The 71,721-nt window shown below is 30.1% G+C and overlaps 8 protein-coding genes across 11 annotated transcripts; 5 read left to right on the forward strand and 3 right to left on the reverse strand.

Annotated features, from left to right (window-relative positions):
* Nucleotides 1-3,846: 3,846 nt before the first annotated feature.
* On the forward strand, nt 3,847-9,303 carry LOC108341126 (type IV inositol polyphosphate 5-phosphatase 11). The gene is made up of 8 exons (XM_017578774.2): nt 3,847-3,983; nt 4,125-4,284; nt 4,522-4,661; nt 5,357-5,433; nt 5,529-5,654; nt 7,481-7,668; nt 7,775-7,912; nt 9,013-9,303. The coding sequence occupies exons 1-8, from the start codon at nt 3,961-3,963 to the stop codon at nt 9,181-9,183; spliced, it is 1,023 nt and encodes a 340-aa protein (XP_017434263.1). The 5' UTR covers nt 3,847-3,960; the 3' UTR covers nt 9,184-9,303.
* Nucleotides 9,304-13,522: 4,219 nt separating this feature from the next.
* Nucleotides 13,523-20,458, forward strand: LOC108320515 (protein DA1). Of its 2 annotated transcripts, none has more exons than XM_017551968.2 (12): nt 13,523-14,173; nt 14,251-14,421; nt 14,511-14,601; nt 15,217-15,349; nt 16,279-16,399; nt 16,504-16,587; nt 17,650-17,769; nt 17,885-18,097; nt 18,622-18,678; nt 18,798-18,916; nt 19,700-19,758; nt 19,957-20,458. In XM_017551968.2, exons 2-12 carry the CDS (start codon nt 14,308-14,310, stop codon nt 20,271-20,273), a joined length of 1,428 nt encoding a protein of 475 aa, XP_017407457.1. In that variant the 5' UTR covers nt 13,523-14,173; nt 14,251-14,307; the 3' UTR covers nt 20,274-20,458. The 2 variants fall into 2 exon arrangements, with proteins under 2 accessions (XP_017407457.1, XP_017407448.1); XM_017551959.2 differs by having other exon boundaries at nt 13,523-14,121.
* LOC108330256 (lysM domain receptor-like kinase 4) lies at nt 20,115-22,937 on the reverse strand. Its single transcript, XM_017564755.2, has one exon. It carries the CDS (start codon nt 22,687-22,689, stop codon nt 20,776-20,778), a length of 1,914 nt encoding a protein of 637 aa, XP_017420244.2. The 5' UTR covers nt 22,690-22,937; the 3' UTR covers nt 20,115-20,775.
* Nucleotides 22,938-32,456: 9,519 nt separating this feature from the next.
* On the reverse strand, nt 32,457-33,745 carry LOC108337422 (probable galacturonosyltransferase-like 1). The gene has a single exon (XM_017573949.2). It carries the CDS (start codon nt 33,582-33,584, stop codon nt 32,538-32,540), a length of 1,047 nt encoding a protein of 348 aa, XP_017429438.1. The 5' UTR covers nt 33,585-33,745; the 3' UTR covers nt 32,457-32,537.
* An 11,582-nt stretch (nt 33,746-45,327) lies between these two features.
* Nucleotides 45,328-49,506, forward strand: LOC108336876 (probable 1-acyl-sn-glycerol-3-phosphate acyltransferase 4). Of its 3 annotated transcripts, XM_017573391.2 has the most exons (5): nt 45,328-45,559; nt 46,415-46,481; nt 47,289-47,892; nt 48,125-48,255; nt 49,016-49,506. In XM_017573391.2, exons 3-5 carry the CDS (start codon nt 47,321-47,323, stop codon nt 49,462-49,464), a joined length of 1,152 nt encoding a protein of 383 aa, XP_017428880.1. In that variant the 5' UTR covers nt 45,328-45,559; nt 46,415-46,481; nt 47,289-47,320; the 3' UTR covers nt 49,465-49,506. The 3 variants fall into 3 exon arrangements, with proteins under 3 accessions (XP_017428880.1, XP_017428829.1, XP_052736278.1); XM_017573340.2 differs by lacking the exon at nt 46,415-46,481; XM_052880318.1 differs by lacking the exons at nt 45,328-45,559; nt 46,415-46,481 and having other exon boundaries at nt 47,289-47,413; nt 47,781-47,892.
* Nucleotides 49,507-54,008: 4,502 nt separating this feature from the next.
* On the forward strand, nt 54,009-55,093 carry LOC108337200 (pathogenesis-related thaumatin-like protein 3.5). The gene is made up of 2 exons (XM_017573675.2): nt 54,009-54,120; nt 54,297-55,093. The coding sequence occupies exons 1-2, from the start codon at nt 54,084-54,086 to the stop codon at nt 54,992-54,994; spliced, it is 735 nt and encodes a 244-aa protein (XP_017429164.1). The 5' UTR covers nt 54,009-54,083; the 3' UTR covers nt 54,995-55,093.
* Nucleotides 55,094-57,762: 2,669 nt separating this feature from the next.
* On the forward strand, nt 57,763-58,870 carry LOC108338445 (pathogenesis-related thaumatin-like protein 3.5). The gene is made up of 2 exons (XM_017575337.2): nt 57,763-57,872; nt 58,089-58,870. The coding sequence occupies exons 1-2, from the start codon at nt 57,791-57,793 to the stop codon at nt 58,769-58,771; spliced, it is 765 nt and encodes a 254-aa protein (XP_017430826.1). The 5' UTR covers nt 57,763-57,790; the 3' UTR covers nt 58,772-58,870.
* A 2,011-nt stretch (nt 58,871-60,881) lies between these two features.
* LOC108321514 (hypothetical protein) lies at nt 60,882-69,171 on the reverse strand. Its single transcript, XM_017553285.2, has 17 exons — nt 68,676-69,171; nt 67,753-68,106; nt 67,510-67,650; nt 67,007-67,139; nt 66,787-66,900; nt 66,621-66,694; nt 66,460-66,534; nt 65,866-65,958; nt 65,690-65,750; nt 64,828-65,160; nt 63,959-64,085; nt 63,750-63,849; nt 63,109-63,178; nt 62,872-63,024; nt 62,610-62,705; nt 61,937-62,256; nt 60,882-61,503 (listed from the first exon to the last, which is right to left on the reverse strand). The coding sequence occupies exons 1-17, from the start codon at nt 68,757-68,759 to the stop codon at nt 61,243-61,245; spliced, it is 2,589 nt and encodes an 862-aa protein (XP_017408774.1). The 5' UTR covers nt 68,760-69,171; the 3' UTR covers nt 60,882-61,242.
* Between the last annotated feature and the right edge of the window lie 2,550 nt (nt 69,172-71,721).

Here is a 71,721-nt window from a genome sequence, read left to right on the forward strand (position 1 = left end):
TAGGAGATTCAAATAAAAAATGATGTTCCTATATATTCAATTTCAGGTAAAATCGAAAATTCAACTCCTACTGTTAACTCAATAAGATTATTGTCACGTGTTTGGAATCATTTTAAGAGAGAATAGGTAGATGGAAAATGGAAAGCGATGCACAATTATTATTTCAAAAGTCTTTTGGGTGACGCAAGGCAAGGGACATCACATTTGAAAAACCATTTTAAGAGTTGCAAGCTTTGAAAAATATGGGACCTTAAATAATCATTTCTAAAAACACATAAAGAAGGTGGTGAAATTGTATTTTTTGGAAATTATTATTGGATTTAATTTATTTTCTGTTTATATTTGTTCATTATGTTCATATATTTATATTCTGTTTTTATATTTATATTCTGTTTTTATATTGTTTTAAACAGCTGTATATATAAATTGTATCTCTCCTTATCATCGAATAAGATACACAATTTTCATCCTATCTTTTCTCATAACAGTTATGTGTTCAATCAACAAACAACTAGAGATGTACTACATTAGATGGTAAATCTATATCAATATCCAATGTCAATGGTTTCTCAAAACACCTCAAAAAAAGATATTATGAAGGATTACAATGCACAAAAAGAGAAATTGAAATTAATGTTGTCAAGGATTCAATGTTGAACCAAATGAACAAGGATATTTTGTAGAACCAAATGTAGGAGATTCGAATCAAAATGATGTTCCTATAGATTCATTTTTAGGTAAAATCAAAAATTCAAGCCCTATTGTTAACTCAAGAAGATTATTGTCAAATGTTAGGAATCATTTAGAGAAAGTATTAATATTTGGACGACTACACCTAAAAGAGAAAAAAAAATTATAGAGACATGTGCCCAATTTAATATTCCATTTAGAAGAAAATTAGTTGATGATTGCAGAACTAAGTGGAATTATACATTTTTAATGCTTCAAGTAGTCATACAATATAAAGATGTATTTGATCATTTATCACAACGAGAGAGTTAATATAAAGTTTTGCTTATCGCACGTCATTGGCAAATGGCAAATGAAATTTGTAAAAAATTAAAAATATTTTATGATGTGACACTATTGTTTTTTGGTATCTCTTATCCAATTGCTAACATTTTATTTTCAAAGGTATGTGAAATTAAGTTGGCTTTGATGGAATGACTTAACTCTCCCAATTCTATCATTCATCAAATGACTGCATCTATGATTTTAAAGTTTGACAATTATTAAAGTGTGATTAGTGGAGTGATGGCTATAGATATTATGTTAGACCCCAGGTATAAAATTATTTGTTGAATTATTTTTTTTCCCTAGATATAAATGAATCTAATTGTAAAATTGAAAAAGTGAAGATTCTTTCTGAGGACTTGGTAAGAGAGTATGAAATATACAATTTCTTCATGTCAAAATCCAAACATAAATGTAGGTTAAATTATTGATGGAAGAAGAGATGCTTGGAGGAGAGATTTTGCAAAACCATCATATTGCAAAGAAAAGTGAACCATCAAATTATAATTTGGAACTTGATTATTACTTGGAGGAACTAACACTACCTGATTTAAAGAAAAGTGACACTCTTGATATCTTAATCCACATTGCAGTAGATTACACTTAGACACTTTAGAGGCATTGATATGTGTTCAAGATTGGCTATGGACTCACATGGATGATAATTAAATGAACATTTCAAATTACATATTTGTATTCATTCAAATGATTGACTATGGCATATGAATTCATTTTCCTTTTTCAGGTTCTTCAAAATTGAAAATGAATAACATGAAGCTTAATACAGTACTAGAAGAGATAATTGATTATGATGTTAGTAATTTTATTTTAAATATTTTAAAACTAATTTACTTATCTTTTTAACCTAAATATTTTCAAATTTGTCTACACTTACTCTTATAATATTTCATTTATTATATTGTCACAACTTACGAGGTCAAGCAACCCATTTTGAATAGAAAACTTTCCGAACTAAAACACCAATTCCCAAACAGTATCATGGATTGATAAAATTTCATTACAAAAGCAGTTCAAGGCTTTTGATGGAGGCAGAAAATACAACCTCATAACGATACATCTTGTTGAATGCATGAACTTAGTGTTAAAGGGAGCATGTTCGTTACCCATTTGTGTTTTAATCAAAACAACATTTGAAAGGACACAAACATGATTTTGTTGAACGAGGTTTGAAAATCGAGTTTAGTATTTAGAATACATTGTTGTCGTTCTTCGAAAAAATCAACATCAATCGACATTTGTCATTTTCATCGCTATAATCGAGAAATTCAGAACTTGATGTGCAAGAGATATCAACCCTCCACCAATATCGCCCTCAACCAACTTCATACAATGTTAGATTAAAAGAATGGTGGTGTGATTGTGGTCACTTTTAAGTAAATTGCCTCCTTTGTCATCATGTCTTAGTTGTTTTTGCATATTCTTATATATCGCCAACTGAATTTATAGATCTTGTTTACAGTCTCGATACCATAAATAAGACTTATTAAGTCCAATTCCATCCGTTAATAAATGAAGATTATTGGTCTACCAATACTAGTCCAAATTTCATACCAAATCCTCAAATGCAGTGTAAGTCATCAGAAAGACCAACTATTACTCAAATCTATAACGAAATGATCAACCCCTTTCGAATAAACCAAAAAAATGTCCTTACCGTCACAATGAAGATCATCATAGTAAAACATGTTTATTTCGTCAATAACTTTTACTTCTATGTAGTCTTCATTGTTTTCTATTATTAATTTACTCTTGTACTTCTTTTATTAAAATGTTATCATTAATAACATAATCATTTAATCAATTTCGATTTTTGTCAATTACAAAATGTATTCCACTATGATAGGGACCAAAACACTCTAATAATTGATTACATTGACATTAGAATCAATTATAGTTGCTCATTTAGGAAATAAATAATTCTAGTAATGGATTACATTCATATTATAATCAATTACAATAAGAATTATGAAAATTGGAAATCGTTTTACTCCTATACCACTTTCAATTAAAATTGAAAATCATCAACATCCTTCACGACTTCAACATAAAAGTTGTTTAGACCCTCACCGATTTTTTATTTGACCATTTGACCCAACTGAAATCATTTATCTCTTATAGCCTATTTCTGTAAAAAATTTAAAATTTATCTATTTAGGTAATATGTGCTTTGCTTACTTAAAAAAAAATCACATATTCATAAAATAGAGAAGAAAACACTTTCTGATAAAAATAAAAGGTTGAAGGCCTTTTAAAGAGAACCTGTTTTTCTCCCAACAGATATAAAACAAAGTAGAAAAACTTCAACAATAGAGATAAAAATGTACCAAAACTCTTTATATATATAAACTTGGTGGAATGGTATGAAAAGAAAACCAGCATTGTAAGACTTACGTTGTAACATGTAGTTGGTAAACACAATAGAACATGCCTACAATTTTTTATTGACTTTTTGAGGATTATTAGTGTATGATTATCTAAAGAGCAAAACCAAAGAATCAAAGAGGTAGGAGATATATATTGAAAAAGAGTGGAAACAATTTTGGGTGCTCCCTTTTATGACATTCCAACACGTATTAGTTAGGCAAAGTTACTTAACGTAATTTGCATGGATAGTGTCTATCAAATGGTCCTTTTCATCTTTGTTTTTTTCCCTCAATCCTCTCTGTAATTTCCCAACTATCCCTGACCTAACTCGTGAGAAAAACAAGACCACACATTTTCGAAATTTTCAAATGGTTGACAATTTCTAGAATACTTCAGAACTTGTGCTTTTTGGCTCTTATATATAAATGGTCCAAACAATAATAGCAAGTCAATAATTCATGAATCCCTCCGTCTCCTTCTTCGAAGTGTGTTCTTCTACTTAAAATCATTTTCGTGTATAGAAATTAATTCCAGTGTTTGATTTTTGCCAATCACGTAACCATGGGGAACCAACTTTGCAAAGGGTATCTCTCTCTCTCTCTATATATATATATATATATGATCGATCATGTTTATGGATGAACTCAGCTAGATTCTTGTTTCCTTTTTCACTTTCTTTGTTCAATTCTCACCAATTTTGTTGTTTTTTTCGGTAAAATTTGCAGAAGAAAATCAAGAACCAAGAAAAGGCCAATGGGTTTCATCCATAACCAAGCTTCACCCTCTCACACAGGAATTAGAACTGTGGGTGTTGAGAAAGTTTGTAACTTTTCCACTGATTCTGATCTCTGCATCTCCATAGCCACTTGGAACATGAATGGCCAGGTAGAACCTTATAAATTCATAGTATTTGTACATGAAATGTCCACATACCAAATATCAATGTTCATGGTAATTTGTAAGCTTTATGGAAAATCTTTTCAGAATATCTCAGAAGTTCACTCATCCCAATCTGTCAAGAGAAAAGTTTTTCACTTAATAGTGATTTCTTCTTTGGTAGAAACTTTTCATGACTTTATTCTGTGTCGTGTTCATGTAAGTGTTTTCATTTTCTGTGAATAGGTTACGTTTGAAGATTTAGCAGAAATGGTTGGTAGCAATCGTGAGTTTGATCTTCTGGCCGTTGGGTTGCAAGAGGCTCCTCCATGTCCGCGAAACAAAGTTGAACCTATGCTTTCAGCAGCTCTGGATGAAAGTCATACGTAAGAAAATATACTAAATTTACCAAACTTTTTGAATTTATGTTTTGCTTGTTTTGTTCTAATCCTAAGATTGAAAATACAATTCAATGTTTATCAAATCTTGGTACTTAAAATATGTTGTCACGAACCCTAGTGTAACTACATCCATTCATATTTATGTTTCGGGAATAATGGTAAAAGCACTATTCTAATTCATCGCTAACCTTAAAAGTCATTGGAACTTTAAAATATAGTTTATGAAAACTATAACAAATAAATTATTGATTTTTTTTATCAATAAATATATATAGATATATAAATGAAACATTGGAAGTGATCCAACTCGTGTATATACTTTTTAAAACACGAATGTACCCTTATGAACTATATCAACCCAATAATCTCTTGTGATTACAACAAAAGCTATCCCTTCTTTTATACTATTTCAAAAACCCATTGTATAAATTATTGATTATGTGAGCAAAAATAATTAGGTCATGGCTTGTGTATATTGTATATTTTGAACAGCCTTTAAGGGTTTGTGTGGACAAACAAATTTAGATTATATAAAAAAAATGTCACACTTTGAAGTAGATTTAGTAGAAAATTAAAATTCTAAAATGTTTTTAAATAATTTGCCAAGCATATATTCATATATTTGTGTGTGAACTTATTGAAACTTTTTACCTTTTGCCTTCATTCTTTCTGAAATGAAGCCTGATAGGTAAAGTTATCATGCAATCTTTGCAGTTGTATCTGTTTGGGCCAAAGGATGCAAGATCATTCATCAATGGTGAGATTTTATGCAAAAAAGTTTCTTAGGGTTAATGGTATAACTTAGTTGAAACCCCCACTAAATGTGATAATTTCATTTGAATTTTACATCAGAATTGAAGGTAGACAAACAATCTTTTGGAGGCTGTGGAGGAATAATTGGAAGAAAGAAAGGGGCTGTAGCAATTCGCATAAACTACAAAGGCATTAGAATGGTGTTCATCTCGTGCCACCTCGCAGGTAAATTATATTTAACACTAAAAAAATTAATAAAAGTCAATGGTAATGAGTAAAAAATTAATAATTAATAGTATGAGATTTATGTATATGTGTAACTATATAACTATATATGTTAATGTATTAGTGTGGATTTTTTGAAAACTAACTTTATGTAAAGTCGACTCGCTTTTAAGATTGACTCTACGTAGAGTTAATTGAGTTAACGTTAGTTCATCATTAGTTTTTAATTAAAGTACTTTAGTATCAATTATGTCAACCCACAATTAATTAAATTTTAAATTTTTAACAAAATAAAATATAAATAAAAATAGAGAAATTGTAAGAAGATAAGTATAGATGAGTATGAGTTAAGGGGATGATTATAGATAAAAGTTGTAGTGTCAAAATGGGTTAATATCTGTGAGTCAATCCGATCGCACATAAGTTTGATTCAAATTGGATTTAAAAAAATTGCAAATTTTGACCATGCTAAAATTGAATCCGGTCTACCCCATTTGAACCTGTAATGAGTTAGATTGGCTCAACAATCCACCTATAAATTTTAAATTATATTAAAAAATGAGAATCCTATATCTAAATGTTCTCACTTCTCTGACTTGATTTGAAGCGGTATAAAATATTGTGGATTTATCCATTCAAAACTCTATTTTTAAATTGTATCTAGAGTTAACATCATCTTAGATTGAACTTTATTTATATTTCAATTAGAAAAAAAATTGTTATTTTATTTTTTGGATTGAAAATAAAATTGTAATTAAGTGAATCAATGAATCAACCTGTTTAACCTTTCAACCTATGGTGGGTCAACACAAATTCAAATTTTTTGAACTCACTAATAAGTAAGTTGGATTTGGTTAACTTACTAAATGACCAACCTATAATGGATCGAGTTGGATGACCCATTTTGAAAATGTTAAATAAAATAGATGTATGTGAATAAACGAGAGGAGTGTATATAAAGGAAATAGGTGTGCATGAAGGAGATGAGCATAAAAAAGATTCATATGAAAAATGAGAGAAAACTTAAAAATGAGAATATTTATCATCTTAGGTTTGGATTAAAAATAATCTATAATTTTTGTTTATTATCACAAATTTGTATATATAAATTAGCATCACCTAATCAAACTTAACTTAAATAAATATTAAAAAATATTATATTAACATTAGATTTATCCACGCTAACATAGATAAGTAAAATTAACAATTTTATGTTTTTTACCTACGTCTTTTTTCTTTTTTTGAAATTAACTTTTATATGATGCTAGAGTCAAAATGAACTCACTCTACTAATATTATATTTAAACCGACGTTAATATATAAAAGCCAATTTAATATATATTTTTTTTGTAGAATACGATTTTCTAATAGTTAGAGATACTTACTAATAATTAAGGTATCGTTATACATTCTCAAGACAAATTGATTAAGGAATATTGAACACTAAATATTTTTAATTACTCAAGCTTCTTCTTCTTTTCATAAAAAAAATACTTACTTTTTTCTTTCATACATCATTATAATAAGTGTTAATTAGGGTAGTTCTAAGTAGCAGGTCCCATCAATTACAAAAGCTAATTTTCAGCATAGAAAAGAACTTTAGCCTAAAAACATTCTCTCTATATATATATTTCTTTATTTCTCTGTAGCTTTCACGTGGGCAATTATACAATATATGGAAACCCATGCATTAAAACCTAATAAAAATACATGAAAATAAAAAAAAAATACATGAATTAAAAATTACATTTACCTACATTTTAGGTTTTTAACATACAATTAAAATCTCTTTTTATTTTTTATTTATTTTTTATTTATTTTTTCAGCTCATGAACGCAATGTGGAAGAAAGAAATTCACAATGCAGACACATATCACACAGGCTATTTTCCAAGTTCTGGAACCCTTATGCAAGACCCTCCCACATTACTATCTGGTTAGGAGATTTAAACTATAGGCTTCAAGGGATTCATACATACCCTGCTAGAACTTTGATACACCAAGATCTTCATAGGGTTAGTTCGTTCAACTTTTCAACTTTTTTATTTATTATTTATTTTTTATTTTTTTCAAAACTAATTAATAACATAATACATATTAATTCCTTTTTTGCTATTTCAGCGTTTGCATAACAAGGACCAGCTTCTGCAAGAAGCAAGTCGAGGGCAAATTTTCAACGGCTTTTGTGAGGGAACGTTGACTTTCAAACCAACCTATAAGTACAACAAAGGAAGTAGCAACTATGATACAAGTCACAAGGTATCACACTTTTCAATTATCCTCATTAATACGCCATATAATTTCATGTCTTTCATTATTTATATATTTATATATTAATATGGTATAACTTACATGCTACGTAATTTCTAAAGTCAAATAAGAGAACTACACGGAAATTTTTTAAGATTTATCGTTCTGTGCATGTAAGCTTTTGAGAGATATTCATCGAAGAAAAGAGTTATTGTTTAATTATACATGGACTAAATCTTTGTTTGGTTGCAAGAAAAAGAAAAAGAAAATAGAAATAGATTAAAAGGGAATGAAATGAAAAAAAAGCAAAAGAAAAAGAAAGAAAGTGAAAAATATATTTGTTAGTTTGAATAAAAAGAAAAAAAAGGAAATTATAATTAATCTTTATAAAGTTCATACTAACTTAGATTAATATCAAATTCAGTTTAAGTAATACGATTAGATATCATATTGTAGAAAAAAAATATTTGGTTGAGACAAAAAAAAATCATTAAAAAATGTCACTCAAGTTTTCACAACTCTTTTTTCATATACAAATATTTTATAATAATAAAGTATTTGTAATGTTTTAGTCCATTAATAATATTTTGACAAATAATCAAGTAAATGATCGTTAACTGTTTCATATAAGTAATATAAATATTGTCAATATATTATTATTATTCTTCAAATAGGTTAACAAAGTATCAATAAAAGAAAAACAAAACATTACTAGTAAAACATAAGTTATTTTAATTTAGTTCATCCTCTCCTTGTCATCATATATAATAATATGATCGTTTGTGTTTAAATTTGTTTATTTACATCAACTAAAAAATAAAAATATGATAACTTTGTAGCTTATTAGTGAAAAAAATAATAAATTAAATTTAAATTTACTTATTAATATGGATATTAAAACTTATATTAAGAAGGTTTACCTTTTATTATATATTTTGGATCACCATAAATATCTATCTAGTGTATGAAATGTATGCATGTATGATTTTTAAGTGAGTATTATTGTTGGTGTAGATTAAGTTTCTTCGTCGTACCTATCAACCTATACGTGTATATACGAGCGGTTCAAAATACGTATGAGCAATTACGTAATGTATTATTTGTCTCAGGTACGAGTGCCAGCATGGACAGATCGTATATTGTACAAGATAGAAGACGAAAATAAGATGGAAGCAAGTCTGCATTCATACGAGTCCATTGATAAAATATACGGTTCTGACCATAAACCAGTAAAGGCACATCTCTGCTTAAGACTTCGTCAAATTCCAACAAAAACCTAGTCATTGCCAAACAAGACACTAGAATCATTCTTTCTTTCGTATTTAATTCTTATATGCAACTACATCCTTCATCAGCAAATGTTTATTACATATATAATCATTTGTAATTCCATGACAGTGCTCTACATCATTAATGTATAGTTTTTTTTTCCCTCCTTTCTCTATACCATCTCAATGTTTATGAAATTATATCAGTGTTTTCTTGTAAAAGTACACTAACATTATTTAGTTCTTATTTATCAATAACAAATGATATAATAAATCCAAAAAATATTAAATCCCGTTAAAATACATTCTAAACTAATAATTTTAATATCATATTAAACAATTTATTGTAATATAAATCCAATTTACAATAAAAAAAAATTATATTCATTTATGTATGTACGGTATGAATTTGATCGGTATGTCACCTGATAAAGCAATTTAGAAGAAGTGTGTATTGTATTAACTAAACGGTCAAATATAGTTTTCAGACTCTTCGGTTCATTTTGCTAATTATCAGATTAAGCTACTAAAAGCGGGCCTAAGTGATATTGAGCTACAATTGAATCATAGTTGGTCTATTTTAATCAAAGATCCATGATGAACCTATAAATTTTGAGGTAAATTAAAGAGATAAAAATTGGATTGATTGAATTGAAATACTTAATTACATTTGCTATTCGTTAATCGAAAGCTTACTTGAGCATCGAAAGCTTACTTGAGCATCGGAATACCTTTAGCAGATATCCATCGTTTGAGTTTTCTCGACCTTATACATTTACATACTGAAACAATTTATGTATTATTATTCAATTTTTTTATTTAATTACGTAGATCTCCAAATATTCTTTAAAGAAAAAACATTATATATAATTTCATAAAACATTCATAATTGTTGTAAAACATTAAATGTAGTTCTATAAAAAAAACTCAGAAATTGTTAGTGTAATTTATTCTTATGTGCTCCTAGGCTCTGTTAATCGGTCAACAAAATATATATAAAGAAAGAGAAAGAAGAAAAAAAACAAAGAAAATTGTGAATTTGTAGGTTAGTGGATTTAGAAATGGAGCATATATGGACACATAAGTCTTTTTCTGGTCGGTTATTGAGCTTTGACTGTTCTGTGATGTGTTTTTGATTGGTTGAGCAATTACCACCTAAAGCCACCGATGTTGAAATTGACCTATCATACCACACAATTTATTTCTATTTGATTTATTTCTTCTCGAATTTTTGAATCGGTTTTCGTGTTGAAGAATCGGCTGTGTTCTTCAAGTAAATTTAATGTTACTATTGTGTGTTAAATAGTGTTATATATAAATAATAATAAATAAATATTTGAATATTTTTTTTATCAAGTTCTCTTATCTTTAATCATTGGTGCATGGATAGTGACAACGAGGGTCTACAAAAATCGTCATTAATTTAAAGGAAAAAGTAAATATTATTTGTATACATTTAAGCAACTTATTTCTACAAATAAATATTATGAAATGAATTTCTGTATTTGTAAAGTTAGGGTCTATTACTAGTTATTTATGTCCTACCTTTTAAGTAGTCTACATTAAACTAAGTTAGCCAAGTTTTTTTCAGGTTAATTTTTTTAAGTTTATTTAATTCAGTGGCAATATTGCAAATCTACTTGCAGCATTCTTTTTTTTTTCATTAACAAATATTTGAAGGAGGATTTAACATTATTCACAAAGGGCTAGACATTGGGCTATTTATAAAAAACAAATCTTAAGATATAATAAACCAATGAATTCAAGATTTATGATTATAAGATATTAAATTATACTTTGTGAATTTAATATTTATGATAATAAGATATAATAAACCAATGAATTTAAGATTTTTACCCGCAATAACTTTATAATATTTTATTGTTTAAAATATTGTTAATATTAAACGATAACTAAGATATATACACACATTATACATAATACATAAGATTTCACTTCCTAGAAAATTATTTAAAAAATGGAAACAATTAAGTAATTTAAAATATCGAAACTTAAAAAATAAGTAATTATCTAAATTCTTATATTTCAAACAATTTTTTGCTTATACAATTGTCTTTTGCATGAAAAAGTAAAAACTCGTATATAAAAAATTATAATATGAAAATAAGATTTTATTTGGAATGACTACTTAGGTAAACCAATCTTATTTTTGTTTGTCATACATTTGATCTATTATTTTGTATAAAAAATGTAGACTAATTTTTTTTTATTAGTCACATTACATTTGATTCGGACCCATGAGTCTAGGAACCAACCCACATGGCACAATGTTTTATCATTTATTAAAATTTAATGATCTTATTAAATAATTTGAAAATTTTCCTCATTTAATTCTCATTATTATATGCAAAAAAATATAAAAAAAATTGGGGATCATCGTATCCCTTGCTCCTGGCTATACCAACCTAAACAATTAATCCATTAAATATGTATAATATTAACTCTTATTACTTAATTAAAAATGCCTAAGTAACAAAACTTCCTTAACACACCCAATAATCCAATTAAGTTCCAAAATCCAAACCACCAATTTTTATTACAACCATATATCTTCTTAACAATCAAATAACAAAATTTTATAGATTTAAAATTTTAGAATACAACAAGAAAATATATAATTTTTATTTATATATTTTTAAATTTGTATTCATTTAACATTCATCTTAAATAAAATTTAGATCTTAGGTATAATATTGGTTATCTATTTCATCTTTTTAATATATATATATATATATATATATATATATATATATATATATATATATATATATATTAAAAAATATATAATTTGTTATGTGGCATGCACTAAATAATAAGTTAAATTAAATTATTCTATCACATTCTTATCTTTTCGATAAAGAAAACTCTAAATATTTTGCTAAAATTTAGGATTATTTATTAGAAAATATTTTTTAACCGACTTTAATAAACCTTTTCAATGTCTTAAGGTTGCGAATGAAAGGATTTATTCTTTGTCTTTGAAAAATCGAAGAACAATGCTTCTTTTTCATTATAGGATTTTACTGCAATAGCATGCAAATTTTGTAATTACAATTTTTTATATTTTTTCAAAGATATATTATAAAATTTCTTACCAGAAGCTAATCATATATACTTTACACTTATAACACATGTCAAAATTATATAAATTGTTTAAATCCTACAGTGAGAAAATTAACTACGAGTAAACTGTGTAATTTTAAGTAACCGTCTTTCTTTCACTATTATAATTAAAAAATTATACAGTTAAAATACGCGACATAAAATAGTCACGTCACTAAATCTGTATATAACATGTAACAAAAGGTACAAACAACATTAATTATATTGTCAAATCAACCCAACATATTACCTATGTCTCATTAACACATGTCTTATCTTAATATTAATTTGAATATGAGTTAAGGTTAAAAATAATTAAATTAATGGTATATTCATTTGGGTATCTAATTATGTTTTTCAAACACAATAAAATAATCTATACTATTTTTATACAAATACGATTTTTTTTGACATTTTTTTTTCGATTATATCTTTTGGTAACCATTTTTTAAATTTAAATTATCTGTACCTATATCTGTTTATATTTATATACAAAGGGATTTGTTTTATTGTATATACTTTTCTTTTTCAATTTTATCTTTTAAGTAATTGCTATTTTAAATTAAAACAATTACATTATCATTTTTTAAATAATCATTAATTTAAATTTAAGTATTTTTTAAATTAAAATAATTATCTTACTATTTTATCATTTTTAAGATCTAATTTTTTCAATTCAAATAATTATTAGTAATAAAAAAACATATTTAATTACAAAAATGATAGAAATTATTTATTTTTATAATAAATTTTATTAAAAGTTATTTTATAGTTTAATACAATTGTACTAGAATAAAGAAAAAGATTAGACACACTGTGTTTCCACTAATTAAAGATAGAAAAATATTCATGAAAAGACATAACATAATTTTTTAGGTTTGAAATATAAATATTCATAATTTTTGTCCACTAAAAAAGAAAATCTCAAAATCCATTCTTTGGAATTCAAGGGTTTATTTAAATGATTAACGAAATCAATGAATTTAAACTTGATCTAAAAGTAATCCCCGCATCCGCATGAATCCCGTGTGCGTGTGCGCCAGGGAATATTTTCCCTCTCTTTCTACCAAACCAACCGCGTACTCTACTCAACGCATGAATCCCCACAACAACGCAATCAACGATAAACACTAATTAATTAATTGATTAATTAATTAATTAAATAAAATGAATTAACTAATTACAATCCAACAAAAACAATAAAACTCTGTTCTTCATCGTCCTTCTCCTCTCTTTATTCCATCATAAAGAAAAATCTTTTGCCTTTGTTTTTTTGTTTGTGCCTTTTTTCTTCACCTTTGGGGTCTCCTTGAGGAGAGGGGAAGAAGAAGAAGAAGGTGGACCCCACCAGGCGCACAAGCAAACACGAAACACATTCACACCAATTTCAAACCCATCTTCATCTTTATTTTCCTTGATCCTTCCTCATCATAAGGGTTTATCACTTTTGTGTTAATTACTTCAAATTATTTTTCTTTCTCGATTTTTTCTTCAGCCCCCAAAAACGCTTCCACGTTTCTTTCTTCTAATTTGACTTTCAAATCGTCTGCGTGCGTGCGCTTCCACTTTCTTCTCCTTTCAATCCTTCAATCAATCCTTGCAAATGTCAATCATCTTCACTCTTCGCCTTCCAACTCGTTTTTGAATCGTTCCACTTTTTCCTGCCAGCTTCTTTCCCTTAACACGCACCCAAAAAAGCGAGTTTTTTTTATCTTCTTTCTACAGAAAAGAGCCATATTGTTGTAATTACATACCTGTTGATTTATTAGATCATCACACACTTGTTTTCTTCAATTCAGTCTTGATTCTTCCGCCATTTGTTAAAAGGTGAATCCACGCACACTTGAAATTCGGGGTTTTGCAGCTGGCAGTAATTATGGTTGTTTGTTTTTTTATGTATTTAGCTTTTTTTTTTATATATATATATAATTTGGTCTTGTTTTGCAATATGCGCAGGAAGGAAATTTTTTGTTCTTTGTATGAAGTTGTAGTGATTCTTTTTTGAGTGAGTGGATGGGTTGGCTTAGCAGAATTTTCAAAGGGTCTGAGCAGAAGATTTCGGAGGGGCATTATAGTAAAGAGGATGCTGGTTATTATTTGCCATCGACTTCGGGGGTAACAACAAATGTCAGCATTCTAACATTCTAATCAACGAAAGGTTTTGAAAGTTACTGTTTTGTCCTCCTTACAGGACTAAGAGTTTGTTTGGATTGCAGGATGTTTGGAATCAGAACGAGAATGAGGATATAGATCGTGCTATTGCACTGTCGCTGGTGGAAGAGAGCGAGCGAACACACAATGTAAATGGTGAGTGATTTCAGCTCCTAAGACATCATTGAGTATTCTTGATTTGGTGCTGAACGAGCCAAGTGTTTGCCAGTGCATTTGTTTGATGTTTACTTTCTAAGGAACAGTTTGCTGTGGACTAATGCAATTTTGCCAAGTGCAAAATTTGGAATGCCCGTGCTGCTATTTTTCGAGTTTTCGATAGTGTTTTTTCCGCTGCCCCCCCTTTGTCTTCATTTTGTTGCTGTGAGAATTTTTATGTGAAATCTGTGATCAGATCATTTGGTAAATGAAAAAAGTTCTTGCTTTCTGTTCAATGTCTTATTTAAATGTGATTGTAAATGTGGATGCCACGCTTTTCTTTGAACGCATTGTGTGCAGTTTGGTGTTTTAAATTGTGGCTTAGCTTAGTTGGTAGCTTCACTTTCGATAATGTGCTAACTTAATTATGTACCAATTACTACTGTGTTGAAGATTGACTAATTTTGCACAGTTTTGTTTTTGTATCTATCTTTTTAAATATATATTACACTTATAGTAACTTTATTTTTGTGTAGATAATCTTTTCTAAAGTGTATTTCCTTATTATAAAATATATTACCGTTTCACATCAACAAGCCTCTGTCTGTTCTGTAGACAACAGATCACAGTTAGAAGAAGATGAACAACTTGCCAGAGCTTTAGAAGAAAGTCTAAACGTGGAGTCTCCTCCCAGATATGGAAATGAAAATGCGTATCAACCAATTCAGTATTTCCCCATGGGGTCCAGGTACGAGTTAGATGTTGGATAATAACAATGTACGAAGTTGGTATCATAATTCAGCACTTCTTTTGTTTGATTACTTCGATTCATATGTTAAAAGAATCATCTTCACTTGTCTATTCACCATTTGCCGTAGGGTCACAAGTCCTGGTTCTATAAATTCTCACATTGACATATACTGCCACTGCTTGTTTGAAATTCTCTATTTTGACAAATATTTATCCCTTAGTTGGTGATCAACATATTTTTCTTGTAATTTCACTTATTTGTGCTGGTCTTTTTGAAATACTTATTAACTGATATTGCTATGACTAATTAGTCATTTCATTACCAATATTTTTGGTAAGAGTGGTTTATCTAACTGGGTTTGGTGGTAGTCTGCATACCTTGATCTCATCCTTTTCCTCCTCCTTAAATAAATACCTTGTTCGAAACATATCATAAAGATGCATTAGTTTAGTGAAACTGCTGCATTTGGACTAATTTACAGCTAAATATTAATATTATAATATACATTACTAGACTCCATATTATTATGGGATGAATTAGTACCAAATATCCTCAAGTACCTATGAAATCCACTTGCAAAGAAGTGATATGATTATCTGTTAGGTGTTAGGAACACATTCTTTTGAACACTCTTACTGATTGAAATTTATTTAAAATCACAAAATTGGTGTGTTTCAGAACTTATTTAATGGCTCGCACTTGATTTTGTATTTTCAGTAAATTTTAACCAATAAGAAAGTGTGTAAGAGAGTGTTTTCTTACCTATAGACCATCATGCTCAATGATAAAGGAGAAAACATCTATCCCAGTATCATCCCGTTTATTTTCAGTTGTTGAAATTATTCTCTTCTTTCAATTTTCTATACCTTCATAATATCAATAATGTTATGCAGATAACTAAAGTTGTGTAGTTATTTACATAATAGGATTTGTGCTGGCTGCTATACTGAGATTGGTTATGGGCGATATCTTAATTGCTTGAACGCATTCTGGCATCCTGAATGCTTCCGCTGCCGAGCTTGCAACCTACCAATCTCTGATTATGAGGTGCTAAAATTTCCATTTACCTGCCACATTACTTGTTTTTTCTATTTTCATAAATGGTTTTCATTCTTGACTTACAGTTTTGTTTTTGCTTATTATTATTGCAGTTCTCCACATCTGGGAATTACCCTTACCATAAATCATGTTATAAGGAAAGCTACCACCCGAAATGTGATGTCTGCAAGCACTTTGTAAGTATTTTGAACAAGCTTTAGTGAAAAATGCACTCAGTACTCCTTAGATTTACTTATATAATGACATGCACACCATTGCTATTTTTGACCTATCACTTGTTAGTTGTTACCCCAATAACACCCCTTAGCTACCTTTGATTAAAAAAATCCAATTCTCCTATGCTGTCCACACCCATGTTCTTTTTTATCCTTTCACTGAGAACACAACTCCCTTACACAGCATCACTCTCTCACATCTTCTTTGCACTCAGCATCACTCTCTCACATCTTCTTTGCACTCAGCATCACCTATCTGCATACACGTTCATGTACACCTTCATGCCCACAAGCAAGATACTAAAGTTCTGGCTGTAAACTTCTTATAGGAATAACAACAGCAATACATGTTTTGTGGATCAGCATCTAAAGACTAAACAACACCAAATCATTTGACCAAACCATTCTCAAATTTGTGTCAACCATTACCCCCATCAGACTTTCAACCACTCAATCACAAAAGCCCCAACCATGTCCAACTTCTTTTACTGTGAACCACTCCCTGTACCCATGACTATGGATCAGTATATCTGCCAAATGGTTCTTACTCTCCCTGCAGAAACCACAAAATTGCCCATCACCCGCAATGTCTCCTTTGGTCTCAATTTAACAACACCTCTCCTTTCAGTGACTGCCATCACCTCAAGGACTTGTCCCAACACCTCATCCCCCATTTCATGCCCTGAACCAAAATAGGTGCACAGGATTCTCATTGGTGCCCAGTTCACAAACCAGCCTTTTACAAAAACTTCAACATAGCTAATACAAGCATAGCTTTTCACCATGTTCAACCATTGTGGCAATGACATTCTTACTGCACAACCTTCTTACTGGATTGACCATTGTTGATTCGATCATCTTGTTCATCCAAACTTGTAGACATTGTTTGAGTCATTCATGATTTTATCAGTTTGATTTTCTTGTTAGAATTAAAAATGACTTTCTTGTAAGTTTTTACCTTTACTTTGGCCTCATATCTCATTGCCTGTTGCTGTTGATTTTTGGTAATATATATTTTCACAGATTCCAACAAATCCTGCTGGTCTTATTGAATATAGGGCACATCCATTCTGGGTCCAGAAATATTGCCCTTCTCATGAACATGACTGTACCCCACGATGTTGCAGTTGTGAGCGAATGGAGGTTAGTATGAATGGATTATATTTATCTGATATAAGCTTGCCTGGGGAGAAGTGGATGAACTTCTATGGTGCAAAGTAAAAAGAGTGTACTGAAAATTTTCTCTCTTCATTTTCAGTCGCAAGAGGCAGGATATATTGCGCTTAAGGATGGCCGGAAGCTCTGTTTAGAGTGTCTGGATTCTGCTATCATGGATACAAATGAATGCCAACCCCTTTATGCTGATATACGAAGATTTTATGAAAGCCTAAATATGAAACTGGATCAGCAAATTCCACTACTATTGGTTGAAAGACAAGCACTGAATGAAGCAAGAGAGGGAGATAAGAATGTAAGAGAAAATGCATTGTCATCTGTGTGCAGTAAATATAGTAACATGATTTAATTATAACGACATTCCTTTATCCGACATACTTGGAACTATTTTTTGGATGTTTGGCACTATCTACACAACTCATATTAAAAGGAAAATACTGCCTTTTGCTATTGCTATTGCTATTGATAGCTTTGCAAATTCTATCTGACTGAGGTTTTTCTCCTGTGATATGTTAACTTCATACTCTGTCAAATAATTCAGCCCGACATGTGTGATGTTGAAAATTGAAGAGCAAACGAAACAAAATAAGTATATTCATATTTGAAGTTTAATGCTTGGTCTGTCAAATAATTCAATCTTGACATGCATGATATAGAAAATTGAAGAGAAAAAGGAAACAAAAAGAAATATATTCATATTTGGAAGTCTAATTTTTGTAATAAATAATACTGTCCAAGTCAAAATGCTTTCAACTATGAATCTTTAATTCATACTTAGTTCGTGATTAAAACAGTGCTTTTCCATTTCATCATGGGCAGGGACATTATCACATGCCGGAAACCAGAGGGCTCTGCCTCTCAGAGGAGCTCAGCACTGTAAGATTTCGTGTTATTTTTTCTTTGGTGACACTAATTGATTTTTATGGTTAGACGATAGAATTTCTTTAGAACGAACCATTAACAATCTATGGTACATTCCATGTAAACTTTATCAGTTCTCAAGACGACCTAGATTTGGGACAGGAAATGGAGCAATGGACATAAGAGCACAGCCATACAGGATGGCTCCACATTGTGATGTGACAGCTATTCTCATTTTATATGGTCTTCCAAGGTAAACAAGTTGTAACTTGGCGACAAACTAAATGCGTATGAGCATATAAATAATTTAAAAAGTATCAAATCCAGAAGAGAAGAAAATTTCCCAAGGATTAACACATCTGTCGGCAAAAGATCCATATGTAATATTTTTCTAGTTGCAGAGACCCAATTGCAATTCGGTGCCTTTTTCATTTGTGAATTTAGTCCCCCTATTTTGTTTTATGAATTTGATTCTCTTAGTATTTTGATTGTGCAATTTTGGCACTGCGCTAAGACTGACAGTGGCACAGAGCAATAGTGAAGGATCAAACTCAGGAAAAAAAATTGGGGAGGCAAATTTGGTAAATGAGGATAGTAGATAGACCAAAAGTTCAATCAAGCCTTGTATGTTAGACAAAAGCAATGTATTTTACCTGGGCCTTTTACTTACATGGCTAAATAAGAATGAAAGAATGTAAAAGATGCAAATTGTAATATTCTTCTCCTTGGCATCCATAGGTTTTGCTTATGTGAATTCTCTACTGCTTCAAGTAGAAACCCGTGTGTTCTTTTAGAATTTTGAAAAGGAAGTTAACTAGAAAAGTAATATCTGCAACCAAGCAACCGTTGCCTTGTTTTTATTAGTTATATAACATTTCTCCTATGCATGCAAGATTCTTTGGGTTTTTGCTCTCAGTGTCCCGACTTTTAGAATAATAGATCTTCTGAGAGAAAATCCCACCCCTTCCCCTTCCTTTGGCTACAACTTTGATTTCATCTGTTGATATCATTTACACATGAATTCTATTTTTGACAGATTGCTCACTGGATCGATCCTAGCCCATGAGATGATGCATGCCTGGCTTCGACTTAAAGGTACTATTTTATTGTAGATAATTTGTTTCATTAGGATTTATCCATTAAGTTGTTGCAATTGGGATGTATTTGTTTTGGTTACGACATGTAAACTGTTTTTCATTTGAACAGTTAAGATTAATCACCTAGCATTGAACCAATGTATTCCGTTGGGGTTGTCTCTCAAATTTATGCTATAATATGTGTTTGTTTATGAAGGTTATCGGACTCTAAGTCAAGATGTTGAAGAAGGTATCTGTCAGGTTTTGGCTCATATGTGGTTGGAGTCTGAACTAAGCTCTGCATCAGGCAGCAACTTTGTATCAGCTTCATCCTCATCTGCATCACACACATCTAAAAAGGGTAAAAGACCTCAGTTTGAGAGGAAGCTTGGGGAGTTCTTCAAACACCAGATTGAATCAGACATTTCCCCTGTTTATGGAGATGGGTTTAGGGCAGGTCAAAAAGCAGTGCGTAAATATGGTCTACAAAGGACCCTTCACCACATCAAGATGACGGGGACTTTTCCATATTAAGTACACAGAGATACTCCATTAACATATTGTTTTTTCATTCTTTCTTCATATAAAGCCTGGCCTGTTATTAGAAACCAAGGTCAAGGTGTGCTTTAGGCATTAGCTTCAACGAGTTGATGATTTTTTGTACTTGTAATTATTGATGCTGTTGCGGTATATTCATTACATTCACATTTTTTTTCTAATTTATCACACTGCTACTTTTTGGAATAGACTCTTAAACTCTGCTATCTCCGAAAACTAACAATAAAGATCACTTTCCTCACAATACCTATATTCAGCTATCTTTTTGTTTACTCGTTACGTTTTATTCAGTTAATAAGAAATCAGGTGGCCACCGTGTAAAGGAATAACGATTGGTAAAAACAGATGCTAGAGGACTAAGTAATGTCTGTTTAAATGAATCAATTTAAAATTTTACATGAAATACGTATAATATATTCAAATTAATTGCAAAAGTAATGGAATTCTACATTCTATCTCAGCTAGCCAAAGTATATTTTCACATCTCCATGCTGAGACTATTGTGGATGCTGGGACTACTGTTGATGCTAAGTGGTAATATTTGGTCCATATAACTTACATATATTTTCAATAAGCTAGAGACTACCTCTACCATGCTTGGCCTCTCTTCTGCTTCTTCAATCAAGCAGGTTAGACCTAATTTAACTAGCTGGAGAGCACACACTTTCTCATTATTTCCAGTGAAGCTAGGATCAACGAACAAACTCACCTTCTCTTCTTCATTCTCCTTTTCAATGAAGTTTACTATGACTACATGAAGCATTGCTTCTCTCTCTTCTGGTATAGTAACAAAATCATTACTTGTGATCAATTCCAACAGTACCACTCCAAAAGCATAAACGTCCATTTTGGCGGTGACTATCCCTGCCTCATGATACTCTGGAGCAATATAACCACTCTCCATATCTGACAAGGCACAACTGGAAGTTATTTTCCTTTCTGATTCTTCAGCAAGTGCGAAATTTGCTATCTTGGCTCTCAGATCTTTGTTTAGAAGAATGTTTCCACTGTTTATGTTCCTGTGCACATAAGAAGGTTCCGTGAAGTTGTGAAGATACTGAAGACCATTGGCAATATCCAGAGCAATCAAAATCCTCTTTGCCAAAATCTGGTGCTCGGTAGTCCTGTTTTTGCTTAGCCATTCTCTCAAAGAGCCATTTTCCATATACTCATAAACAAGATAAGAACAAGCATCGTTTTCACAGTAACCCTGCAACTTTATCAGGTTGAAATGATTGATTCTTTTCAGCAAATTCACTTCCTTGGATGCATCTCCTCTCATTTTTTTAACAGCCAATATGTTCTTCTCTTCACCAAATACCCCACGAAACACTGAACCTTTAACTCTATTCTTTGAACTAAAATTTTCTGTGGCCTCCTTTATTTCCTCAAACTCATAAACTTTAGAGTGATGCTCAATGATTGCTATCTCACCACGGATATCATCTGAAGATAACCTCTTTGCTTTCTCACCTTCTTCACCTCTCTTAACGAACCTTGCAGATCTCTTTCTGAACAGAAAAACCCCATAAAGGACAGCACACAGAACCACAATGGAACCCCCCGTGGTGGCAATAGCAGTGTAGAATTTCCTCTTTGACTTGCACTTCATGGAGCTGCAAACAAGAGGAGGTGACATATCTGGTGGATCACTAACAACTTTGGTCATTGAACTCAGAGGTTCACTTGGCAAAGGAATCAGAACAGTTGTGAAGGGAAAAAGAGATTCTGTTGGTGTGTTAAAACCATTGGCATCAACCACATTCCTTGCTGCTACACTGAATCTTGTAGCAATGCTTGTAATGTTATCACCCCAGTTCACCGAGTATGTCAGCAAATACTTGGTGCCGTCCGTGACCTGATGCATTGTTGGACAAGCACATCTGAGTGGCACGTGCAACTCCATGCCAGGAAGCAAATCAAATTCCCCATATGGATTAGCACGCATGAGCGAATCACAAGTGGTCAAACCCTGAAAAGTATTATTTGCCACTGTGAAATACGTTGGGGATTGCCCCAATACATATTCAGTTTCAGCTTGGTAATAGTCCCTACTTAAACAAGAACAGTTCAGAGGGACAATCATTTCTTTCCCAGTTGGGAACTCTGTGAGCACAGTTACACCATTGATTCTTGCAAGCTCTTCTGGGTTTGATGATGTGAGGTTGGAAACTGTGAGTATGGTGTTAAAAGGAGGCCTTGATTTGAAGATTAAGAAGGCCATGCATGATTTGTTGAGGCCATTGCAGGTATAAAGGAATGAAGGTGAAGGCCCCATTTTGTCATCATTCTTGCAGCTGAGAATTGAATTCCCAGAGTAATTTTGCTGTGCATTGCCATCAAAACAAAGAAGAAAAAACGTTATTGTGAAGAGAAATGCAACATGATTCATGGTGAGATTGTGTTAAAGACAAAAAGAAGACTACGAAAAAACAAAGTGAGAACACATTTGAGTGTGATAATTTAAGATGCTTGAGTCTCATTGTACCACTATTATAGCAGAATAACGCGTGAGAATTTTGCTGACTAATTCAGTATACTACAGAAAACAATAGGCAATTGCCAAATGCTGTTTGGGACCACTGTTTCAGTGTACCATGATTGCTTTAAGAGATGAATTACATAACTGTGATCATATTTAAAAATTGACTTGGTTTTGGGGTTGCTTCATATTATATTATGCTGTGATGTAAACTATGGGAAAAATGAAGATAAAGAAGAATGTGGATTATTTTAATCATTCAGAGAATGAACCAATCTATAAAAATATACAGCAACTTGCATAAGGTTGTTGTAGATTTTGTCCTTGTATTTTCGTTCTCGAGCTGAGGCTGCCACGGTTTATCTTACTAATTAGATTGTTATTTTGTACATTTTCAAAATCTTACTTTTAATTACATATATCTTTAATTGCTTCATATCATTTTTTTTATGCATATATTTTGATACATATAAACTTTTTATATTTATTTTGACACTATCTTTTTTTTAAATACAAAAACTTACACTTTTTATAATCATTTTATCTTTATATTATATATCAAATAAATGTAACAATGTGTCACTAAACTCATAAAGTTGAAAGTTAGATAAATACTTATTATAATAATTTTGTCTGTCTTATAATTTAGTTTTTGTTGGTATATATCTCATGCAATAACTTCTTACAACCTCTTCATCTAAATGACATAAATCTCGATAGGCTTTTACTATCTTATGTTTTTGTTATATGACTAAGTCTATTGGTAAAACTTACATTTGAATCATTGCCTCATAATACCTAGCTATTCAATTTTATGAATTATCCATCAATCACATTTTTGTGATTCTACATCAACATTCTCAATTCAATTTATATCTTATGTATATTGTTGTCTTTTGAAAGTTTTGGAGAGAGAGAAAATTATGTTATAATGTGAACATTTGAATTTCAATCATCTAAAATAATTTTTTTCAGACTCGACATTCATGTAAATTAAAAAATTTTATGGACTACTTCAAAGTTAATGTTTTTTAGAGATTTAGCAATATTTTGTTTTCGCTTATTTGATATTATTATTATTATTATTATTTATTATAGTTTTATTTTTGATAGTCTTTAAAATTTAATTTTAAACATTTTAAATGGTGGTTACTGGAGTTGTAAATATTTAAAAATTCTACAAGTATTTTAAGATTTAAAATAATTTTTAAAATGTAATTGTAATAAAATCCAATTGAATTCAACCAAATCATTCTTAGCTATACTGATTTGATTAGCTTTGATGAAAATTTGCAAACCAGATCATTTTAATTAGTTCTATTTATATTCTGTAAATCCTAACTAAAATGACCTTGTTAACTTTACTAAATATGAACATTATTATTATTATTATTATTATAAAAATATTAGTTGCATGCAAATAAGAAAATATAGTATAATATGCTTCTCCTCCAAAGTCAAATGTTACATTACCAATATTAGTTATCGTATACGCAATCTTAAAAGTGTTGAAAATAACATTTTAACACACTTCATTTAATTCATCTATTCTAATTCTTCAATTTCCTCTCATAATCAATCGGAGATGTATAATTTTCTCATCTTAGATACAAACAAATATACTACGATGAACTTAGATTAAATTAAAAATATAAAAAAGTATTATATTTTTGTTAACAGAGAATTTTACACCTATTTTTTTCAACAAATAAACCTCTTAAATTTTTACAGAAGAAAATAATTATTATCATGATATTAATTAAACCTTGATTCTAATACATAAAACATAATTAAAGATAAATTAAGGATAACGACATATACAAATAGCCTTAGCTAATACAGCCGCCGGCCAGCATCTCTTTGTTGGAAAAAAAAAATAACAACAAAGTCAGACACAGTATTATAAATACCCAACATTTTATTTAATATTGCTAAAATCGATATTCAACTTCTCCACTTTTCAAAATGTCTAAGAATATACTTTCAATTTATTTATAAATAAATAATTAAATAAAAGGTAAGATATTTTTTAATATTTTCCAAGTTATCATGAACATATATACATTTACCTTTCGAAGTTAAATGGAAAATATACTTCTACAAAAGTTTAGTGTGTAAATTAATTTTGATTTATTTGAGAATTTCAATTCATTTTATCTTCCTAAAAATACACAACGTACGAAACATTATTTTCTGTAACGCTCCAAAATAATTTTTTTTTTCTCTCCCATTGTAATAATTTGTCAAAATCATATTCAAGAAATTAACAAAACAGAAAAACAAATCATACAATAACTGAGTTTTATATTATAAAATAGATAATATTTTAAATATTTTTTTTCTCTTTTCATTCTCTAAAATTAAAATTTTAGATATGTTTTTTTGTTCCACCCAATAATATGTTTAAAAATTAAAATTTAAGTCAGTTTAAATATTTTTTTTCTCTTTTCATTCTCTAAAATATTTCTTAAGAATAAAACTATAACTGAGTTTTATATTATAAAATAGATAATATTTTGAATGTACGTGATTTATCCTACAATATTATTCAATTAGCTTAAAATTAAAACGTGACACTTGTAAGTTAATAACAAGATTTTATGATAATATTCTTTTAGTCACTCAATCCAATAAACAATTTGTTTGAATTAAATTTTTCTTTTAAGTATTCATAAAATGAGAAAATAAGAAGTGATTAATTCAATCGTTACACGTTTATACTAACACATAAAGTCAATGCAATCCAAATAATTCAGCACGTTTTTATATAATCTTCTGAATTGGTTAAAAAACATGTTACCTAATAAAAGTTGTCAAAAAAATGTTAACCTGTTTTAGATACACGTGCCTTTTTACTTTTTTTTTATAAAGTGAATTTGTTAATCTTTCTCAAATTTAAGCTTGATCATTTTTATGGAAGCAGTTTTCTATTTTCTATTATTATTTATTAAATCACCTCATACCCATAAATTTATTTTCTAGAAAATTTAAATTCTCCCAATATTTTTTATTCTTTTAAATATTTTGATTTTGTCTTGTATAATTTTTTCTTTGCTTTTTATCTCTTTGAAATTGGAAATCAATGCTTTTTATTAATAATATTGCATGATATTATTTATTTATTTATATACTCCAAAATATCAATTAAACCTTTCAAGTAACCCAAATAGTAATTTTGACGTAATATAGTGTTTAAGAAAGTAAAATAAGTATTAAGAGTTAAATATAGTGATTTAAAATTTTAAAGGGATGGCATTTAAATAAACACTTCATAAGAACTAAAATCAAAATGTAAAATATGTAGACTAAAAACTTTGATTTCAAATTTTATAGAAATGAAAAGAAAATATGAACCGAAATACAAACTCATTAGCTTTTCCATGATTAAAAATATATTTAACTTTTTTTATTAATAATTTTACTTATTAATTATTGAATTCATTTTATATTTTAAAAATATTGAATATATCTAATTTTAATTTAATATTTTTATTTATTAAATAGGAGCCTAATTTATAAGATTTCTAAATAATACTATCTGAGCTCTCCTTTATACCTTTTTTATTCGTAAAAAATTGCAAAACTCTTAGATGAGGAATTCACACCATGCAAATAAATAAAAGAAAAGGGCCTAAGCTGGTCCGTTCTGACATTTTGGGCTTCCTTTGACACCTGGGCCTCTTACTCATTCCTGTTTTTCTTTCGGCGGCTTTTTCCTTCATAATTTCATCATGCACTTTGTACACTTGAAAAAAATATTTCAATTTCACCCTTTAGTGTAAGGTTTCTATTTTGAATTTTGAAATGTAAAATTTGAATACAAAATTTATATTTTAAGTTTTACATTTCTAAACACAAAATAAAAAATACATTTCGAATTTCAAATTGTATAATTTGTGATATCTTATAAATCAATTTATAAGTATTGTAGGTTAATTAAAATTAAAACATTGCAATACTTTTATATTAAAAGGTATAAGTTATATAAAACTAAAGTTCATTTTTATAAAATCATAATCTATCTATAATGAAACTCTTTAAACTATTTGTGTTTTCTTTTTAATTTATCTCGCTCATTTTTCATTTTCTTAAAGATCAAGAATCATAGTTGTGATTTTTGTGAGGACTATACTTAACAACTTAGTCAAAGAGTCAAACATAGTAAATCTTGTTTTTACCTTCTTTTAGGTTTGAACCTTAAAGTTTCATTTGACTCAAGATTATTCTTGATGATTCTATGTTGTTCTCTAATCTTAATTAAAGGCTTAGAACTTCTTGTTTGAGAGAAACGTATTTGACTAAAGTGAAGGAAGTTAATCTTGACTATTTCATTGTTTGAATTCCTATTGATATGTTGTATGATTGTTGAATTGTGATTGTGTGACACATTTTACATGTTAATGATTGATATATGTGAAATGAGATGCATGAACTCCAACGTAGGTTATATATGAAGTTTAGATAAGATAGGGTGTCATGCTATGTATTGTTGGATTTGAACGAGTGATGGAATTATGAATTTGATTATGTTAATTGGAATGAATGGTTGTCAATTATGGTCTTCTTGTAATGTATGTAACTTGTATGAAAAATGAGATGCATTTTTTGTATGGATTGCACTACCAAATTTCAAGATTATTTTGTCTAAATTATGTAGATTCGTTGGGTGAGCACTATTCTCACTAGGTGACTACCAAAATTGAGTTTGATAGAAAATCAGGAGAGACCTATTCACTAAGTGGGAAGACTCTCGTTGAGTGAAAGTCAAACTTCAGTTTGGTAGTGAGGAAAAGGAGACTCACTAAACTAGAGAGCCTCTAAAGGTTGCTTATTAAGCAATAGTATGATTTTGCTAAGCGAGTCTATATAACTCAATGGTCTTAATTAAGGAGAAAGTTATAATTAAGGAGAAAGTTATAAGGAGGTACATTATCTGATGCAAATGAATTATTCAAGAAGGTGTTACAAGACCAATAAGATGTTATTTAATGATTGGATGTGATAACTAAATTTATGTTTATATCATTCCTAAGGAAAAAGGATGTAAGATGTGAGTCTAGTGTTATGCATTTATTAGAATATTCATTGAAAGATATCTTATATTCTACTAGACTTTCATACTCATATAAAGAAAAGTCTAATTGATGAAGAGGAAATGAGATTCTTACAAATGGTCTTGAGGTGACAAATTCAATTCTTTTTAGATTATTAGTGAACTCACCTCATTATCATAAAAGATAAACTAGATATATTAAAATTGTAACAATAAAAATTTTATTTTAAAGGAGAACATAAAGTTTATAGAATCTGAATCTAATTATATACATAGTATTTAAATAATATAACATATTCATTTAACTTAAATTTCATTGAGACGTTACATACTTAAATAATAAAATAAAATAAATGAATATGAAACTAAGATTGAATTGAAATGTAATATTCTAAAATTTATAAATGTAATTATTAAAATATAAAATTTATAAATTAAAATTGAAAGAAATATGAATAAGAAATAAAATTTAAAAAAATGTAATCTAGAAAGAAGATTTTTTTTCCCCAAAGCTAGTGAGGAATTTCAATGTTCATGGGAATTGATTCTACATTTAATTTTCCATTATGCTTTCTGCCATTTTGTAAAGTAGCACAGCAATCTATACCAGTTTCTTGGAGTGAAGAGGTAACAACCAATTATATATAGTTTATCCCATTTTCTATCATAAACCTAGTTAATAAAAAAATTATTAACTATTAGAAAAACTATTATTTTTAAGAGAAGAGGTCAATTTAGTAACGGTTGTACCATATTATTTTTTTTTTGTGACAGAAGATCTTCCATGATTATAACTTTAATAATATATATTAATTAATCTTACAATATCTTTGTTATAAAATGCAGTCACTATCTTGAATTAACAATGCGTAAAACAATAAATAAATTGTTGTCGTGTTGTGAGGAAAATTCATGGAAGTTCGGAATTAAAAGGACATTATCAACTCTTAATTAAAAACGGTGAGGAATTAAGATTATCGTTCAATTAAAACTACTTTAATTGAGTGATTAAATTAAAGCCATTGATTAGTTTATTGGCTCATTACCCTAATTATAATCGAACTCATCATTAACCTTGATTTCATATCTAGCAAACTAAAGTAAAGTAATTTTTGTGAAGAAATTATTTTTCATAAATAAATGGACAAGAATTCACTTTATAGTAGCTATGTATAAATTCTAGTTAGATATGAAAAATCTTTATAAAATAGTAATTGTATTATTTATAGATTAAAATTATATCAAATTTGATATCTAAAAAGTACCTTAACTCGAACATTTATTAAGATAAAAACTAAACTATTTTTTACGTAAATAAATAAATAAGTTATAAAACTATTTATAAAATAGTAATTGTATTATTTTTTTAAATTTAACTATTTTTTTAAATTTAATCATTTTTAATTATAACACTAGTTATAAAATAAATAAATAAATATTTACAGTAAAGTTAAAAAAATTATTTATATATAATTTCAGCGAAAACAAAACCATATGATCAAGTTATTAATGTTAATAAAATGTGATTAAGTTAAGTGTATTAATCAAAGTTAATTAAAATAATTAACTATGTGGATTAGGTCTCTTTAGATAAAATTCATAAATATAATATAAATATTACAATACATGAGGTAAACTAAGTACTCATTATTAAAACATTTACAATACACTCGACTAACTTAATTATTAAAATATCTTTTGCAGATATATCTCTTCTTAATCTTGAAAAGACGTGGACATCAAACATTTTAGTTTAAAGGTACGAAGTTGGAAGCATACTCCTTTTTAGTCTGAAGATACATTAAAGTCTTGAACCATTTGAATTTAAAGAATAATGAATCTTTACTACTTTAAAAAATCTTCTGATTTTGGTCTTAAAAAAATAATTATTATATAAAAAAACAATACACATACGTATGTGTTTTTACCGGTGTATAGATTAAGAGTAAAAAGAGAATTTGATATTTTAATACTTTAACTTAGAGACTTAATATAGGTATATTAAGATAAAAATTGAACTAATTTTTATAACAAAAAAAAGTTTTTACTTATAAATAAATTGATAAAATTTCACTTTGTATAAATTCTAATCAGATATGAAACATCATTATTGTATAATTCATAAATTAAAATGAACTTGGTCGTTTAATTTAGGTCTATTAAGATAGAAAAAAAAAAACTCATTAAGTGACTATAAGTAATATAACTTTAACATATTATGTTTATTTTTATTTTTAAAATTCAATTAATTTGAACTATTTGTTTGTATAAGCATATTTATGTAAGAGGAAAATATTTGAAAAATATATTAAAAAATAATAAAATCTAAAAATAGAAAGAAAATTCATTTTATAAAATAATTTGGTTCTTGCAATAATAACCAGAATGAATTAAAGTGATATTGAAAGTTTTATAACAAGTGAAGACAAATCAAAGAAATAATATACAAAAAAAATATTCACATATCTATTATTTTTAAATTTTAAACTAAAAATAGTGTTATTCCTCTTAGTTAAATATATTTTCAGTTTTTAAATTTAAACATAAAATTAGAACTCGTTTTTATTTAAAATTTCAATATATTTTAGTTCTTAAACTTAAAAAATAATAAATATAATTTTTTTAATTCAATAGTTTCTTAATTTACATTTTAAATGATATTTTACATTGAAATTTAAATTAAAATGTGAAAAATAATATAAATAACTTAAATTTTAATATAAAATTATTTTTTTATCGAATTATATTTAAATGATTATATTTGAAGATTAAATTATATAAAAGCTGATACAAACAAATTCAATTTCATAGTTTATAAAGTTAAAAATAAATTTAATGCATATAAAATATTAATTTTATTTCAGCATTAATGCAAGGGATGTGACACGGAACAAAGATTCGTGCGAGAGTGGTGGTAGATACTGAAAGGGCCCTACGAAAAACATTATATAACTAATTCTACAGTGGAGCACACCTTCTGTACTTCATTTCAATTTACTACTATTACGTGTTTCTGTAATTCACCAAAAACATAAATATCAAAGTTTTGTCGTATTTTATTGTTATTGTTTTAGATTTGAATTTTGGGTTCCTTAGAAGAAAGTGTGTCGTACAAATCATGTTACCCATTTTTCTATTTTTCATTTTTCATGTTTTTAATATGTTCTCATCACTTGTTTTTTCTTCCTCTACCGACACTGCTTTCGTCCTTTTTTCTTCTTTTTCGAATTAAATATTCATCTCAAAACTCATTATTTTACCTTAGTTTCTATAGTAAAACAATATTATATAATTTAATTATATTATTTTGCAAAATTACTTTTAATTTTTCCTTTTTTTATTTTCGATTTGTAGGCAAGAGGGTAAAGTACTTTCCATCATCTACATTAGAATTGAATTTTAGTATTAGAATTTGAAATTAAATCATAGTTTATTGACCTCCAATCATCAGTTTCTTTTTCTTTTCACTGACAATTACTTATTATTGCACATGTCATTGTTTCTATACTTTAAATTTAATGGCTGGCATAACACCTTTCCAACCTCATCATATTCCTTTCAAGACCAACTTATAAACAATACAATCGATTCATTTTTTATATAAATTAATTCAACATGTGGATAATAAACATTCAGTTTTATATTTTTTACATAATTTTTTGTGACATATACATTATTTATTTTATTATTGTCTTGTGTTTCCTTGATATACATTATATATTTTATACAAATGTTTTGAAAATAAAATTATCCTTATTAAATTAAACCAACCATGCATGCATTTGACCATTTACTAAATATAAACAATTACTCCTACTATTACTAACAATGTAATGTCTCTTACAGCTATATTTGCTTATCGCTTTAAAAAAAATGTCACAGAATAGAATTAACTTTATTTAAAAAATATTAAGTAATTTAAAATTTTAAAAAATTACAAATTCATCCATGCAATAATTGTAAAATAACCAGTTTGCGTTTTCATTATAGCATCTGATAATCACCTTTAGTTTTTTTAGGCGTTATTAATTGAAGATTTTGACTCTACTATCTCTCAAACATTCACAAATATTGATCTCTTAACCTAGAAAAACGTGAAATTGAAACCGACCAACCACTTGCTCTTGCTTGAAACTCAGTCATCTAGAACAAAGCAACATCATCAGAATCCGGAAACACACATAATTAGAGCAACAAAGCAAGAACTTGGTTCACATTATCAAACCACAGAAGAAGGAAAACCAGAAAATAAGGAAGATCTGAACAAAATCTTCATCATGTTCAATTATCATCGATCATGAACCAAGAAAGGAACGCATCCAAAACTCATTACACAACTAGTATTTCTCCATATACAAACTCATCATATGTTACAGCATTAATCTTACGTTCTCCGTCACTGTAAAAAGAAAATTTCACAAACCCACTCATCTTTTCACGTATTATTAACTTTAATTACACTTGAACAGCAGAGAAACTAACCTCTGTTTACAGCCATGTTACGCATGTATCAAAATAACAAAATTTAGACATTATCAGACATCTTCGTACTGTGTCTGAGCCAAAACTAAAGTTTCACTTTCATCGTCACATGCATAATAAAAGCATGTGGAAGACATCAAAGTGTAGAATTTTAAGGATGAAACTTGGATTGTGATGAAAGAAGGCATCTTGAGAAAGATATTCACATTTGATTTTATGTTTATCAAGAATCGAGAGAAAATGGGGTGCGTAAAAGATCATAAGGTGACCAAAGAGCATCGAGAGGACAAGGTCTGTTAGCGTCCAATCTGACCCAGGGTTTACCCTTCCCACTCCAATGCAACAAACTAACAGTACCAGGGTGAAGATCCCGACACAGACCACGAAAGTTGTCTCCTCCGAGACCGTGCTGGTTCCACCTATGATCCACCGGAACAATGTTCCCCGCAAACACAAGCAAAAACGGCGGCAACGAACCCAGTTCGTAGATTCTCATCCTCTTCTGAACCTCCATCCACTCTTCGATCTTCCTCGTGTACTCCCCCACGCGCCACCGTTCCAAATCAATCACCATCACCCCCGTGTTGAAGTAACAGGCTCTCCGCTCCGCGAACGTCAGCGACAGCGAAGGGTTCGACCAGAACGTGGGCGTGAAGTAGGAGGTGAAGTTCGCGTTGCAGTATTCCGGCGCCGCCAGCACACTATGTTCTCCCAGCGGCGTGGCTGCCAGTTTGGCGATATCGTCGACAAGTACGAGGTCGGAGTCGAGGTACACCACGCGCTTGACGCAGCGTGGGATTAGGGTGGGGAAGTAGCTGCGCGCGTAGTTCAGGGGGCAATCGAGTGCGGCGCGGATTGAGGTGGAGATGAGGCCGGAAACGAGGTGGTCGTGGAAGGGGTAGATTTGGAAATTGAGGTAGGGGAAGGAGGTGGCGATTGTGGCGCGTAGGAGGGAGGCGTTGGAGGAGCAGACGAAGTGGAAGAAGACGTTTTGGGGGCAGGAGGAGTGTTGGAGAACGGAGAGGATCGCCGCCATTGAACCTCGGATGTATGTGGTGTCCAGCGTCATTGCCACGTGGACAGCTTGTTCGGAGCATAATAGGTTTGAATGTTGGGTGTCGGAAAGAGAAGGACATTTTGGGGAGTTGTAGAATTGAGGTGCTTCTTTGAATTGTTGGGTGAAGAGGGTGTTTGTGGAGGACACGCACGACAAGAAGAAGAAGAATACTAAGAGGGAGAGATTTCTTAGAAGATTTGAATTGAACATCATCGTTGTTGTGTGTGCTGAGAATGAATGAAAAAATAAGAGAGATCTTTGGGATGGCTTATAATTGGAATTTGAGGTTTCAAACAACACGCTTTTGAGTTAGCTAGCAAAGTTATAAAGTATTAGCAATAGAGAAAGATTGAGAGGGAGGAAGAGAATAAAGTCAAGAATACATAAGTTGGTGGAGTTCACAAAGATTTTCAGCCTAGTCATATTATATTGAAAAATAATCTTTTATACATATATTATTTTAAATAATTTGAAAAAAAATAATTATAACGGTATTGTTCCTAAGGTTTTTATGGGGTATGCTATTGGTATTAATAGTGGACATTGAAGGAGGGATGGGAATAGAAAATAAGGTAGCCCACTTACACAAACATGGTATGTACTTGTGTGCTGTGGAGTATGTTGCCATAATGAAAAAATATCTCAATTTGACAACTCAAATGCACCCATCTTCATGCTTCATTCAATTTTCATTTTTATTATTTTCTAAAATGGAAATGGGAAATGTGTATTCGTAACAGTTATCTACCATGCAAGTACATTCAAACCAAACGTGTTTATATTTCTTTATTTCTCTCAAATTTTTCACTCACTGGAATAGAGGTTATTTTAGGATACTGTCCTTCCAAATAAGGACACTTGACTTAGAAATTTAGAACGGTAGAGCACTGTTGTGCCAAAGTAATAAAGAACATCTAATTAATGATGTTTTTTACTCACATTCAACGTTGTTCATGGTTCCTGGTCATGGCATTGATGAATTTCATTTTTATTTAGTGAAACTATGTCGCATTCATCAGAAAACTTTGTCTCAGCAACCGAGCATTTTCACATCGCTTCATTTCTAATTTAGAAGAAATTAATTATTCAAAAAATGATCACATTTAATAGATAAGATATATACTCATTGATTTAGGTTTAAGCAAACTCAACTGCTCCTCAGGTTGAATTTTTGTAGTCTTTTATTTGATCAATTTATCTTTCAAATCAATATTGACATACAATCTTTGACTTTTTTTTACTGAAAGTTCTAATTTCAACGTATTTTTTATATATTTTTTTAAACGTACTATATTATTTAATATTTAAAAATACACATGCAATTAATAATATATTATTATTATTATTTAATAATTTTGTTAAAATGATATACTTATAAGGCAATTAATAAGTTCTTTTGTTATTTAAGTTAGTTTTTGACACAGTTTTACTTAAAGTATTGACTGCTTTTAAGTTTGAAATGAACTCTGTAACAATATTGTTCTGAAAAAGATATCTTACGAAATTAATAGAGAAAGTCATATATAATTATTATTATCTATTCAACTTTTAAGAAGTGAGGTGTACAAGAATTATTTCATTTTCTCGGAACAAAAGATTATCAAGTACTTTTAAGATGAATTAACTTATCAGTAAAAAACTTATAAATTAAAAAGATTATTAACTTCTAAATAATTTATAAGTTTTATTAATAAGATCCAACATCTATTAACCACGTATTAAATAGATGTCATTTAGAATGGGTTTGTTTCTTAATTGGCTGTACTGAATATTATAATATTTTAGTTCAATTCAACAACGGAATATATTAGTTCAATTCAATCTTGGAATATATTTCGTTAAAAAATTGAAAATATTTTTTCATTTAAACGAGTAAAAATAAACTTTTTGATGACTTTTAATACCCTTTATGAGCTGTGCTATATTTATTAATTTCATAATGCAATGTTAGAAAGTACCGTACATTTAACTGACCCATGTCAATGTATTTTAATTTACTCCTTCAATTGGCTTGTTGTAACCCAATCTTCATTTCATTGACTCGCTTGGTTTCAATAATAATTAACTATAGTATCAACTATTTTCTAACCTGATCTAAGAGAAATTAATTATAAAATAAATTTCGTTGGTTACATGATTCTATACTATGCTTGTAGTTTAATCAAACTAGTTATTGTTATATATCAATTATGCTTACATGTTTTTATTGAGAATATATCAACACTAGTATTTTATTAATTCTTTTAGAATATATTATTAAGATTGTAAATATAGTATATGAATTTTATAATATTAAGCTGATTCTGCAAATTGAGTATTTTCAATTGTTTATTTTGTATCGTTTTTATCTTTTATTTGTTCGATGGTTTTTTTTTTCAAAATCGTTAAGATAGTATTTGTAATAGGTATTATGATGTTACATTACGTTAGATCTGTATTTCTTTATTTATTTATAATAGTTATTAGGAGTTTTTATCTTTTTGTCGACTTAGTCCAATCATATTTTAATAGATATTTATTAATTTGTGATTATTATTAACTAAGTGTTAATTTAATTTTATTTTACAATTAGTCGATCTTTCATGTTGTTTAAATGATTGATTAGGATAATCAATCATAAAAATCAATCAAAATATCAGTCACGATGATCGAATAAAATGATTAAACAAAATAATTGACAAAAATAATTAACTTAAAAATAATCAAGAATGATCCACTAAAGTAATACAATGATAATTGACCTAAAAATAATATATTTAAAAATATCAGTCCAAAAATATATTGATCCATCCGTCTAATTCATCTAAAAGATATGTAGCCCATGCGAATAACGTTAATTACTTAAATAAGAGAATGTAAAAAAAAAATTAAAAAAGGTTTGAATATACGTGTGAATTTAGATTTGAACAATAAAGTGAAACCGCGTAAAAGCACGTGCGCGCACGTGATGAAGACAAGTTATTGAGTTTTGGCCCATCTCTCAAATTACTTTTTCCATTTATACTTTGTTTCTTTCTGAAAAGAAAACGCAATGATACCGCTATAGTTCAAATATATGGAAGCACCGCCATTTCAACCAAAACTAAAACACGCTTTCCTTCAAAATGCTCTCAAAATTCATCACTTTCTTCATATTAATTGGCTAATCATGTGCTAACTAAGCCTTCTAATTGCATTATGCTTAATGTTAGCAATCTAAACTCAAACAGTTTAAGCATTCTCAACTTTAATCTTTAATTAAAAAAAGTTTTTGATTAAATTTTAGAAGATTATGATTAATTAAAACTAAATCTCTTAACTATGACACACTTTCTATTTTCCATTGAATTTCTAACCTTAGTTACGTATTGTCGGTGCCAAATCATTAATCCAATGTCACCATCGGTTGAAACAAATGGTCAAAAAGTCAAACTTATCATTTCTCATCTTCGTGTATATACAAGTTGATCATCTCCCTTTAATGTTATTAAAATCTCATTTACTTGATTTAGGTTTTGTTTAATATTTCTTGCGAATACTTAAGAATAAATTAGATAACTAGACTAAAGTACAGTTTAAACGTAGAAAGAAGGGGTTTATGCTATATATGAAATCTTACAAAAATAAACAACAAGATTAACTCTTTTGACATTAATTTCAGGTAGAAATTTAATTTTGATGGTGCAAAATGAAGAAGTTGGAAAAGTTTGTACAAAAAGGAGGAGTCAAAGAAATGGATTACAGTTGTGGAGAGCATTGAAGGGTCTAATCTATGATGTTGTTGGAATTTTTGTGAATAAGAGTACACAAAGTACTACGTCATTCATTTACTGTTCACACGTCCTTTGCACATGTTTTCATACCTTTTTTTTTCAAGTTCTTATGTCTTCTTCTACTGGATTTAATAGGAAATCTTCTTTTAACAACTTTTTTATAATACTTTAGTTTGATTTTTTTAAATATACAGACTAAATTTTAAATACATAGACCAATAAAATAGTGACACATAATTCATTGTCAAAAAGTTGTTAAAAAAAATTATTAAAATATCGGGATCCTATCTTATATATAGATATAGATTATGATATTTTGACAATATTTTAACATCATTCATGTATCATTCTATGATTGGTCTATGATAGTGTTTATAATTATTATTACTGATTCTGAAGTAATTTTAGACAAATCACAGAATAACATATAGATGATGTTAAAATTATTAGAAAGTGAGTTTATGCCTAACTCATCCCCACAAAATCGGCTTGTAAGGTGAGGTTTGCACCTCAATTATATATTATCATTTGGCCTTATCTCTAGTCGATGTGGGACTTCCAACACACCCCCTTCACGCCGAGGTATAGACATCTCGTGCGTGATAGTAGAAATTGGGTGGTCCGATAGCGGCTCGATTGCGGGTGGAAGAGAAGAATAGAATGCCCACTTAGAACTCGCTAGGATAGGCTCTAACCATGGCTCTGATACCATATTAGAAAGGTGAGTTTATGCCTAACATGTTATTAAAAAATGTTGTCAAAGTATCATTATCATATATATATATATATATATATATATATATATATATGAGAAATATTCTTCATTTTAATTTATGTTATAATATAAAATTAACTAGTTTTATTAAGAATAAGTTTAAAGTTATATTCAAATTAAAAGGTTAATAAAAACAAAGTATTCATACTTAGATTTAGAAAAGTTAACGGAGATGAGAAATGAGGATAATTTAGCAAATCATTTTGTTGGCTTGTTTAATACTATACAGAGATTTAGCTAATATGTAAACTTCACTTTGTTTATAAGCATTAAGTTTTGGTGGAATTGTTATATATATTTCTTCATTACGGAACAGTTCCAAAATATTATAAATACTTTTCGAATTTTCATTATACATATTTAAAATACTATAAATACCTTTTTTAATTAATAATTATCAATGTTTAAAAAATCGATTAAGAATTTATTTAGTTAAGTTTGAAAACCGGTTAAAAAATTTATTTAACCGACATTTAAAAGTGTGTTAAAAAATTTACTTAACTCACATTCGACACTGTTAACAAATTTATTTAACCAGTATTTAAATACCAATTCAGAATTTTTAGTTTACTTTTTTATTTTAATTTAATAATAATAATAATAATAAAATATGTTAAAAAATTAAAAATTTAATATATTACATTAAAAACTAAATTAAAAAATATCTATTTAAATTTAATAATCAAAAAATTATTTTTTTAATGTAATAAATATTTAATTAGTTTAATATTTGTTATATAACTAAATAAATATTTATATTTTAATTTATAAAATATTATTTATTAGAAAAAAATAAATAAAACATATTATAACTTCCAAAACGAAAAGAAAACGAAGAATAATGGAGAAAAGAAAAAACATGGTAGTCGGCGAGGAAAGAGAAATAACTTCCAAAATTCAATTTTTTTTAATTACATTCTGAAATATGTATTCTGAAACACATTTTCAAATTAAAAAGTATTTTTCATATTACACAATTCAAAATAAATTAAAAAAAAAAATACTTTCCAAAATGAAAAAATGTATATTGAATTTCCAAAATATATTTTGAACTAATTAAAAAATTATGAGATAATTCAATATAAGATTTAAAAACTGATTAGCTTACAAAAATATTCCTCCGTGTTTAATGCAAAATAAATTTAAAAATACTTATATGTATGAAATAACTAGAATTTTTTTTATAAGGAACTATTTGACAGTTGCATCAGAGCCTAAGAGTAAATAATTAAACATATAATTAGAGAAATTTTAATTGAATAATTGAACGAAGCACCAACATTTTATTTTTATTAATCTTAGGAATTAGATTAAGTTTAATAAATTAGTTGTTTTTCCTTTTGGGCTTGCAAAATTGAAGGCCGATGGTGAGTTTTTGTTTGTTTGTTTTCCTATATTTGGTCCAAGTAGGTTTAAAATGGGTAATTTCTTTTAACACCCCATAAATATAAGAAAAGTCCCAACTATCTATGGGTAGGAAGAATCTGTTTCAAAAGTTCAAAAATATTGATGTGCTTAGAAACATATTTTGAATGGTATGATTTTTAATTTTAAAATTTTAAAATGTATCATGAATTACATATATGAATTATATAATTCAGAATATCTTTTAAAATTATATATTCTATAAATATAATATTAATTATATAATTTGAAATATATTTTTAGATTCTGAATATGTTTGTGAACTATGCACTTTGAAAAGACAACGTATTACTTTTTCAACACCTCCATAAAAGTGCAAGAAAAAAAAAACAATTGTTGTAAAATAACTGTAATCCTGTGAAATTTAATTGAACATAAGAGAGGGATTAATATAACCCTCCACTTCTTTTTTAAGTAATTGTTAAAAATAAAATATAAGCAATAAAAACTAAAAATGAATAAAAATATATAAAAAAAGGAAAAAAAATAAGAAATCTTCTATTTTAATTTTTTATGAATTTATTTATATATTTCATTAATGTTGCACTTTTTAATCTTCTTATTTGAAAATTTTATATTTTATTTTGAATTTTAAGATAAAAGCTACATTTTTCTTATTTTGCAACTTTGTTTTAGATGTACTATCAGATTTTGTAGTTCTAATGTCTTCTTGTCTATAATTTTTCTTTTGAGTTGATAGCCCTTATAATAATACGAGAAAAGAAAGTGAAGAAAAAGAGAAATTGAAGTTTCTCTCTTGCATGAAGATGAAAATTTTGGCTTTTTTAGTAGAAAAGTCTAACGCAGTGAAAAATATCTAGGCCTCCATTGTTGATTTTATGTACTGAAATTTTGTGATTATGACATTTTTTCATTTGATGTTTTTAAGAAATTTTCTATTCATTGTGGTTTTAATTTGATATTTTCATGGGAACTACCATAATAATATCAATACAAATCCATGATCGTTTGAATGAATTTCTTATATTACTTTTATCATGAAAGATGTAAACATTTACTATTAAAGTTGTTAAAGTTTCTTTTTCTATTATGGCTTTCGCCATTAATTGGATCATTGAATCAGAAGTTATTATCAGACAGCTGTTTCAATGAATTTTCATAATAAATGGATGAAACACAGATTTCTTATTAAAAAGATTATTACACAATTTTTTTAATTGAAGTTGATTTTGTTAAAAAGTTAAGTTTAGTAACATAATAATAATAAATAATTATGTTAAGGATTTAAATGATTGTAGATGGTAAAAAAAAATTAAAATAAGTGTTTTTAAAATGTAAACAACACTTTGAATAGAAGTGTGAATAACTTGAGCTAATAAGATTTAATTAAAGTGAGTAAAATATTTTTGTTTATTTTATTCAAGCAACTCACTCATAATTCAATTAATTTGGTTGATTCATTTAAATGTTATCACTTATTTAAAGAAAAAACATCTCAAAATAACTTTTAATATTAAATTATATAATAAAAATATTTATAATGCATATTGTTGTTCTAGTGAGAATACACTTAGTACTTATTGTAAAAAAAAAATTCTTACCTTAGTCTATACCAATCATCTTATTATAATAAGGGTCCCATAATTCAGTGCTAGTCTAATGTTGTTCTTGTATCATATGATCTATTATATATAAAAGGTATTTCGAAATTTAGATAAGTTTTCAATTTTAACAAAATATATTAAATATATTAGGTTTAAAAATATTAAATGTTTTGTCTATATGTTCTATTGATAGGATTTTGAATGAACTTTTCCCTTAACGAAGATCTAATAATTTTTTAACCTTGTTTATTACGATAATAATTAAATTATCTCTCAATACTGTTTTTTATGTTTAATTGATAAAGTAATTTTGTGTCGATAAGGTAATTTTGTGTCGAGTATGACATCACATGTATCGATCAATAGTGAAAAGTGTGTAGACATATATTAATAATTTTATATAACAATAATAAAGGAAATTTTCAGTGTATATTTTTCTATCATTTTAATTTTTTGAGTAACTAATTTTTAAACCATATTTATCCATAATAATTAATAATTAATATATTATTATATAATGAGTTTAATTTAGTTTACTTTAATTTTAAATGAATATATTAAAAAACTATCAGAAGGATAAATCATTTAATAAATCGTAGTAAGATAAATTCGAATGTATTCTAATATTATTTTGTTTGTCAGAACCATTAAATTCTCCATCTTAATGGGAAACGTGCGTCTGCAAGAGGGGAACGAGACTTAGGAAGTGGAAGACAGGTGGCTGCAGGAGAGTGAACGATCGGTTTTCTGAGGGAATATATAAGCTAAAATTTCAAAAGCTGGTTCCACTTTCTGCATGCAATCTTCTCCTCCAAACCTTCTAAACTCGTTTCTCCTCCTTCTCTCTAACTTCTCTCTAAAATTATCATCTTTTCCTCCATTAAATCTCACGTTTTCTTCCATCTGATCATCCATTAGAGTGTATGTAAGGTTGCTGGTGGCAAGGATCCTCCTTTCAACCAATCGTTTAATGGTTTGAACTGGTAGGTCTTCCTGATTCTAATAAAGTCTAGTTTGGGGCACATGCAAACCAAGTTTCTGTTGCATGTGTTTATCTTCTTCTTCTAAGGTTCTGATCATGTTTCTGGTCTTTTGGGTGGTTTGTTTTACTCAAAAGTGAATCTGGGAGGTTGAGTGTTGGTCGTGGTGCAAAGTTCGTATTGTGAGCGATCGGTCTGTTAAGAGGTAAGGGAAGCTATTAAATTTAATTATGCATGTGATGATTTTGTGTATGTATGGAATGAATTGATTGATGATTTGTATATGAGTGTATGAAATGCATGTTTCTGGGTTTTGGGTGGTTCTGTATAAGTCTATAAGGATTCTGCAAAATTATGTAGAATAGTTGGGTGTTCGGTCTCAACCGTTCGGTTATGGTCAGGGAATAAGTTATCAATAGAGTTAGCATTTTAGCCTTACCAGGGTATAATCGTTCGGTTTATAGGAAGTGAATATATCACGTGTTGATGGTTATATACCTTTATAATCAGTCTTATTGGATTAGGTATTTTAGTTTGTGATAGCTCATATATTATTATTAGTAGACTTCGTACTTAGACTAGGCTTAAATTACGTTCGTTTATGATCAGATACAAGTTTATGGGTATTTAAGCTAAAATGTCTTAACGTTCGGTTTCCTTAAAAGTACTAGGTTTGATGAATAGTTTGTAGGAGTAATTATAAGTGTTCGACAGAAGCTCTAGGCGTTCGGTTTTGTAAAATAAGTAAAATATCGTTCGGTCTTACACCAAGGATCAGTAGTTATAAGTGTTCGATATAAGCTCTAAGCGTTCAGTTTTGTCAAATAGTGAAATAGCGTCCGTTCTTGTTTTGAGTATAGTAGAATATCGTTCATTATTACTTTGCGGATATTGAAATACCGTTCGTTCGAGTATTGAGGATAGTTAAATATGGTTCAGTCTTATATTAAGTATTTGGTTTAATTAGAGTGTTCTATTCTTAAGCTGTGTTCGGCTCATGTCAAAGTCATATATATTAAATAAACGTTCGGTTATATTCGTTTGTTGTTTAGATCCTTTCCGTTCGTTGGTAACTAAGGGTGGTGTTATTTGAGCGTTCGATCTTCTTATATGAAATATGGTTTGATCTTTCAATGCTGATGTTATGGATTGGTGTTGGTTGCTTATTTATAGCAATGATTTATTATGTATGGGAAGTATTATTGGTATTCAAGTAAAAGTTTATGTTTCAAGTAATGTGGAAGAGAATTCCGGGGAGGAATGTCTCAGTGTAAGGATAATGTTGTAGTAAAGTATGAATATGGATAGTGAAATTCACAGAGTTCATTCTGATATTCTGATGATTACCAGTTCTCAAGTAGAGATGGGTAAGTCATTGTGTGAGAATGGCGGGAGGTCCTAGCCCATAGGTTCTTGGGTGAGTTATAACGGACTAACCTCGGGTGGCAGCTGATGATTTTCCAGTTACTACATCACCCGAGTGCATGAACGGCCTCAAGCTACGTATTCATACAATCCGGATGGTCATGTCAAGTGTCAGTCGTACGTGAATTATGATATTCAAGTTATGTGTGATATCTACGTTGGCTCTTGTATGTTATAGCGTTGGCTCTTGTATGCTATAGCGTTCGATCTGTAATGATTTGTAGTTTTATTTCATGTACGAATGCATGCTTAATTGAATTATAGTAGCTTACCCATATTTTATGTTTTTATCCATGTTGTCGTTCGGTTTTCTATTGCAATGATCATCCTTGTTGGATGTGAGCAGAAGGGGTAGGGCTTACATTGGAACAGGAGTTGGACGGTGAGACTCCTGCTGAATAGGAGATGACTGTTCAATCATATAGTATAGGTAGTTTTGGTGAAACGACCGTTCACTATTTTGTTCTGTAAATATAACCGTTCGGTTATATAATGAACGTTCGATAGTAATATAGGAAGCTCTTGTAAAGTTCGAAAAATTTTATGGTTATTGTTATGTAGTAAGATATTTATTACATAAAATATCTTAGATATTATATTTATTACATAAAATATCTTAAACGGTTAAGATATTTATAAGTAACTAACCACATTTTTAGGTAAGGTGGTTATTTTTATTTTGCTTATAAATACAATGACAGGGCAAAAGTTCAGGTACGTTCTCTTTATGTCTAGAGACCCTAAATAATATTTCAGAGCAGTATCATAATCACTCTCTTGAGAGCTGAGGCTCCATAACTCACATCTGACTTGAGCGTCGGAGTATCTTTGCAGGTACCTCCCCCTCCTTTGGCGAGTATAAACAACAACAATTGGAGAAGAGCAAGCGTCCCAGACAGCCAGGAGCAACAAAGACACACTGAAAAACATTTACACCGAAACAGTTATTTTTCTAATAATTGTAAGTTTGAGTTTAACATTGTAGTAACTTTTCTATCATATTATTAAATGTTGACACATATTATAAAAATAAATATTAAACGTAACTCGACTAATAAAATCATATTCTATTATAGGAATTTCATTAATTTATATAAATTGTTTTAATATTTTAATCATAAATCTAGACCAGATCTCTAACATTATTAAAAAAATTATATTTGATCGACAAAATATAACTTTTTATTTAACAATATATCAATCAACACCTAAGATTTTATTACAGTTTGATTTACTTAACTCTGTAACAAAATAATTGATAAAGAAATAAGAGTGATAAAAATATTATTCTGATAAACAAGTTAACTATTTTATCAAACACGTTATAAAGTTGAACTTAATGTTACAGTATAGATAGAACACAGATAAGTTTGTCTAAAAATCGTTCTTCACGCCATAGGAAACATGAAAAGCTGAATTAAGGATGTTCCTCGAATGATTCGCCAGCAGTAAAAACATTCCCCAAATAATCATAACCCTGTTTCTTTCTCTTCTAGAAACACCAAAGCAATGCGGTTGGTGGATCAAAATGTGCACTTTACCCCAACATATAATCATTTTTAATTATTTTCATACCAAAAAAATATTTATTTTAGAATAATGTTATTATAACGTAAATTACATTCATTTTTTATATAATATAAGATAAAATAATCATAAAAATTTAAATATTTGATTTTTTAAAAGAAAAAAAGAAAAAAAAATAATATTAAATAAATATAAAAAATTTAAGTGTGTCAAATAATTTTTTCTATTTATTTTATCATTCTATTTAAACTCAATGCATCTAATAGGTTTTTAACGGCATTAAGCAGATTTAGTTTTTTTTTCACAGATCTGATCATTCATTATTTTAATGGTACAAGTTTTGTTGATTTGTTATTTTCAAATTCAATATATATAATTTAATAAACACGTTTTTGTGATAATGTAAATTAAAAAGCATTATATGCAATTAAATGAGAGTGCAAGTTGGTAGAATAAGGTTAAATGAATGAACAGATAAGGTTAGAAAACAGAGTAACGTAATGACAACCCAAACTCTGAAACAACACCGTTGGGATCTCGAAGTGGACCCAAATCTCTTTTCACTGTTGTACAGCGAAGCTGCACAGTAGGTCTCCCTGAGCGGCACCGCTGCTGAATTTTCCCCAACCCAATTTAATTTCTCAGATTCATAATCCCTGTTTCATTCATTGCTCTTCAACTCACCAACAATAAGAAGAAAAACAGAGCAAAACAAGAGCTCTGAGAATCTCCACGCAAGGTGAGTTTTTTAAGTCAACCCACTATTCAAGTTTACGTGTTCTCTTCTGGGTTCTCTTTTCTTTGCGTGTTAATTATCTCCCCTTTATGGAATCTCAATTCCGTGTTTGTTTGTATTTCTGAGGAATTTTTATCGTGGTTGGTGGTGTGTGCGTGTTGGATTCAACGAGGGGAGGTGGTCAAAACTTTGGAATATTTTCAAAAAATGCTTTCTTTATCGGTTTAACTTTTGTTATGTATTATGGGAAACAGGGTTTTGGATTCGAAACGTGTTTATTCATTCCCCAATAACTGGTGGTTGTAATATGGGAAGCTGTTGTTCTTTGATCGGAAATGGGGTTGGGGTGTTTAGCCAGAGAAATTGGTGTGCTAAGTAGGTTTGGAATTGCCTTCTCTGGTTCAACATTGGGATTCCAAGATGGTTTTGGGAGATTTATTGAGAGAGAAGTTTTGAAAATTTCAAGTTGATAGCAGAGAAGTATTGAAAGTTTCAAATTTCAACAATCCCCTGTTATTTCAGAAGTGTTTCTCAAGACCAGTTTCTCTCTATATTTTTTTCTTTTGCCTTGCTGTGTGTTTTGGTCCTCAGTTTTTATACTAGATACCACCAAGGTTGGGTATTGTGTACGAGGTTAGTGTCTCATAACGCAGTGACCAAAGACTTGAATATCTGATGAGAGAGGTGTTTGCATTTATTGGTCAATCATGTTTCCAACAGGATTGCATCTAAAAAGAATAACCAATTACTACTCCTGAGAAAGGTTTTAAAATGTGATTTTGTTCAAGAAATTGTTTCATTACAATTCTTGATATTTCAGAAAATTACAAAATGTGACTTGTGTGCCCACTATTGTAGATGTCCAAGTACCAAAAACCTCGATGCTGCATCTAAAATTGTGTGGAAGAACTTTTCTAAAACCTTGGTAATAGCATTTGTTTTTAAAAACTGTTTTCTGATGTACCTTGATTTAATTTTTATTTTTGTTTCCATAACATGTATAAGAAACAGTGAAAACCGAAAATAAATATAAGAGAAAGTTGCGTTCATATTTCTTTATGTAATATGCAGAGTATTTTTGTAATTAAAAGTGAAAATTAAATGAAAGCAGAAAACCTTTGTTTTAATTCAGGAGAAACATTCTCCTCTTTCTTAACCACACATGTCATTTAGTCAGTTGCTGCATTATGGTACCCTTGAACATTTTACTGTGCATGTGGTTGATGGTTTGGCATTTCATCTTCTCTTGCATATTGAAATTTTTTGTGTCAGAGATTTTATGCTACTGTACAATCCATCTTTTTGCAATTTAAATGTATCGGTACTTACTGTCTTGTTCTTATGCTACTTGGGATTTGGGATTGTCTGCTGAAAGCAACTTTTTCAACCCTTGTAGAGTTCAAATTCTCCCTTGGATTTTTTATACCATCTTTTGAAGTAAATGTATATTAAAATTTCTTTTAATATATTTTAAAACATCAAAACTAATCCAAATCCAACCTCTACACAGCAATTGAAAATACTAAATACTGTAGTTCCCAATTTATTGACTGTGGTTACAAAACATTTAATGAATACTTCTAGTTGAAATGTAAGTATTAAATGATTTTATTACTTCTGGTACAATAAATACATTCTGGTTGATAAACAATTTTTTGTCTGATACCATTGCTGTTAGCATACTTGTCCAGAATTGGATATTATCAAATAACACTACAGTACATTATTGCAGAAGGAAAGTTTTTCAACAGTTTCCTGAAGAAGATGGAAGTTAGCGGGCCAGTGAAATCTGAAAATAGATTAAAGCACCGACCCTTGACCCCTCTTAGGTTGTTGAGGGGTATAATATGTTTAGTGGTATTTCTTTCTACAGCTTTTATGTGTTTAGTGTATTTTGTGCCAGTGGCAGTTGTAGGATTGCGGCTTTTCAGCATACGTTATAGTAGGAAGACAGTGTCATTCCTGTTTGGACTTTGGTTATCTCTGTGGCCATCTTTGTTCGAAAAGATTAATAAAACCAAAGTTGTGTTTTCTGGGGATAGTGTTCCAATGAAGGAACGTGTTTTGCTTATTGCTAATCACAGAACTGAGGTTGATTGGATGTACTTGTGGGATCTTGCACTTAGAAAAGGGACACTGGGATGCATAAAGTACATCCTTAAAAACAGCTTGATGAAACTACCTATCTTTGGTTGGGGATTTCACATTCTGGAGTTCATTGCAGTGGAGAGGAAGTGGGAGGTAGATGAGCAAATACTGCACCAAAAGCTTTCAACTTTACAGGATCCTCAAGATCCCTTATGGCTAGCTCTTTTTCCCGAAGGAACAGATTATACGTACTACCTTGGATCTTGTCTTTTAATTTCCAACTGCTTTTATTGTCATTGGATAATCAACATCAACTCTTTTCAGTTCCACAAATCATTTCATTTGATACTGTCTGTTTGCAGTTGATGTCGTGTTTTGTCTGGCATGCTGCAATTTGTGGATCATGTTATACCACACAAACGTAAATACATAGTTCAATTGAGATGCACACTTGACATATGATTTGCTTTCATTGCGTAGTGATCAGAAGAGTAAAAACAGTCAAAAATTTGCTGCTGAAACTGGTCTCCCTGTGCTGAAAAATGTATTACTTCCGAAAACAAAGGGGTTTCATGCTTGCTTGGAAGCCCTACGAGGCTCATTGGATGCAGGTTTACAATTTCTTTCCTCTTTTCTAAGACTCTAAAGTCAATTCAAAATGATCCTGTAGTGACTATTTATGATGTTGTGAATGTAATCTGTCTTACCAAATGCATCTGACTCTGCTTTAGAAAATTTTAACTTAACAATTTCACCATAACCTCTCCCTATCACTTCAAGTTTGTATGTCTTAATATATATATATATATATATATATATATATATATATATATATATATATATACATATATGTGTGTGTTTTTGTGGTACTGTGGCCCTGCTGAGTCTTCAAAATGAATTGATATTGGTGTATTAAAAAAGTTTTTAATATATTTTAAAACATCAAAATCAGTGTCAATCAATATATTTTGAAGACTCACCAAAGAAATAATATAAAAAATTTATCAGTGAATCTAAATTCATGTTTGTGTGTGTATATATATATTATGCTACATCACATGTCCAAGCTTACATGTAATATGTTGTTCCTCCAAAATAAACTGATGTTGTTGGTATATTAAAAAAGTTTTTAAATATTTTAAAACATCAAAATCAGTGTCTATGGATGTATTTTGAAGATTCAGGAGGAAAATAAAACCAAAAACTCAGCAGAAAATCACATATCAAGTTTGCTTGTACTGTCTTTTTGATGAACTTTTGACATGAGGGTCACTGTCTATTTGCACAATACTGTATAACTATTTGTTGGAGGGATTTTGTTTTCAATTTTTCTGTTAAGTTTGTTGAACATTGTGAGTGAATTACGTGCAGTGTACGATGTGACAATTGCATACAAAAATCAATGTCCTTCATTTCTGGACAATGTGTTTGGTGTTGATCCTTCAGAGGTGCACTTGCATGTAAGGTGTATTCCAGTGGAGGAGATTCCTGCTTCTGAAAGCAAAGCTTCATCATGGTTAATAGAAAAGTTCAAGATGAAGGACCAATTGCTTTCAGATTTCAAGATTCATGGTCATTTCCCAGATGAGCAAAATGAAAATGAAATTTCTACATTTAAGAGCCTATTCTCTTTTACAGTGATAGTTTCTTTTACTGCCATGTTTATCTATTTTACATTATTTTCTGTGGTTTGGTTCAAAGTGTATGTAGGTCTATCTTGTGCATATCTTGCTCTTGCAACTCGCTTCAATTTTCAATTGATGCCTCTAAGTAACTATGTTCATGCACTTCATAACACCAAGAAACAAAACACTGAATAGTGTTCTCAATTTTATATTACAATGTACTATCTTGCTCTTCAACTTTATATTTTCAGGGTCAATTATTTCTTCAATTTTCTTTCATTTCTTTTTATTCATACAGTCACATAATCAAAGGTATCATTTTTGCTACTAATGCTGTTTTGTAGGAAAAATCAGTATTTTCCAAAGTCAATTTTTTATTAGAAATTGTCACAGTATGACCAAGAAATCGATAGGAACAAGGAGTTAATAGTCCATCAAAACGAGGAAGGATAAAAATTATATTCCTATTTTTACATATTCTACGTGAAAAAAGTGATTTAAATGAATTCCAATGGAATTTATTTTCTTAAAATACATGTTTACTTAGTGGAATAAACAATTTTTTTCCTTTTTAATATATTTTAATAGATTTATTTTAAAATAAAAAACTCTGCTTATTTTAATAAACAAATCTTATGTGTTTCTTAAGTATAATTGTTTTAAAAATTACTTATTACTAATGTTAATTTGAAGTTTAAACAATAGATTTTATTATTAAGAAAATCTGTAAATGCAATTTCAATTTATTCATATTTTTTAAATAAATAATTATGTTAAATTTTAGGTTATCTGCATAGAGAGGCGTTGTTATAAAATAAAGATTTTAATGGTTAGAATAAGAAGAAAAGAAGAAAAAGGAATAAAAGAGAATAGAGATTCATTTTTGTATATTATTTCTTATAGAAATTTTTTTATTTATAATCCAAAGAATAAATTCAAGAATTACAAATAATTAATATAAATAGTTAAATTAATTATATGAAATAATAACAAATCAATCATATAAATAATTATAGTAAATCAAAGAATAACTATTTATTCATAAGCTCTTTTTTGAATTTTTTTTGACATGAGAATCTATCTCATTAAAACTTTATTAAGAAACACCTTTTGAGATAAAAATAATGCTTCAACTAATATATGTTTATTTGAATCAAGATATTTTGATATAAATAGTAAGAAAGTTTAAAATCAAATTTAGAATATACCACGTTTGGAAGAATTTTGGGGAAATAGAAGGTAGGGATACATGTTTTATATGTTGTTGTCCGAGATTTTCTAAAGAAATAATTTAAATATAAAAGGAAAACATGTGATACCTTAATACATGCAGCTTGTTAGACTTTATTTTTTTCAATTTAATTAGCTTGTTTAGATATATAAATATGAGTCAGCTACCATTTTATCTTTGAAATATAAAACAAATACTATTTTAGTCCTCCAAATTAAAACAATGTTAATTTCAGTACGTCAAATTCAATAAAATATAATTTCAATTTCAATCTCCTCTATTAAAGTTGTTAAAAATAGTTAAAGTATTATTATAATCCTAATTCCTAAAATGCTAGTTATAAATATTAACATTTTTTTACTAGTAGAAACAAATTCATTTACTAAAAAATATTAGTCTTTCTTCTTTCTAACTTGATTCTCATTTGATTAATATAAATATAAATATTATATTAATTGAAGGATCTTTGGTATCATTGCAAGTGGATACAAAATATTATAAAAGAAACGAAAAATAAGGTTATTTATATCATAAATTTATAAAAGAATTTAAAAGAAAATTGTTGTAAATATTTAAGATAATTAAGTTTTTTCTATCAATATACCATATTGTATGAGTCATACACTTATAACCATCTATTAAAACTATAACATGATTTAGATTCAATTTTAGGAATACTCATATATTGAGTTGAATACTTGTATCAATCATACACTTGTCATGAATTTTCTCTACATTAAATTTAATATCAAGAACAACATTCTCCTTATACAAAGCTCTTTATTCTTATTCCAAACTATCATAGGATTAATTCCTTTTTGTCCTTTAAGTCAAATATTATTTAATACTGATTCCTTAGATTGAGATCCTCCTTAATGAGTATGAGAGAGTTTAGTAGAATCAGGATGACTTCACTCTCTGAATTGAAACTCAATGCAATTGTACCTTATTGAATATGACAGTTCTCCTTATGAATGATCATATTAATAAAATTTTCACAATCATAATATACTTGTATCACATTATTTCATAGGTTTTTGGTATTCAAGCCTAAATTCTATTCATTCTCACACACACTCTACTTTAAAAGTTCTCATACAATTCATTCTCGTTAAGTAATAAAAAGTCATCATAGAAAATTTCATATCATATTAATCAAGTTGCAATAAGATATTAATTATTCAACTCATCCTTTAAAATTAGACACAAATAAACCTATAAGACTTTCGAATCTGTATGATGTCGATGTTCTTGTAAAGTCTTGCACTTGTCACAAATCATTAATACAATAGATTCAACATTAACAACAATATTTCTTGTTATCCCAAAACTACCATCCTTATCACAAAAACCAACACGAAAGGGTTAGTTCCCTTCCATCCTTTAAGTTAGTATTTTTTCGTACTGATTCCACCTACTAGAAATCTCCTTCGACTCTCACCCCCTAAATCCCCTTCTCTATATGAGAAAGAGAATTTAGTAAAGTCAAGATGACTTCACACTTGAGTCCCTACACCAATGTATACATTATACTATACAATATGGACATTTCTCTTTAGAAATATCCATAATCATACAATTCATCCAATATATATCAATACATTAATTATATGTATTTCTCAGTCACACAACACACTTCAATTTCAAAGCAACTAATCTATAACTTATTTTTCGAAAATAAATAGTTTTACTTAAGTATTACGCCTCCCAGTGCTCGTCCCGTGCCTTTACATTAAGTTACTCCTTTCACCTAACAATTTCATAACTTCTAACCTATGTTCTTCTGGTTCTTCAACTAAAGACTAAAATTTTTCTCTTTGAGTTAAAATTATTATCACCATAAACATAGAACAAGTTGTTGCGTCATATCCCTATGAAGGACGACGGTAGGGAATAGGCTTGAAGGCCTCGCATCAATTTCGAAGGTTCCTCATTTTTACAACCTATATATTAGTTCTCCTCTTAATTTATTTTATGGGTAAACAAAGCTCATTTCGTGTTCAAGTAATTCACTGAGAAAAGTGAAGTCAAATATTAACATCGCACTGTATAAAAATAATTTTAATAATAAAGATAAATAAATAAGAATAACATTAAGAACATTTCACTTAAACAAATATGTATAAATACAAATAAATGAAAATAAGGTTATGGACACATTACTAGATAAATAAAAATAATAACAATAAATAAATAAGAAGGGGTTACAAACACCTCACTCATAAAATAATAACAATAAATAAATAAGAACGAGCTTATCAAGATCTCACTAATAAAATAAAAATAATAACAATAAATAAATAAAAATGAGGTTATAAACACCTCACTAATAAAGTAAAAATAATAACAATAAATAAACAACAAGTTATAAATATTTCACTAATAAAATAAAAATAATATAATTTTTTACCAAAACAACTTAGAACTAATCGTATGTGGGGATCTAACTTTTACACTAATACGAGATAATTATTTCTCTTAACATAAATATCCAATTGTAAATCCCACCCGTCATGATGAATAATTATATTCAAAAATACTTTGTAAAAATGACAATCTAATCCAATTATTTATAAAGTTGTGATCACAATTTTATCAAGGCAATTCAGAAATTGAAATTAGTTAGTCTCTCAAAATCATCCTTCAATTTTTACAATGTCCTTTTTTTTCATAATTTATGAATTTAACAAATTTAAATAAAAAAACTTAAATATAGTTAAAGAGAGATGTTACATGGACACATGTATATTTTTTCTATTGTAGATAATCACTGAAATTTTAAAAAAATTACTGAATGTAAATAAATAATAATTTAAAAAAATAAAAAAATAAATAATTATTTTAATTTAAAAATAAATAAATTTAAATTATCGGTCATTTTAAGTATAAAAATAAATATATAATTATTATAATTTAAAATAATAATTACACAAATAATAAAATTGGAAAAAAATGTGTACACCAAAAAAGAATTCATATATATATATATATATATATATATATATATATATATATAAATTATACATAATCGATTATTTAGAAATAGTATAATATAAATAAATAATGCTATAAATATTGAATATATATTTATAGTATAGCAAAACAGTAATATTTATCTTCCTAACTTTTTTTTCATATATAGTTTTTTAATGTATACTTATACGGGAAGACATAAATGTGATATTCTTAGATTTTTTCTTATTATTAAAAAAAGTAACTTCTACTTTTCTTATTACTTAAATTATTTAAAGTTTAAAAAATCTTAAATATAAATAAATGTAACAAAAACAGGTTTTGAAACACACAAAAAAATAAATTTGCTTATAAGAATTAAAAAAAAATGTTCCTTATAATACGATGGTTGGAACAGACATACACATACATATGTGTGTGTAATTAGGGGTTATTTAGCAATTAGAAAAATTGGAGTTAGCATGTCCATGTGAAGATGACCCACAATCTTCAATTTCTCACCAAAAGATGGACTCCATTTCTTAAATAACGGTTGGTCAGTTATAAATTCACTTCCCCACCTCTTCCATTCTTCAATTCTCCTTTTTCTTCTTCTTCCTCTTTCAGAATCATGTCTCTGTTTTTCCACCTTCTCTTTCTTCTCTTAGGTAAATTCTTCATCTATTTCTTTCTAATTGCAATCATCTCTGCTATGTTCAACTTCTACTCTGCATTCAGCTCAAATCAAAACACACGCTTAAAGGTTTTATTATGATGTAATTAGCCAAGCATTTTCGATTTTCTAATTTTTTTCTTAATCAATGTCTGGATTATACATTTTCAGGTAATGTAGCATCCGCCACGGTATTTTCTCTCGAGAATCATTGTAGTTACACAGTTTGGCCGGGGACGCTTTCCGGCAACGGCGCCGGCATTCTCGGTTCTGGCGGTTTCGCCCTGCAGCCCGGTTCGTCGGTCCACCTCACAGCTCCGTCCGGCTGGTCAGGCCGCTTCTGGGCCCGGACTGGATGCACCTTTGACGACTCCGGCGCCGGAAAATGCGCCACCGGAGACTGTGCGGGGGGACTTAAATGCACCGGCGGAGGAGTCCCGCCGGTGACGCTGGTGGAGTTCACGATCGGAAGCTCCGGCAACGGTAACAAGGACTTCTACGACGTGAGTCTCGTGGACGGTTACAACGTGGGAATGGGAGTGAGGGCTACTGGGGGAACCGGTGACTGCAAGTACGCGGGGTGCGTGGCGGACCTGAACGGCGCGTGTCCAGCGGAGCTTCAGGTTAGAGACGGAGGCGGCACGGTGGTGGCGTGCAAGAGCGCGTGCGCGGCGTTTAACACGGCGGAGTTTTGCTGTACCGGCGAGCACGGGTCGCCGGAAACGTGTTCGCCTACACATTATTCGGAGATTTTCAAGAGTGCGTGTCCAACAGCTTACAGTTACGCATACGATGATGCTTCCAGCACTTTCACATGTTCACAATCTGATTATGTTATCACTTTCTGTTCAATGGGATCATCATCTTGATCATTATTAACCTGTGCACATTTTCATACCCTATACTTCATATCTATTTTTTTCTGGTAACCTTATGTTATGATTTATCTTAATTATGATTCCAATTAATCTCAGTATAGCGTATCACACCCATGATCAAATATACGTTTAAATTTAGGAACAGTACATATGGATGGACTTTATAATTCTTTTTAGTTGATTATCTATACTTTACGGGTTCTGTTTTTTGCGTATATAATTTATATGTTTATAATAAAATTGTTGTTAATGGTATTTCTTACGATTAATGGTTACTTTGAAATTGGTTGAATAAAATTGTTCTATTTTTTTTGTTTTTTCATCATATTTATAAAAATATAAAAATATGTTCAACTTTATTAATGAATAAAAGTTAACTTTAATTTAAATATTGTAAACATATTGAGCTACTTTGACTTCGGTTCCCTAAATTGGTTTTTGCTGGACGAGTTTATGATTTGCTGAGCGAAACCAAAGTTAATGAACGAAATCAAAGTTAGCGAGCTCGCTAGTCACTAGTCTTTAAAATTCATCCTAAGACATGAGGTACCTATTGTGCCAAAATTAGATGCACCTCTGGTATCATTGATCACCCTTTGTTATGCATATTTGGGTGATTGTTTCCTTTTATTTTATTATATTAATGAATAGTTTAATGTTGTATTTGATTATTAAAGTAAAGTATTGGTATGAATGGATGACTTATAGGGTATTTCTAAGGAGGAAATCTTATTGAAGATGTTTTTTAGTGTATACATTTATATGAGAATCTAGGATTGATGGTTATCCTAATACTCTAATAGTCATTCCGATATGTAATGAGATATGTGGTAAGAGTTGTAAGAGATCATAATCTAAAGAAAAATGTAATTCTTATTATAATAAAATATTAACTTTGTGAGTAGTACAAAACCTCTTGAGATCCGTGTTAATGTTTCTATTGAATGATTGAATCTAAAAGAGTTTGGTTGTATATATGTTTTTATATGGATATTGAATGATTCATTGTACTTTATATATATGTTATCTCTTTTTTAGCTAGTTTACCATTTTATAGTTGTTGTACTGTTTTTTCTCTTTACAATTATCACCTTATTAGTTTGATTAAATAAATATACAGGTACAGGAACACCTCTTCCAGACGAAGAACCAATTGTCTGAATCATAGATATATTAGATCATATAGGTATAATATTGTAATATAATTATAGTAAAGTAGCTTGAAGATATATATGAGAGATATTATTATAGTCTTAATCTTATACTAATATACATTGAATTATCTATTTTTCTAAATATTTATAATAAAATATTTTATTTTAGTTATTCAAATGGAAGGTTACAAATATTACTGTTCAAACTATATAAAAATAAAGATATACCATTTCATTTATTTATTTTATTTTTTAGAGAAGGAAAACTCATTTTAATTTGTATTATTAAAATTTGAAGAAGCAACTTTCGCTTGATAAAAGAACTTTAGAATAGAAGAACATAGAAAAGAAAAATATAGAAGTGCAAAGACAAAAGGCACTTTTCTCATCTCTTATGGCTTTGATTATTTCTACTATTGAATTTTAATAACCCCTTCAGTTAAGATAACAGACCTCTTTTTGGCTAATAAAATATGCAAATTACCTCATTATTAAAGTATATACATATAAACCATCTTCTTTTAGGTTATAGATAGGAATGGTTAGTGTTTTTTTAAAGAAGGGTCACTCCCACTTATTACACCAAAGACCTTTATTTGAAAAATGAGTAATGGTTTAATAGATTACATGTTGTAGCCATTTAAGGAATTTTTTTATTAATCATTTACTTTTCAGATTCATCTTATGTTATTGTTTGTTCAATGGCGTAGTAAAAAAGGCAGATACAGTGAAATAGAAGAAGGCCTAAAAAAAGTAATTTGATATTTACGCAATATTAAATAGATTATTGAATTATATATTTTTTATGCATGTTATTTTGTTAATAAATTCTATTAAATGTCTTTAAAAAAGACCAAATTATATATCTATGTTACCTTAATACTTAATGAAAATCGCATAAAATATTTTTTCAACAAACAACACTAATAAATATTATATTATAGTTCATTTAAAATTGTATTTTTTATATACAAAACCGGCGCGTGTGGCTTTCGACGACGTCCATGGCCACGCATACCCGGCGTTGTACGTTATCATTTTTCTAAAATTATTTTTATTTTTACTATAATGCTTTATATTTGTTTACATGTCTTTATATGTTAATTAGTATCCTCTACATTTCGATAAATATATAAGAAAAATATACGATCTAACAACGTAAAGTATTTTTACATCATTATTTAATCTGAAATTATTATAGAAAGAACAATTAACATAACTTATTTTTATGTAATATAACAATTATATATGTAGTTAATTGATAGAGTAAGGTATATTATATAATAAATATTTAAAAATAAATACATAAATTTGTTATATAGTTATATAAATTAATTACGTAATGTTTGGTATATTGAGATATATACGTTGATGTAGAGTTATTAGAATTTATAATTATTGATTGATGGAGGTATTTGGGTATGGGAAGTAATGATAAATAGATATAAAGCAGGAAGCAGTTGAGTTGGGAGGAGCATGACAAGATAACCGACAGTATTAAATTAGTGACAGAAAGAGTATGCCAGATTCTTAAATAACAGTTAGAGGCTTAATCCCAAATATAAATTAAGTTTCATGCATCTCCATTTTCCATTCTCACTTTAACACTTTGTTGCATTTCCAATCATATTTTATGTTTTTCTCTATGAAAGTGATGGGCCTCAATCCAAACTCAAAACCCTTTGCATTTGCACACTTCCTCCTCTTCTTATTAGGTAAACAACGTATTTCTCATTTGATGGAATTTTTATTTAATAATATTTGACTGAATTTAAATATAACCAAAATAAATTACAATATAAAATAAATCTAACTAATCTCATTCTTAAAATATTTTTCATTTAAAAAATATTTATTATTTTTTAGTCATATTTCAGTGGAGAAATAATTCATCTATAATATTATGATGTATACTATATTTTTTTTTTCAGGTAATGTAGCATCTGCCGCAGTGTTCACCCTCCAAAACCGTTGCAGTTACACAGTTTGGCCGGGGACACTTTCCGGCAACGGTGTCGCCACTCTCGGCGACGGCGGTTTCCCCCTGGAGCCGGGTGCGGAGATTCAGTTCACCGCACCATCTGGCTGGTCCGGCCGGTTATGGGCCAGGACCGGCTGTAGCTTCGACGGATCCGGCATCGGAACATGCGTCACCGGAGACTGCGGCAATGGACTGCGGTGCAGCGGGGGAGGCGTTCCACCGGCCACTCTGGCAGAGTTCACCATCGGATTCGCCGGTAACGGCGACAAGGACTTCTACGACGTGAGTCTTGTGGACGGTTACAATGTAGGCATCGGCGTGCTGGCTACCGGAGGAACCGGTGACTGCAAGTACGCAGGGTGCGCGGCGGACTTGAACACAGTGTGTCCGGAGGAATTGCAAGTGAGAGACGGCGGCGGCACGGTGGTTGCGTGCAAAAGTGCGTGCGCCGCGTTTAACACGTCGGTGTTTTGCTGCACCGGCGAGCACGGAACGCCGCAAACGTGTTCGGCGACACATTATTCGGAGATTTTCAAGAATGCGTGTCCAACAGCGTACAGTTACGCTTACGATGACGCTTCCAGCACTCGCACCTGTTCTGGATCTGATTATGTAATCGCCTTTTGCCCTTAATAGTCTCACACTTACTTTTTTTAATGTAATAAATTAATAATTTCCCACGCATATAAATCAGTGCCCACTAATAAATATATGATACTTTTTCTCACACAATTTCTTTTCCATTTATTTCACACTATTTTTTCTTAATTTTTTTACCAAAATTCACTTTAGTCATTTTACATTTATTTCTCTTTACTTTTTATTTCTATTTATTTTTTTACAAAAATTCACTTTAATCATTTTACCTTTATAATACATATTAAATGATACGGTTTTAGGATTAACACGAACTCCTTTTGGTGGATAATTTAATTAAGTTTTTTTATCATGAATATTCAAAACTATGCTTAGTGCTCTTAAAAGTGGTCACAAATGAAGATTAAGAGTGAGAATTCACTTTTTTTCTCTCTCCCCCTCCTCTTTCTGCCATCTTTTCTCTCTTTTCTATTCCTCTCAACATTAATTAAAAGCAGTTAGTGAATAGACTTTTTTCCTCTCTCCTCTGATCTTCCTATCATCTCCTTCACCCTCAGTCGTTCAGTTCAAGCGTCCTCTACCTTTCGACGAAACTGTCTCTTCACCCGTTATTCTACCGTTCCGTGAATCAGTATTCAGTCGTTCGATGCGGAGGTCCTCGGCCATTCGGTTCAAGTGTCCTCTACCGTTCGGTGCATCAGTCTCATTCACTGTTCCACCTGTTACAAACAGCAGCGCGATTTAGGTTGGTGAAGGTTTCGCAATAAAGGTTGTTGCGCGAGAATGATGGAGAAGGGGGTGGGGCCGATGGTGCCCTGGTTACGCAAAGCTATGGAGGTTTCTGGTGAAGAAGATGAGTATGGCAGCTTCGCAGTGCTTTTTTTATTGGGCGTTTTTGTAACATGTGCAAGGCATGACAATAACGAGGTGGGTGAATCAGTTGCACATAGTGGCCGAGCGTCGGATGAAGGAAGGAAGGAAGTCAAGCCGAGAGTGTCAAGCCAAACGGTAGAGTGTCAAGACGAGAAGAGGGAAGGGGAACTTTTCACCGAACGGCAGAGGAACTTTGCAAATTTTTGAACCAAATGGTAGAGTGTCAAGCCGAGAGGAAGGAAGGGGAATGTGTAGAGGAACACGTCAGCAAAAGGAGAAAAAGAAAAAAAAATGTCCTTCAATTATGAAAATCATAGATATATAAAGAAAAAAAGTTAGACGCTACAGAAAGAACAGATGAGAGAAAAGAAAAAGATCATATTTTATAGTCACGCAACACGGAGTTAACTCTGTCAATTTAACAGAAGGGACTTAATTCATATAATTTTTACAACTTTAAGACCCAATATATACACTTTTAAAATCGGATATTAAACTGAAAAAAACTCATTTAACATAAGAACTAAGTAAGCAATTAAGCCAAAAAATAAATGTCACTGACTATATAATAGACTTTAGATTTATAATTAAGTCTTAAAATTGTAGATGTATTTGAAACCAAGTGGTTTGAAAGTGTTGTCTGTGTTATACAAATTTATACAAAATATTATTCTTTTATTGACTTTAGACAACGGTGATACATTTTTTCCAACAATATCATATCCCTTGCAATGTCTTATATTTAAGTTTGATTTCTTTTTCTGGGACAATACTACTACAGCTACAAATTAGATACCCACTCACAAGAATGTGTTTTCTTGGATTATTCAACTTTTCATCAAGGTTATCAGTGTCTGTCAAATTTTGGTTGTAGTTACACATCTAAAGATGTTTTCTTTAAATAGATCAAGTTTCTCTATTGATTTTTTTCCTCGATATTGAACTTTGTAGTGTTAAAAAAATTAAGATGTTTTACTATATGGCGAAATAATCATGGCTATATATGAAATCTAATACTACTAACTTTCACAATTATTTCTGCTCATACCTTTCAACACACAAACTCATGTTGTAAAACAACAAATTTTACTGAAAATTACAAAATTAAAAAACATTAAATAAGTTTTAAGACTTAATGAATTTATTTATTTCTAACAGAACTCAACTAAATGTGTTAACAAATGTTACGAAGAATGTTCCACAGAAAAAATGTTGGATAAAATTGCACGGAACAAAGAAACAAGAGTAAAGCTGACTAAAAAAATGGCCATACTAGAAAAAAAAACATATTAAAAGGGTAAAATGAAGAAGACTTTGTAAACTATACATACAGCAAAACAAATGAAGGGTAATATTTTTCTTTCTCCTCCGAAGGCCTTCGGCCAAAAGTCAGTTAATGTAAACTTCAGCTTTTCTCTCATCACCTATGCAATTCCAAAGACTATAAATTTTCTCTACAAGCGGCTCTCTTCGAAAGCCAAATCTTTAGCCTTCTCATCCCATTTTTCTAGACAATTTTGGACGAGTTAGGCCCTAAATCTAAGACGTTCCATGCCCCCTATTTCTCCTAAAATAACCATGTGAAGTTACAATCCAAGCACGCCTCTCCCTGGAGAGAGAGAAAACAATCGAAGCTAAAGCTGCCTATATCTTGTTATAGATATCACTTTTGAGGAACTATTTCTCAAAGAAAAACTATTTTTTAGTCGATTAAACCATGACAATTTCATCTCACCAGAGCCAGTGCACTGACCCTCCCCCTCCCCCTCGCTGCTGAAAAGGGTTTGGTCACCGCAGTCCAGTGAAGCTCCACATGCTAGATTATAAGCCTGACATGCAGAATGACATACTCGTAGCCTGTTGTCTCCATCCTTCTCACACTTTTGGATTGAGATCTGGAAATTAATGCACCAAAAGTTTTAGATAAATAAGCAACATTACAACTAAATGAACAGCTAAATTTAGAAGCAGGGTAATCAAGCATTACACGACTAAAAAGAATGATAGTTTAAGGTTTCAGTCATTCTCAGAAAGACACAATGTTAGAATCAGCATACTAGTCAGAATCAGCATTACATTATGGCTAGAGGAATAACCACCGTCAGTATATTGTTTTAAAACCAAATAAATTTGGTTCGTGCTATTGTTACATCAGAATGGAAAGTCACATGCAAGGCTTCAAATTGTGTGAAATAATTAGTTACCGAAAAATTAAAATAAACACCACATTGAAAAGAAAAATTGAGCATGACTAAGAATGAATCGTATTACAAATAGGAAAAAGAAGGAATCTAAAGAATAATTTTGGCAGGAAAATATAGAACTTACCCAGCAGGCAAGCCTTTTGGCAGCCTCATCACAGTACGTACTGCCAAATATATTAAATAGTTTCCTAGCACCACCAGGGAATAATCTATGGTAGTTGGGCATCACAACCACTTCTTCTAGCTGCTGAAGTATGCTAGGTTCACTGGGTGCACAATGTTGTCCGGAAATATCATTTCCCAGCACATTTCTGCAAATTGAAAGACTGGAGAGGAGCCTGGAGCTGTTCTGGCAAGTATATCCCGCATAGTCAGAACAACGGAATTCACAAACTCCATTATCACAAACTCCACCATGAAGACTGCACTGCTCATCACAAACAGCTGCATGTAATATCAGGGACAACAATTAAAGATTTTCCTACTAGAAATATTGTTCAACAAGATTCACTAACTATGTTTAAATTTAACATGTAAGTGCAATCCAAACATTTGGGGAAGGAGGAGAGTACATAAACTAGGAGCCTTCATGAATTGAACTGAGCCTAATTATCCTGCAGGACCACAATATAGTCCATATGTTCTAGCACTCGAATATACATCATATTGGCTAAAAATGTAAATACTATTCAAAAGCTCATCCGTGATTATCTAACTAATGCTAAAAGATTAGGATAATTTATTTACAGTTACAATTTTTAAGCAAGAAACTACAAAGTATAGAACTTGAAATGTACCAGTGGAACAGTCAATGCCAGTATAGCCAGTTTTACATTCACATATTCCACTGGTGAGGCACACCCCCTTGCCAGAGCAATTGCTGGGACAGTAACCTGGAATATGCGAAGAGAACAATAATTAATAAAACAAAGCATAAACAAAATATTGTACCACTACACAGAAGGTAATATTTTAGCAATCAAAGTAAAATGAATACTGCCCATGTACTGGGACATTGCCCAGACACAAGCAATCACAGCGTGGGAAATTAGAGCTTACGTCTACTGCAATCATGACCATGAAATCCAAGAAAGCAGTGACACCTTCCATCAACACAATCTCCATTGAAATTACATGCACTGGGACATTGCCCAGACACAACCACTGGATCCGTGTTACAGAGCTCATGATATGCAGGGCAGATTAATTCCCCTATTGGTAAGCAAAAAGCAAGCCATCAACTTACTGGAATCTAACATTAATGTGTAAACAAAGAAAACACCAGTAAATATTGACCATTAAAGCCAGGGAACTGAATGGGTCCACCAGCCTGAGGACACACTTTCCAGACACCATCCACAGCAACCTGAAGTAATATGGAGCTTCATTCAGTGGTTTCACATTACAGGAAAAAGAAGGGAAATGCACCAATCAATTCAATAAAAGGTGAAAGAAAAGATAAGCAGCAGTTGCAACCCGTTCAAATGTTAATGAAGAAAGTGTCTACTCAAATTTGGTTGCAAATTAGAGAAATAATTACTTATTCAGAATATAAAGTATCTACAATAATATAAACCATGAGGAAAGAACAAAAAAGTATGAATTTATTGTTTTAACAAGAACAAGAAAAATTCAATGACTGTCATTCATTGCTCAAACAATCAGCCCCTGGAGTGGGTAGGGACAAAGTGGAGGTTATTCAACCTAATTATCTGGCTAGTTCTGTAGTAGTTCAATTTTCATTCCTTAGTTCAACGTCAATAATTGGCTACACACTTTCAAATCTGCTGTACCTAAATGATCTTGTCAGACTTTCATTGTCTAAGGATATAGTATTGCATCATGTCATCTCCATATCAATCAAAAAAGGCATTGTCTGCCAATCTTTAACTTCAACTAAGGCATTTCCTTAAAACTATTAACACTACAAACTATACCTCTAGAAAATTGTTGATACACCTGTGCTGATAACAGCCATTTCCCTGGGTCAGAGAACCCCGGACAAATCCTGTGCGCACCAACGATGAGGCCATGCACCTGCATTAAAAAGCAATAACAGTTAGAACTTAGAAATCATACACCCTGTTTCATGACAAATTGGATGGTAAAAACAAGCTACGTTATCATTCCAAAGAAGAAACCTGACCTGGAGTTACTTCCTCGAATTTCACCTAGCATGCTATCAGGTGCTCGTGCACTGCTAGTGTCTGTACATGATCCATCAGAGTATGCCACAAAATAAGTGCAATAATCAGCCAATGAGGATTGTCCACCTGCACAAACCAGTGCATCATGATATTTCAACTTTCTACGGCCAAATCTTCATTTAGCATTTAAAACCATGTACAACATCTACCAGTGACAAAAAATCAATGTGAAACAAGATAAAAACCAACGGCTACAAATGAATTAGAATAATCTACAAAAATACAATCGCTTGGCAGTCTGTAAGAATGTGTCCAGATATAAGAAATTTATACGGAAAGAATGTAAAAGACACTTGACATTTTGTTCTTCCTCACCAAGTGCATACAATGAAGATAGATTGAGCATAGGGTACAAAATACGTATCTTGAGATAATTTATTCCCTTACGCACTCCACTAAGAAATTGGAGAGACCTTGGTTCTCACTTCCCCTCCAGTTCTAACTAAATTCCCTCCTAGCTGCTACAAACATGGTGATAGACGTCAGCCCTTATAGGCCCTAACAAAGTTAGGAACATTGAGTATAATGAGCTACTAAATGTAACTTAAACTTTGAAGTTCTCCCACCTAATAGACTAGTTTTTTGGGTTTAGTTCTCCTCTTATGCTTAAGTCCTAACTTTAATTGTCCACCTTTACCCACTCTCTGACCTTCCCTTTATTCATTCTACTACAATGTTCTAATTGGTAGTATAGCATTAATAAAATATAATCTATCCCAAGCATTGATTATCAACACATGAAAGCTCTCAACAGTCCATACACAGATTAGCACTCAAATATTAAAAATGAATACATGAAAATGCATACCTTTATTAGCTTGAGGAAAATACCGAGCCCACTGAGGAAGATCTCCACTGTAGGTTAGAATTGGACAGTAACCCTCTGCCTCTCTGTTATAAGTACAACCCGAGAATTGTGTTGTGTTGCAATGATAGGCCCCTTTCCATAGATTGCAAGGGGAGGTAACAAACTCAGTACCCTGGTTCCGACCCCAATCAAGTTGGTCTGCCATACTATAATTGGCTTTGTACCATCCGCTGTCTTCTAATAGAGCTAGTGTCATTTTTGAAACTACAGATCTTGTATCCACAGAACCAGTCATGATCTCATTCATCAGAAGCCTCTTTTCCCAGTGAGACCCTGTAACCCAATCATCAAAATCGGATTGATGAATTTGATGGTATAAGTTAAAAGCAGCACTTCAACATCATGCATGATATTTTCTAATTTTTTTTCCATACCTTTTCATTATTCAAGTGTATTTTTGGAAAAATTAAAGAACAGAATTATAATTTTACCAAGAGGGCAAAAATATTTCAACATTTCAATATGCATATTGTATATAAATTTTAAACCATATAAACCACATTTGAGCAAAAATTTATAAATGCTATACTGCAACACCCAGGATTAACTAGTCTTTCTACTAATATTGGTTGGACTAAAGCACCAGGATAGCATTATTCTTTCAAAATAAAAGGGGAAGGGGAAGGATGAGGGATTGGAAATATAAAAAGACAAATAAAATGTTCTGAATGAAATTCAAGCTTTACCAGCTTCAGCAATCGAAAAACAGCTTGCCAATGTAATCTAAGTCTGGTGGAAACAACATAGACCAGAGGAAAAGGATGGCACTTATAAATAAGAAGAAAATGATGAGATTAAGAACCTGATGTGCCACGTCCTCCACCATCTTCCAGCTCTAAGCCAGTAAAATTTCCTGAAAATGCCTGCCAATAAATCACTAATCAATCATTAGTTGAATCTTCTAATGAAGATCCCAGTACATGTGAAAACAGGAAAGCTGTCATTGAAATCATAGAGAATATGTTCCATAGAAATTACTGCATAATGATGCCGAGAATGCATGACAACACGTGGAAGTACCACTCGTGTTACCATCCGCCCAATCTTTTCATCCATAACTTGTTCAGTAACCTAGAAACACAAGAAACAACGAGTTTCCAAAATGTGACAATATGGTTTATAAGGAAAAGGAGTGCTTAAAAAGAAAACAGATTTTAACATCATAACAGAAAGAAAAACAGAGGATGTTCTAAAAATAGGATTAAATGCCAAAAGAATTGTAAAGTTTTCATACAAACTCCATATTCATTAAAGTTCATCAACTTATTTTCAATACAAATTAATATTTAATAATGTAAAAGAGCTAAAAATTGTCTCCACCTGCAATATAATCTCAGCTATATTTAGTTTCAAACTTCATGACTGACAGTATACTACGATAAATTATGATTATAATAAAGAGAGCAGTAAACAACTATATGTATCAAATGAAGTTAGAAGCCACCCACCATTGTTCAGTTACACATTGTAGAATTCAAATCAAACATGGAGGAAAGTATACTTGAAAATCAATGGCTTATAAATCTATAATATACCATAGCATTGTAAAAGCGCAAAAAGAGCAGCAAATACCTTGTCAAGGCGTCTTTTCCTTTCATCTCTAAAATGAGTAAAGGCATGTGGATCGAAACCAAGAACATGCATAACCTGAAAAGCATCAAATAAAATCAACAAAGACACAAAATAGATAGCTATGTTTGCAATCTCATCTTTTCTGTACAGAAATAAACAACCTCATGTATCAAAGTAGCTGATAGCAAAGTCTCTGCCTCAGCTGTCAAATGACGTGGAGCAACATTAACATGTCCTGCACACAAATACAAGCAAGCAAAAGAGCACTTTCAGTTACAAAGCATCCCAGGGATAAAGACAACATTAAAACCCACACATTCAATGTACCAGCTATAGCACGACCCCATTGGTCCCGTTCGCATGCCACAGCCCAAGCAAGTGTATTCCCAGTAGTAGGTCTTGTAGTCACCAAGAGAACCAAGTCGGCATCAGAGACTCCCTCTAGGGAAGGCAAACAAAGAGTCGTCATCATAAATTTAGTAGTACAGTTAACCAAAAGCTTTATAAGAACTACATTTTCAACAGAAGGCCAACAAATGAATCATACCTTCAACATATGCATGAGGGAGCTGCACACCTCCATCTTGTCCACATGCAGAGTATCCACTTAATCGCAAGTTCCCCTTCACAGGCTCCACAGACAATACCCTTCTAAACCAGTCAGCTGACTGACCTAATGCCTGCAATAAGTTTCTACTAATGATAAATATCTCAATCCAATATTTATAGTATAGCTCTAGCTAACACCACCATGACAAACAATAAATAGAAAACTGCCAAAAATGACACAGAATCACATAACATAATTGGCATGATGAGGAGGAGCATCAACGTAACAGTTGGACTTGTGGCTATGTGATTTGACTCAAGCTGTGTTGCAAGGTAAGGCTGCCTACTATGGACCCATATAGTGGATCTTATAATCCTCTGGAATTCAGGCATATCCAGACCTTTAATTCTTTATGGCAACAGGACGCACTTTTTTTATTATCAATCAAGTAAAACAGTTTATAATTAAATAGAAAAGAAAAAGGTAAAATCCCAACAAACCTTACGAAGGCGATGTTTTTTGTCCTCTCCTGAGATATCTTCAGAAGTGCAGTTATACCAACAATCGCCAGAGACTGGAGGATCAGCAAGAGGATTACAGGAAGGCAAACCAGGAAGAGAAGTTATGGGAGGCTCCCCAAGCTGTTCATAAAAAAATAATGATTAAACCGTACCAATAGTATATGTGAAAGAGAAAACCAATATTAACACTGAATCCTTTTTACATTGATTTTAAATACACACCTTGACAATATCACCAATCTTTTGGCAATCCCTGTCAGGGGAGTGACCAACTGCATCATAATTTAGATATATCCTAATAGGTTGCTTTTCAATCCCTAGAAGCTCTGATGATGTTGATATACCAAGCAACGCTCTACCTTTAAGCTGGAGGCGTTTCGAAAGACCAGGCTTGTAAACCTGTGGGGTAACGGAATACACCTTTCGACCAGGTCGTTTTCTCTGTTCAAGTATCTGGTCATGTATGCAAGAGTGTGAGGCAATGTTCTCACTCCTCCCTTCCAAACCTCCCCCATGAAATCCGTGTTCTGGGAGCTTTGCATTATAGACTTCCAACCATGCCAATATCAATACAATCTGATGCAGGATATAACAATAGATATCCAACTTTAGAAACCATACTGACAACACTTTCATGCAATGTTTTAAACAAGCATTATGAATCAAAACTTCATAATTATTTGCTTCCAAGCAATGAATGGTTAGATGGAGGTGCCTGAGCAAGCTTGTTTAGTTGCATTTTGAAAACTAAGACCGATTTTTGAAATAGAAATTAAAGACATTCTGATTCTTAAATCTTAATCCCCTATTTATTTATATATTTTACTACCTCGTCACTCGTACAAATCGTGAAAATATTCTAAAACAAGAGAAAAAAAAATATCACCATACAACAACAAAATCATCAAATAGTAAAACCGAATTTCAAGTCCGATAATATAACGTTTAAACACCAATTCTCTTACAAATCTCCACTCACATTCTCCAACTACAAAGTAGATCCTAAGCAGAGTTCAGCATGCTATTCACAAAAATCCCAAGACCTAGGCGTTATAGCAACATTGAACTAAAAGAAATGTCCGAACAACAGATAAAAAACGAACAAAAATATTCGTAAACTGGTGAAGAAGTAGCAGAATCCACACCTCGAAAACAACAACGGCGAATCGAAGGTTGCAACGAAATCCGAATAACGCGCACGAACTATAGCACCGAACCATGGACTCCATGGAATGGCGAACACCGGAACGCAAACGGCACCGATTCCATCAAACCGCCGGCGATTCCTCGATCGGAGCGCTCGATAACCGCTCGCTAAGATGCATTCCGGAAAAGCTTCGCGTAGAAGAGAGTGAGAGAGAGAAACCTAACCCTGCGCCTCAACCGCTAACACTGGTTTCGATTAACAACGTTCCGAGATATATAAATATAACTGAAAACGGAACCTCAGTTTCTGAAGAGAGAACGTGGAACGATTCACAGAGCTTCGAAGTCGCAAAACGACGTCGTTGCGTTAGGTATGAGCTTCTTTCTCCCTGAAACGAGGGGGAAAAAAAAGAAGACACTGACAGTGAAAGAAATAGAAAGATATTAGATAGAAGAAGAAGCTGAGAAGAGAGGGAGAAGATGAAAATATTGGGTGGAGTGGTTGGTTCTTAATATTATTTTAATGTTTTCCTGCGTTTTTATTTATTGCTGTTTTATGTTCCATTTTTCTACTACAAAATTAAAAATATCATACTTTAATAATTAATCATAAAAGTAAACTTTCTAAATGAAGATCTTTATTTATCAACGCGTGTGGGTAAAATTCTTCGTCGTTAAGTTTAGTGTTGAGTATTAATTAACGTGATGACATATTTAATTCCTTGCTTGTTTTATACCCAAGAACATAAATTTTAATATTATTTTATAAAATGTATATTAAATTTAATTTAAATTCTTAAAATTAGTGTTATAAAAATAAATTTCAATCTGTATATTGGTGTGAATTTTCTAATTTTTTTTAAATGATGTTTTAATTAATCAGGATCTCAGACTCTGATTAAAACAAGTTGAAATGTTTCAGCTTCGTACAGTTAACGTTTACCTATAAATTAAATACACTCATTAATTGATTCCTTATCCATAATTACTCTTTAAGAGGCAACGTCAATAATGAGAAAATTATTTTTTAACATAAATCAGTTTTATATGAGCATTATTCATATGATTATAAAAATTTAAATCATTAAAAAACTTACAATTATAAAAAAATAATGTGACGAATTATTCATATATTTACTATACCCTTATAAAATCTTTCGTAATCAAATTTAAAGTATTAAACTTTTAAACTTTTTTCTTTTACCAGCAAACTTTTCAACTTATAACTGCAGCGCCATTTGTAAGAATTAACATTGAAAAATTAATTCTTTTAAATTTGATATATAAAACATAGAAAGAAGGTTTTGTTGTTTTAAGAATGGAAATATTTTTAAACTTTGCTTTCTGAAATTCAAATATGTCCAAATTGTATGTTTGAAAAATAATTATAGAAGTACGAAAAACTTTTACTAATAATAACTTTAACTTTTATTAAATGTTTTCAAAATTAAATGTAACGTATGATTTTAAATAGTGAATATTAAATTTCAAATTATATTTTAACGATATAATTTAAAAAATTAAGTATTTTATATAAACATTATAAGTTTTTTGGAATTTATTTTCTCTAACTCCTTTAAATTTATGAGAAAACTACTTACGAATTGTAAAGTTGATTTTGTTATGGTAAATATTATTGAGCTTGGGTAAAAATTATACCATAATTTTCTAAGACAGTTTTTTTTCTCTTAGATAATTTGTATTTTTCTTTTTTTTATTTGTAAAAATTATGCATTATATCCTATTAATGATAGATTAGTTTATTTAGGTTTGATCTAATAAAAATAATACAAAAAAATTACTCAACCTGACTTATGTACATTTATAAATAACTTTAACTTGTTTTGTCAATATAATTGGTATGAAACACTTGAATTTTATTTAACTAATGATTTTCACTATTGAAGGTGTGACTTGTGATTTTAGAAAGAGAATGATAGAGTATAATATTTTGTTTTCTATGAGAATAATCACTCAACTGTTCATTTCAATATTTAGTACAATAGAGCAATTTTATCAACTCTCTCCTCAATGTGTATATAGTTTGCATATATAGTTTAAGTTTTATAACGTCAATCAAGTGACATTTCATAACTTAAGTAAGGGAGAAATTGTTTCAGCTTTCTATCCATTAGAAGAAATGATATTTGAGCACTGTGTTGGATGCTGAAATAACTGTGTGGGATGCTGAAATAACATTTTTCAAAAATTATAAGTGTATTTTGTTTAGATAAATAAAACATTTCATAAAATAGTATATAATGTGATTGGTATGTTAAATTGAAAATTTTAATTGAAAAAAATTATAGATATATGATAACATCCATTTAGTTTTATGATTATAATGATGAATATTGGAATTCAACCGTAGAAATATAAAATTGGGTTGGTTTCGACGAGCCAGCCTACCAACCCGATTACAATCAAGTGAGTCGAGTTAGTTTTTAAACTCGTCATCCTAATATGGCATGTCTCGCCTAATCCATAGTCAAAATTCATTAATTTTTTTTTATAAAAACATGACACTTATTAACTTAATTGTATTAATGATGATAATAAAATATCATGATCTAAGATATATTAAGTGTGAAAAAGTGATTTTGGGTGGTTTAATTTCCATTTGTATACACATTTGAAGGAGAAAAGAGCTGACAAAGTACTCAAGTGTTGCTTAAGTGAGGAATATATCGCTTAAGCAATACTTACAACAATGGAGATGTTGACTTAGTCATTTGTCACCCAAGCAACACTCTTGTCGCCCAAGTAACACTTTTGTCGTCCAAGCGACACTACGAATTATGGAAAAGGAGCCTATGAAACATTCTCACTCAAGCAAAAATGTGTCACCCTAGCAACACTTGTTAACCTACTTTCTTACCCAAGTGAGAAACATATTGTCCAGACGAGAATTAAATACATATATAACAATGATTTGGTGTTGCTCAAGCAAGAATTTTGTCACTTGAGCGAAAAGTGTTGTCGTCTGGGCAAGATTTTATGTAGCTTTAACGACAATCTATAAATTTGGACGAGATCACTTAAAGA

This window comes from Vigna angularis, chromosome 7, assembly GCF_016808095.1.
Source record: "Vigna angularis cultivar LongXiaoDou No.4 chromosome 7, ASM1680809v1, whole genome shotgun sequence".
Taxonomy (NCBI): Eukaryota; Viridiplantae; Streptophyta; class Magnoliopsida; order Fabales; family Fabaceae; genus Vigna; species Vigna angularis.

What these genes read in the sequence shown, in the direction of transcription:
- LOC108337422 (XM_017573949.2), bottom strand. Translation starts at nt 33,584, where the DNA reads ATGATGTTCAATTCAAATCTTCTAAGAAATCTCTCCCTCTTAGTATTC.
- LOC108320515 (XM_017551968.2), top strand. Translation starts at nt 14,308, where the DNA reads ATGGGTTGGCTTAGCAGAATTTTCAAAGGGTCTGAGCAGAAGATTTCG. An exon ending in CAAGAGAGGGAGATAAGAAT is followed by an intron (nt 18,098 to 18,621) that starts GTAAGAGAAAAT and finishes CATCATGGGCAG; the next exon opens with GGACATTATCACATGCCGGA. An exon ending in ATTTTATATGGTCTTCCAAG is followed by an intron (nt 18,917 to 19,699) that starts GTAAACAAGTTG and finishes TATTTTTGACAG; the next exon opens with ATTGCTCACTGGATCGATCC.
- LOC108341126 (XM_017578774.2), top strand. Translation starts at nt 3,961, where the DNA reads ATGGGGAACCAACTTTGCAAAGG. An exon ending in CTTGGAACATGAATGGCCAG is followed by an intron (nt 4,285 to 4,521) that starts GTAGAACCTTAT and finishes TTCTGTGAATAG; the next exon opens with GTTACGTTTGAAGATTTAGC. An exon ending in GCTCTGGATGAAAGTCATAC is followed by an intron (nt 4,662 to 5,356) that starts GTAAGAAAATAT and finishes TCTGAAATGAAG; the next exon opens with CCTGATAGGTAAAGTTATCA.
- LOC108338445 (XM_017575337.2), top strand. Translation starts at nt 57,791, where the DNA reads ATGTTTTTCTCTATGAAAGTGATGGGCCTCAATCCAAACTCAAAACCC. An exon ending in CTTCCTCCTCTTCTTATTAG is followed by an intron (nt 57,873 to 58,088) that starts GTAAACAACGTA and finishes TTTTTTTTTCAG; the next exon opens with GTAATGTAGCATCTGCCGCA.
- LOC108336876 (XM_017573391.2), top strand. Translation starts at nt 47,321, where the DNA reads ATGGAAGTTAGCGGGCCAGTGAAATCTGAAAATAGATTAAAGCACCGA. An exon ending in CCCGAAGGAACAGATTATAC is followed by an intron (nt 47,893 to 48,124) that starts GTACTACCTTGG and finishes TTCATTGCGTAG; the next exon opens with TGATCAGAAGAGTAAAAACA. An exon ending in ACGAGGCTCATTGGATGCAG is followed by an intron (nt 48,256 to 49,015) that starts GTTTACAATTTC and finishes AATTACGTGCAG; the next exon opens with TGTACGATGTGACAATTGCA.
- LOC108337200 (XM_017573675.2), top strand. Translation starts at nt 54,084, where the DNA reads ATGTCTCTGTTTTTCCACCTTCTCTTTCTTCTCTTAG. An exon ending in CCTTCTCTTTCTTCTCTTAG is followed by an intron (nt 54,121 to 54,296) that starts GTAAATTCTTCA and finishes ATACATTTTCAG; the next exon opens with GTAATGTAGCATCCGCCACG.
- LOC108330256 (XM_017564755.2), bottom strand. Translation starts at nt 22,689, where the DNA reads ATGAATCATGTTGCATTTCTCTTCACAATAACGTTTTTTCTTCTTTGT.
- LOC108321514 (XM_017553285.2), bottom strand. Translation starts at nt 68,759, where the DNA reads ATGGAGTCCATGGTTCGGTGCTATAGTTCGTGCGCGTTATTCGGATTT. An exon ending in TCGCCGTTGTTGTTTTCGAG is followed by an intron (nt 68,107 to 68,675) that starts GTGTGGATTCTG and finishes ATCCTGCATCAG; the next exon opens with ATTGTATTGATATTGGCATG. An exon ending in CAGCTACTTTGATACATGAG is followed by an intron (nt 66,535 to 66,620) that starts GTTGTTTATTTC and finishes GATGCTTTTCAG; the next exon opens with GTTATGCATGTTCTTGGTTT.